This window comes from Dipteris shenzhenensis, chromosome 3 (assembly GCF_047967505.1).
Source record: "Dipteris shenzhenensis isolate YYH24624 ecotype China chromosome 3, Dip_SZ_1.0, whole genome shotgun sequence".
Taxonomy (NCBI): domain Eukaryota; kingdom Viridiplantae; phylum Streptophyta; class Polypodiopsida; order Gleicheniales; family Dipteridaceae; genus Dipteris; species Dipteris shenzhenensis.
In genome coordinates, this window is record NC_141598.1 from 9,354,515 (window position 1) to 9,426,603 (window position 72,089).

The 72,089-nt window shown below is 41.8% G+C and overlaps 1 protein-coding gene across 1 annotated transcript; it reads right to left on the reverse strand.

Annotated features, from left to right (window-relative positions):
- Positions 1–17,845: 17,845 nt before the first annotated feature.
- Positions 17,846–45,902, reverse strand: LOC147903325 (uncharacterized). The gene is made up of 3 exons (XM_087373104.1): positions 45,074–45,902; positions 18,624–19,082; positions 17,846–18,446 (listed from the first exon to the last, which is right to left on the reverse strand). The coding sequence occupies exons 1-3, from the start codon at positions 45,818–45,820 to the stop codon at positions 18,345–18,347; spliced, it is 1,308 nt and encodes a 435-aa protein (XP_087229230.1). The 5' UTR covers positions 45,821–45,902; the 3' UTR covers positions 17,846–18,344.
- Positions 45,903–72,089: the final 26,187 nt, after the last annotated feature.

Genomic DNA, 72,089 nt, shown 5'->3' on the forward strand with positions numbered 1-72,089 from the left:
CTATCTGAGTGTCATGAATGAGGTCAGGAAGTAGTGGCTGAACTCTGGCGCTGATCATCTTGGTAAGGATTTTATAGGCAGTGGTGAGGAGAGTGATCGGGCGCCACTGACGGATCTCCTGTCGATCTCCTCCCTTCGGGATGAGGTAAATCAATCCCGAAGAGAGGCTCTCTGGCATATGTCCACTGCTAAAAATCCTCTGGAGGGCTGCTAGGAGGGGCTGATGGATCTGATCCCAGAAAGAGGTGAAGAAAGCGCGAGAAAGCCCATCCTCGCTAGGGCATTTCTGCCCATCGATGGCCATCAAGGCCTCCTCTGCATCTCGACAGTGGTGAACGGTGCCATCAATGTCGTCTGCATGCTGGGCTGAACAAGGGCCGGAATGTGCCTCCACACCTCCTCGCGGGAACGTCTAGTATGAGGGGCAAGCTGCTCCTACTGGAAAAGAGTCCTGTAGAAGTTGGTAGCCAACCCCAAGACCTCTTCCTGGTCGGTAATGATGTGCCCCTCTGCTGTCCTAAGACTCTGGAGCTAGTCACTTGCTGCCCTCTGGCCATGTGTCCTAAAGAACTCTTTGCTCATTTGGTTGCCCTTTCGAGCCCAGTAGGAGAGGGAGGTGTGATAAGAAAACTCTGAGCGATGCTGGAGAGTCTCCTCAAGAAGGGCTCTGGCTCGAAGGGCCTGGATCCGAAGCTCCTCGGAACCTCGGAGCTGCCTGCTGGAGTCACTGAATGGAGGCGAGGTCCCTACGAAGAGCTCTCTCTCTACCCCACCACTCCTGGCGAACCTGAAGGGCTGCAAGCTGGCAAATCTGGCTGGACTCCTGCAAAGCCTATGCCACTGACTCTACCAGATCCACGCACTCGCCCCAATCTCTGTCCCAAAGGCTACCGATACTACTGTGCACCTCCTCCCTAGAGAAGATGGAATCAGGAATCCTGCTCGAACAGGGAGGAAGGGACTGAGATACCGAGTCTAGTGATAAGAGCACTGGCGCATGGTCGGAGAGCGTCGTCCCTGGCACTACACCCACCTGACCACCTCTGCTAATGGCCCAATCACTGACATAAAATCTGTCCAATCTCTCCAGGAGTCTGCCCCCTTCCCTGCGGAAGCCCCACGAGAAGTCCAAGCTCCCGTGCCATCGACGGAAGGACGGGTCTCTCCAGCTGTCCCTACCTCCTATCGCGAAGAGAAAGGAGTCCCAAGCGGACTGCTCTGCCTGAGCTATACCTGTAAACTCTGGTCCTCTGCCCTGCTGGTCCTCCAAAGTCTCCAGATTGTTGAAGTCACCTCCACAACAATCCACGAATCCATGTCTGGGAGAATTTCTGTGAGTGTCCTCCAGAAGGTGGCTTTGCATCGGAGGTCTGTGGGTGCATAGATGTTGAGGATTCCTATTTTGGAGCCCTCCAACTCTAGGCCAACCCAAAGTGCACGGCCTAGGATCAACGTACCATGGCCAAAAACTCCCTGGGCAAACGACTCGCAAACGGAAGTGTAGACACCACCACTCCTCCCTTGTGCACCGATCGAGGGCTCCCAATAAGTGTGAGAGCATCCCTCGAGCATCCAGGGAGGATCTTCCCACAGCTACAGGTATGAGCCACTGAAAGCTTATGCTCCTGGAGCAGGAGTATATCCAAGCGACCAATCACTGCTGGTTGAAGTTCCTGTCTCAAGATGAGCTTCCTAGGACCATGGGTGCCAGAAGAATGAAACCCATCCACGTTCCAGGAGACAAGGTGTAAGCTCATGATGAGGAGTGGTAGGCTGCAAACAACTGTCTGCTCGCGGCTAAGGTCGATGAAGAGGCTGGTATTTCGGAATGAAGGCGCTGACGCTTTTGTGAGGGTTTGGAGGGGGAGGCGGGGTCATCCTGCCCGTTCTTCAAAACTTTTAGCAAAGGCGTGAGGCCTTTAGTGCCATGGACAAACGCTTTCTCGAGCCAACTCGAGATCTCTGAGGTAGTCATCCCGTAGAAGGCGCGAAGTTTCTGAGGAGTCCAAGCTCTGACATCCTAGGGGAGGGGCCACGACAGAGGGGGCCTGAGGATCACAATCAATCTGAAACGCTTGGTGGTGCATCGCCACTGCAGGCGCACGTCACCCTCGGACCACTGAGTCTGGAGAAGTTGTCCACCCGACGGGCCTACCCAGGAGCAAATCTGAGCGTGCGTCTGCTCTCTGAGAGCCTCCCAGACTGAGTCGTCTATCCAAATCTCGGTGCCGTCGCTGAGAAAAGTGAAAGCAAAGCTAGGGCCATCCCTCGGGGCCAAGGCTGTGATCTTCCTATTTGTCCCTTTATGGAGCAGGAAGATACTGATGTCGAGGCAAGCTGGGAAGGTCCCGAGGTCGGCCACATCCAAATAATCCCAGGGACCGGACCTATAGAAGTCGCGAGGAAGCTCTCTCTCCTGGACCTAAGGCTCGCTAGAGTCTGCAACTGAGGGGGCCGGGCTAGCAGACAAGGAAGACTGCTCCAGGGGTGGTGCAGTCTCGGGGTGCCCTGCCTGGGGTGAGGAAGGGGAAGGAGGCTGAGGGATAGGCGACTCAGACTCCACGAAAGCGACTAGTGGGGGGGGCGGAGGTGGGGGATGGGGGCTGCACGCGGCTGAGAAACCACTAGTGAAGCTGACACCGCAGAAGAGCTGAGAGGGGCAGGGGAGGAGGAATGGGGCTGGGGCTGGGACTGGGGCTAAGAGGAAGAGGAGGGGGCTAAGGAGGAAGAGGCGGGGGTTGATGCTGCAGGACGGAAGAAGGGGACTGCGGTTGGGGTAGGGGCTGGGGCTGGGTGGAAGGGAGCTGGGGATCAGAAGAGAGGGGGCCCTGAGGCTGTGGAGGGCGGGCTATAGACGAAGAAGAAGCTCTCCTAGGACCCTGGGGTGGCTGCCTGTCAGGTCTCTGAGGTGCTGCTGCAGGCTGGGTAACCTCTACCTCCTTGCCTTTGTCAGAAGTCTTCTTACTCTTTCCTCTTTTTCTTCTGAACTCGGTCCAGCCGCCAGCCAACTCTGGACCGCGGACTCCCGGGCTACCTCTGCTCTTCCTGATGTGGCTACTCGGAGGGAGGGGGAGGGGGCTACCGAGGGGGGCAGGGGGGGGGCGAGAGGAGCTAGAGAAGCATGGACAAGCAGCAGCTAGGTGCCCAAAGTCGTGACACCTCAGGCACTGGCCTGGCTGTCCTGTGACTACCATGCTCTGAGTAATGCTGCCAGCATCTGTCACGATCTCAATCACTGCAGGGAGGGACGCAGCGTCTGCCACAGCCACACAGACTCTAGGAGCTCTTGCCGCAGCAACCGCATCGATGAAAGTGTCATGCATCACCCAACCAAAGTGGAAACCTAGGTCCCTCACTATCAGCCGCAACTCAGCAGCAAGGCCTGGAAAAACTAGCGTCACTGGGTGGCAAGGTATGCGGAAACGAGCATCAAAGTCCGCTGCGCTGAATCCTCGGTACCAAGGGACTATCATGATGATCTTTCCATCCACAAATGTGGGGGAACCAGCAATCAGGTTGCTCGCAGCTTTCGCAGTGGAGAGTTTAAGCCAGAAGATGCCCCTTCCCATAAGGGCCACCTCCTCGATGTGGCTGTCCTCTAGCATAAGAGTGGATTGAAGCCAATCCCTGATGGTTGGTCTGGAGGGAGAGTGTCCAATGACTCTGCCATAGGATGAAGTGTGGGCAAAGTCATTGGCAACCTATTGTACCCAAGACAATTGTTGCTCTGTCAAGATCACGCAGTAGGCTTTTGGAGAGGGAGGGTCTGGCTGGGCCTCCGGTTCCGGGCAGGGAGCCGCCATATCGCCAAGAAAAACTACGAGACCTCCGATGAGGAAGAGGCTGCCACCAAAAATTGGGGGAGTTAGACAAGGGATGGAGCCTGGGTGTGACGGAGGAGGATAAGGCGAGGCGGGGCGGAAGAAGAGGAGGCGATGGCGAGGTGAGGCAAGGCGGCGGGTAAAGGGCGGGGAGGCGAGGTGAGCGCATGGCGAGGGCGAGGGCGAAGGTAGGGGCAAGGCGAGGGCAAAGACGAGGGCGAAGGCAGAGGCAATGGCGAGGCGAAGGTGAGGGCGAGGGGTGAAGGCGAGGGCGGGGCAAAAGCGTGGCAAGGGCGGAGGGCGGAGGTCAAAGGCGAGGGCGAAGGGCAGCAGGCGGGAGGCGAGGGCGAAGGGCAGAGGCGAGGGCGTGGTGGCCAGGGGCGCGGGGCGCACGGCGAGAGGCACAAGGCGAGGGGCGAGGGGAGTGAGGCGAGGGCGAGGGGCGAGGGGCGCACGACGAGGGGCACAAGGCGAGGGGCGAGGGGAGCAAGGCAAGGGCGAGGGGTGCAAGGCGAGGGCAAGGGGCACAAGGCGAGGGTGAGGGGCGAGGGTGAGGGATGAGGGGTGCAAGGCGAGGGCGTAAGGTGAGGCGGAGGAAGGTAGGGAGGTAGAGGCTACGGCGAGGGGGAGGAGGGCTTGCAGGAGCAGCCGTGAGCGCTCATATGCTCATATGCTCTTTTTCTTTCTTTCTTTTTCTCTTATGCTTATGCTCTTTTCCTCTCTTCTTTTTCCCCTCTTCCTTCTCTTCTTTTTCTCTCTTCTTTTTTCCCTTTTTCAATCTCTTTTCCCCTGTTCTTTTTTCCCCTCTTTCAATCTCTTTTCCCCTCTTTCAAACATATGCTTTCTCTGTTTTTCTCTTATGCATATGTTTTTTCTTCTCTTATGCTTATGCTTATGCATGAGCATATGTCTCCTTCTCCTTCTCCTTTCCTTCTCTTCTTTTTCCCTCTCTTTTTCTCTTATTTTCATAAGCATATGCCTATGCCTATGGCTATGCTTATGCTTATGCTTATGCATGAGCATATGCTCATATGCTTATGCATAAGCATAAGCATATGCTTTCTCTCTTTTTTCTCTTATGCATATTTGGTTCTTTTTTCCTCTTTCAATCTCTTTTTCACTTTTCTTTCTCTTCTTTTCCCCTCTCCTTCTCTTTTTCTTCTCTTATGCATATGCTTTCCCTCATATGCTTTCCGCTTCTTACCCGCTCTTTTTTTTGTTTTTTGTTTTTATTTTTGTGTTTGTGTCTACGTTTATCCGATCCCCCCAAATTCGACATGGGATCACCTCGCATGTTTGATGAGTACAAACACACTCATAGGAGGAGACATCATGATCTCTATTCTCCAGAGGACTTTGATTCCACTCAAGCGATACCTCAGGGGCCTACCCCTACGACTACCCCTGGCCCAACTCCTCTCGAATGTAGCACTGTGACTATCCCTCGGGGAACTCCTTTGCTAGCAGCCCATGGCTTTGTCAAGAGTTGTGATGAGTTTGTCGCACAGAGGACCGATGCAGAGGTAGTGAGATTCTTCTCTTTGCTATCCCAAAGGACCTCATCAAATCTCTCTCCTACATCGACGGCTGGACCTATGGTCTAATTATCCCCTCTAGCCCATTTGACTAAGGGGTCATCACTTGGGCATGCCCATCATAAGGAAGGAAGAGTAGGAGGGGTCGCTTATGTTGTGTTGACTTAGGAGATATAGACGAGTCAGTGCACTCATATCCCTATAGGTTTCCACTTGGTCTCGAAACCCAGTACCAGTCAAGTCCCTTGCCCTCTCCTACTCCCACTACTACTCCTTGCTTTGGAAGTGCTCACACAAACACCACTCGCTTTGACTCTGCCACTACCATGAGTCCTCCTTACCTGACCGAGGACCTGTCCTATCAAATCACAGTTGTTGGAGAGATAATAGAAGATGAAACGGGTGCAGTAGTGATGGCCACCATGAGGTGGTTGATGAGCCACCACTTCAGGAGCGACATAGCTACTACTGACTGGCGGTACCAAGATGACCAAAAGAAGCAGGAAATCATCGATGAATTGAAAAGAAAATACTCTAACCCCCCAAATTAGGAGTTCAATGAGAATTACATGCGAGAGTGCATGGGTTTGGTCTTGAAGCATCGTAGGTCAACCTTGCATACTTCCATCGCAAAGGGGAAGGCTAAACCTAGCTAGGCAGAAAAAGCTGATTGGAAGTTTTTTAAGAAGCAGAACACGGACCATTATGAAATGTTTTAGGGTTAGAGGAGGGCTACGAGGAGATATCTAGACTCTGTAGCTACTTCACACTTTGGTGCAGGCGGATGGTTGGCGTTCGAGGCAACTGTGGTAAGTCTACTTCTTCTCATTTAATGTATTGTTCTATTTTGTTTTACTACATATTGCATGTACTTTATCTAACTCTCATAAATTAGACCCATAGCAAGCTACCATGGGTCGCCTTCCTACAAACACAGAGATGAGATGCGTGTTTTGCATAGGAACAAAGATGCGGTTCATTGAGCAAGAGTTACTGGGAGCGATGGTCGATTGGGCTGAGGTGGCTGCTCGCATGGTATAAGTCTACTCCTACTTGTAATCTCACTTTTTAAACTGTTTTATTCTTTAAGTTCTAATATAATTTCCAATTAATATATTACTCTTAGAATTAAAGCTCGAATATCCCATCAGCGGAGCTGAGCAGTGATGATGAGGGATTAGGCTTACACGGCTTCAATGAGGGCCAAGGATCACGTGAAGCTCACAAGGGCTAGGGATTAGATGTAGCTCACAAGGGCCAAGGAACAGGCCAGTAGGACGAGGACTATGACAATTTAAATGAGGAGTAGTAGTAGTAGTAGTTTGCATATACTTTGCCATATATATGCTTTTGTATATCGGCTCGTTTGAGCGATTTCATATCACCCTTTTTGAAAGGGTAATTTTGTAACAAACAATGTTGTATATCTTCGACATGTATATGCTTCTGTTGCTCGGTTCATTTGAGCGATTTTGTATCACCCTTTCCACAAGGAATTTTTTTTAATAAAAAACATTCTTTTGTAATTACTAAATAAAAAACATTAGTGGGGCAAAACAGGGCTTGCTATGGCCCTATTTAGCCCCACTAATGTATTTTTTTAGCTTCTATTAATCGTTGCTATATAGCGACGTTTACCAATGTCGCTATATAGCAATGTTTACCAATGTCACTATATAGCGATGTTTATTAGTGTCATTATATAGTGACTGTTCTTTTTCGACGCTTATCGTGACGTAAATAATGAGCTTGTTCTCGTCAAAAAAAAACTTTTGTGTAAAAAGGATTAGTATTTCCATTGAAAAAGGACCTACGCCTTGTAGTGAGAGTATGATCGATCGAAATGGATCATCTCATGGCATGACTGAGACATAAACAAACATCTCTACCTCTCTCTCTTTTACTCTCCCTCTCTCTATTTTCCTTCTCTTCCTTTACTCTCCCTCTCTTTCCTCTCTCTCTCTTTCAATCCCTCTCTTTAAATTCCTCTCGTTCCCTCTCTCAAACAACCTTCTCATAGTCAGCCAGACGAGGTGAGTCTAACAAGTTGATCACCTGGCCCAATTGACTGACTCTAAAAGCTCTAGGAGCTCACCAAAAGCTAAAGACAAGAGTTGTGGTGGGAAAGCGATAGGTTTGTAGGGCGGTAGTGGTGGGGGCGGGGCCCTTTTATAGATTTTGTCACAAGCACCACCGGTACCCTTCCTGTACCATGCGGTATCTCAATGTACAAGATTTCATATCCTTCCCAATCAGATGATCCAAGCTGTCACACATGCCGATTGGACATGTACCGCATGATACAGGAAGGTTACCGGTGGTGTCTACTAATGCCCTAATAATTACCATCAGTATAAACCATGGCCCAGATGGGCTAATTGATACCGCTTGGTGGCTAGACACCGCGGGGTGTTTTTCGTAACAATACTGTGCGGCAAGAGCATGTGGTACATGCAATGGTCTTCCAATCATCATCCAGTGTAAAGAACCACGTTTTTTTGCATTTAGGGCATTAGGACGTGATCTTTAGTCGAAAAGTACATATTTTCATCTCAAAAAACGTACTTTTTAAATCCCTGAGGCTATCCATCTTTCATGAGCTTCCTTATTGGGGTCAGCACAAATCAATCATCTCTTGGATCCCATGCATATCTTCAAGAATGTGGGGGCTACTATTTGGGCTGGTTCCAAAGACTCAAGAGGAGCACAAGAAGACTTGTGCACTATGAATAGGATGTCTCGTTTGTGGCCCCAAGTGCATGCTTAGGGAAAAGTTGTCCTCCTAAAAGCAACATGGATCCTCTCCAAGAAGACTTGTGCACTATGAATAGGATGTCTCGTTTGTGGCCCCAAGTGCATGCTTAGGGAAAAGTTGTCCTCCTAAAAGCAACATGGATCCTCTCCAAGAGAGGAGGCAGTAGTCAAGGTAGACATTGCCTCTTTTTGAACACCCACAGGGCACATGCATTGCTTGAAAGTAGCATTTTCAAAGGACAATAAGCTTGGTGGGCTAAAGTCCCATGATAGGCACAAGGTCTTACAAGTATTCTAAGCTGTAGGATTAGTGTAACGATAATTGTGATGCATTAGTGTAATTATGACTATGTTATATTATTGACATGACTTCTTTGTTGCTTTGATAGTTCATCCTCCCAATTATAGTGAAAGGGTACTTACAAGAAGATGTTAGAAATGCTACATTGAAGATCAGTGGTATTGTGAGGCATGCTTACTATCAAATCATATTGATTGCATTTTCTTTAATTTAAGTTGAATAATCTACAGGCTAATTATGAATAGATCTTACATGGGCATGTGAAATAGGTGGATATCTCAAAAAGAGATCTCCATATTGAGCATTAGAAGGCTAGGGTGGACACCATCGAAGCCATATGCTTGCTTGAGAAGCACTTTCCCTCGAGCATTATGACAACTCAAGTCCACTTACTTGTGCACAATATAGTTGATGATGTGGCCATTGCAGGTACCATTCATAGTCGGTGGATGTTTTTCCTCGAGCTGTTTATGAAAATTTTGAAGGGATTTGTAAGGCAAAGAGCAAGACCAGAAGAAAGCATGGTAGAGGGATGGCTTGTGCAAGAGTCATTAGTATATATCACGAAGTTTCTTGCATCCATGGATCCCGATATGATGCAGGCTTGGCATAACAATGATGATGATCGCATCGTTAGTGAGGTTCCCCAAGGAAAAGGGATTGAAAGAAAGATGAACAAAGAGCAAATGGAGAAATTCAATAAGTTTTGTATCCTCAATAGCAAGGAGATGCAGAAGCATCCAAAGTAGAAAGAATAGTTGCAAGGAAGAGATTCAAAGTAATGTACAGGGGATTGCAACCATATCCATAAGATATTGCCCTTCTCCCCACTCACATGTTACTTGATTGGCTACAACTAGCTCTACATAAAACCGAACGTGATGGAGAGACAATAAATGAGTGCAAGTGAGAGTTATCATCTGGATGTATGATGCATGTAAGTTTGTTACCTCTTGATGTAATTTAGTAATTATTTGTGGCAATATACGCTATAAACTAGATGCATCCTCATTGTTTTAATGATGCTCTTTTGTAGTACAAAAAGTATAGTGCATTATGGTCATATGGATGACATTTTTGCATGGAATGCATCGATTCAAAGAGAGTCACGTATGATAATGGAGTCATGGCTAACTTCACACAAGATAGCCAAGCAAGTGCTTCGAATACCAATCTTCTCTCCTCATAGTTGGATTAATGTGGGACCATATGTGAAATCTATGAAATTGATTTCAGACGATTTAGTATTTTCATTCTTTATGTAAAATGGTTTACAACTATTTACAATGGTCCCCATGTGATAGTGAGGAAAGACAATAGCAGTTTCTTTACAATAGACTCCACCAAACTTTGGACCGATGAAAGTGATACTTTTGTTCTTCCCGAGCATTGTGAGCAGGTGCATACCAATGATTTAATTAATTGAAGCTTTTGTTTTTAAAGATCCATTGGTACATGTACTTAAGCATAATTTCATATATATAATTGATGGCATTTGGCACCCATCTTCAATATAGATGGTTTTTCATCTGGATCATTCTGATCCAAGATGGTGGTACGTGATCCAATTTGCACCACAAAGTAAGAAAATTTTTGAAAATAGAAATGTGGATATGGAGATGCTACTACCAATGCCGGATCTAATTGATCCAGATGGATCTAGCGAAGAAGATGAAGATCACAATATGAGCCAAGAGGAAGATGTTGAGAGTTGTGGTGCCATGAGCACTTGTAGAGCAAAGGTATGAGCAAAGGACAAGCTGCCACATGGCATGGAGGAGATATCCCACATGTGAGCAAGCAAAATGGATGTAAGTACCCTCACCTATAAAAGGGAGGTTCATTTGAAGGAATAAATCAAGCACTTTGCACTATCTCAAGATTCTCTTTATGAGTCCAAGCTAATCTATCTTGGAACCTAATTGACTTGAGATACATGTCATGAGCACTCTCTTCATTATGTTTCCACACAGGTTCCATCCACCTTAGAGTGCTCCATAGATCCTGAGGCACACATGTTTTGTCATGGTATCAGAGCATAGGTTTAGCTCTCCTAGTTTAGCTCATTAGTAGTTCACTAGGGTTGCTCCCATTCCTAGATTAGTTTTAGAATGTAAGATTAGTTTTAGATCTCTGAGTTCTTCGTTTAGAGAGTTGAGTTCATTGTGAGCTTGAGTGTTTCTTGCTGAGAGATATTTTCCGTCCTCATTGTTCTTGTGAAAAAAAAACGATAGGGAGAGAGGATCAGAAATGTGCTTCTTGAGCCTCCATAGCTCTACTCCTGAATCCATGCCTTAAAGTGCAAGTACTACAAGCCTCCAAAGCCTTCACTCTCCCACGCTTCACTGCAACATAGGCTCCATATCCAGCAAAGGCACCATATCCAGCAAAGGCAATGCCTATCTACAACTTCTCGTTTGCCTACACTACCAGCCCTGAGGCGCTACACTCAAACGACCAAGCTACAACCATCAACATGGTTATCTACGAGTAGGCAGCCTGTAAATCAGCTTCTCGGCCGCCATAGCTTCGCTGCTACAACAACGAACGTTCTGCCTATCAGTGAGCAAAGGCCTCCAACAGTCAACTAAACGACTGCAAAGCTCTAGCGACTCCAACAAGTGACTCCAGCAAGGTAGCCGATAGAGCTAGAGTGGCTCAACAGCTCCTCCAACGTGAGCTCCTAGTAGCTGCCGCCAACGACACTCTCCAGTAGCAGACGAATCCCACCCGAATGCCCGGGCACTCCAACCTACACTTCGCCTTCTATTACGTGCCTCTCGTTGGAATTAGTGTAGCCGGGTCATGGTTGTCCCTCGCTTCGTCGAACAGCCTCTCCAACATCTAAACCCACCACAGCAACCAGCGAGTCTGAGGCTCCTACAGCTCCCTACGCCATCCGCCACTAAAGGTTTACTAAGAGAAAGAAGATCGAAAGGAAACGAAAGTAGTCTGTAAAGTGAAGGATGGAGATGGCCCTGGGTAGCGAAAGAGGCAAAACCAGGCATGGAGCTAGAGGCAGAAACTCTGTATTCAGATCAAAATGGTGGGAGAGGCAGCAATACAGATGATGAAGGGCATGATTCGCAGCTCAATAGGCACTTGCAGCTCCCACAACTACAACCTTCAACCAGACAGATCCTCTCCTTCATGAGCGACGCCATTAGATCGATGGACGGAGCCATCTCTTCTCCAAGGTCTCCACACAAAAAGGCACGTGGCAGAACATAAACCGTGGTTAAATATAGGTTTAGTTTAATGATGTTTGGTCAAAGTTTTGCCACATGGCAGATAAAACTTAATCATGATCTGGTTAGCTTAACCCACCATGGTTAGAGGTAGGGTTGGTTAACTACCACATAAGCATGCACAGTCAGCAGTGCCTTCCAAGCACAGAGTCCCTTTGTAAGCACAGTATGGAATTCAGCATGTGAATCCCTGTGCCACATCATCAAAGGCCCTCTTCTTCATAGAACCTTCGACAAGCCGTAACTCTCAATCCAAGAAGAATTTGGACATGCTCCAAAAAGGAAAAGTGATCGTCTTTTTGAGCTTTATGCGCCTGTCAGATCAGAATCATTGTATGCAATTAGACACTGCCAATATTGAAAGAAATCAATTGGTAAGACCTTTGCAACCATTGGAAAAAGCAAAGCATGAATGCAAACATCGATGTAAAAAGCAAGCCAAAAGCACAAGTGCATGAGATGACCATAGCAGAAAGCATGGCATCCACACACAAAGCATCAAGGCACACGGAAGAACAAAGCATCATGCAGGTAGCTACACCAAACAAAGAAGCAAAAGAGTCGTCATCAAGCCATGAGCCAAAAGGTGACATCAATGGAATGTATTGAAAAGCAAAAACCTTGCCAACCTTGCCTATTATGTTTTGTAATCAAACCTGACCACCTGAGAGTAGCTATGAAAGCACCCAGGGGAGATATTGACATGTAGAAACCACACTTGACCACCTTAAGTAGCAATGTATGCACTAAGGGGAGGTGATGGATTTGTAACTCACATCTGACCACCTTGCAGTAGCCAAAGGATCATGGCACCAAGGGGAGGTGTTGGGAGTTGTGGTGCCATGAGCACTTGTAGAGCAAAGGTATGAGCAAAGGACAAGCTGCCACATGGCATGGAGGAGATATCCCACATGTGAGCAAGCAAAATGGATGTAAGTACCCTCACCTATAAAAGGGAGGTTCATTTGAAGGAATATAAATCAAGCACTTTGCACTATCTCAAGATTCTCTTTATGAGTCCAAGCTAATCTATCTTGGAACCTAATTGACTTGAGATACATGTCATGAGCACTCTCTTCATTATCTTTCCACACAGGTTCCATCCACCTTAGAGTGCTCCATAGATCCTGAGGCACACATGTTTTGTCAGAAGATGCACATAATGACATCGTAAGGGAGGAAGATGGAGACCACGATATTGAGGAAGAAGATGATAATCATCAAGAATCACCACACTTTATTGAAGAAGATGATCAAGTCTTAGGTGAACGCATGATGCCAAAGTACAATGATGATATAGGAGATCAACTTGGTATAGAGTTAGAGACAGACTTGTTTGGTGCACTAGACTTGGCTTAGGATGAAGCCATTGATGTAATTCTCTTCATTGATTTTTTTCATCTCAAACTTAGACATGAATATATGAGCTTCAAGCTTGATGTACATGATCTTGTACTTTTATTCTTTCAAAGAATCAAACATGTATGAAAAGAAAAAAAAATTGTCATTGGGAAAAACTATCTTTAAAGGTCAGTATGGGCAAAAACACTCTCTGAAAATGTTGCTATAGGAAAGCATCTCAATGTCACTATATAATGACCGTCTATAAGTCTAATCAATGTTGCTATATAGTGACTTTGTATAAACATTGCTATATAGTGACACTTGACTAAACCCGCTTTGCTTACTGATGATTAGCATCCCATGCATGCTAAACGTCAGTCCTTAAGCATTAGAATAGGGCCCGTGTGTAGTAGTGTGAGGCAATGAAAAGCTAGGAGTAGGTGAGTTCTAGTTGATTAGTTATTAGAATGATTATGGGACCATAACCATTGTGAGGAAGTGTTTGAGAAACAAGATAAGAAAAAGGTGCATGAAGACAAGATGGGACAACTCGTGTGATGCAAGATGTTGAGTGCGATGAACATGCACTAACATAAACATTTATATATGAAAGTGGTACAGACCAAGAACTGGGGCGAGTCGAACAAACTTGCCCAGCAACCCATCATCTATCTAACTATATAACATATATGAGTTGCGAGCTAATGGATATACGCTTATCAAGCCACACTGGATTACTACCCTATGTATACAAATACAAGCTAGTCATTGTGAGCTACATAACTCACTAAACTTTGAATGAGTTGTTATTAGTGGACATAAGTGAGCCACTAAGTGTACTATATATTATAAGTAAGAAAAACCCCAATCAACAAAAGCATTAATTTATATGTTTTGTCCTTCTATGAGTTATTACTAGTCGGCATAAGCAAACCTCCAATTGCCATAGGCCCTAATGTATTCAAATTTATGCATGTGCAAGTTGCACATGTCAACATAAGAAAACTCCCAATCGGCACTTTCTAAAAAAATATAGCTTTCTATAAAGTAAATAAATTATTACTATTAAAAAGATGCTATTGCTATAGCCTACTAATTTCAACACAAGGACTTCAAATCCAAACACTTCTTAAAAACACACTACCATTTTTTGCATTTAAGAACTATGTAAAACTAAAAAAGTTTAAAATTTATCAACCAGTAAACCAAAAACATTATATTCATGCGAATTGAATCTAAGTGTGGGTAGATACTGGCCAGCAAATGCAAGCCCACCATTGACACCATATACTTTCATAAGGGATAAATAAAACCTATAAATTTTATTTGAAGCTTCCTTTATCCTTCTTTTAAAATTCCTTCTTAGCCTTTCCAAAACTCCCACGAGCACCAGAATCTCAGAGATGTGAATAGCACCACATAATGTTTTTATTTACCGTGTGGTTATAGTCAGTCCAAATAAAAAATCACTACTGGGCTGTTTAAAATCACTCCTAGGCCGATTGAAAAACGTTTTAAACATTTTAGAACATTGGTTTAAAACACCATTTTAAATCCTTATAGATCGCTAGACTTAATTTTCCTTTCATTGCTTGCGTGCCTTTTGAAAATGTTAACATAGGATAGTTAGTGACATATGTTTCCTTAAAATGTAGATGATTGCCTTCCTTAGTCGCATGACTTTTCCAAATGTTAGCATAGGATGGTTATCGACATATGCTTCCTTAAAATGTAGACCATATAGACTTTAGTCTTCATCTTTGACATTTAAATTACCAATTGATAAGTGGGCATAGAAGAATATTTGTAATCTAATGGATCTTGCAAGTGAGGAGGCTAGGAAAAAGAAGAAAAAGGCAAAGAATGAGAGAAAATTGCGGAAAAAAGAAGCTAGCAAATACCATCACATAAATGTTGCAATCACCTTCATAAAGGGTTGAGGCTGTTCTCCCATGTTTAACACTGATAAGCTCAAACATTATATATAGTTGGTAATCATATGTTTTGATGCAGATCTAGAATCGGCATTGAGGTGGCATCTTATGTCAACTATTCAACACTTTGCTTCACTTATAATGAATTTCATTTGGTAGAAGTTTGACATGACCAAACGTCATGTGGAACATGGGAAAAACGATAGGAATTGCAATTGATCATAAGCCATGTTAAACATCACAACAAGACAAAGCACCTACAGATGTGTACATAGACGCATTTACTCAACTAAAAAAAAACTTGCAAGTGCGTCTATTTCCATGTCTATTTGCGCATCTAGAGACCCGCATCTAACAATGCATCTATATAGTAGATAGATGCACGTATAGATGCGCATATAGATGCATAAATAGATGCTCTACTAGAAAATTAAAAAAATAGACAGATGCATCGTTAAACGTGTGTATAGACACATTTATAAACGGTCTTATAGACGCTTTTATAGATGCACAAATAGATGCTCGTCAAACAGACAGACGCTAATATAGACACGTTTATAGATGGGTTGATAGACGCACTACATAATATTTTTTAAATTTTGTGTGCTTGAACAAAATGTTGTGTATGTTGTGTATGCTATGTAGTTACAGGAATCCCATTTTCACATTGTGTAATTCAATTCTTACAGCCAACCGCATTTTAATCAGCACTCTTGCAAGCACGTCTATAGCCGACAATTACAATTCCAAATAAAACATTACAACTCTAAAACGTTTAGTTCACAAGGCATTAATTGATAGAATGTTGCACAAGAAAATTGAAAGCTCAAAAAGTGCTTGTATGTACATATAGCATGAAGCTAAGCCACGTCTTGTGGCTTCAAGTACCAAAAATAAGAGGAGTGTATATACAAGAGGCACGAAGCCAAGCCAGTGGCTTTAAGTATAAAAAAGAGTAGCTAGCACTACTTCTACGACTAATCTAACTTCTCCACATCCTCACTCCCTTCTACGCTTCCTTCTGTGCTCCCTTCTCTGCCTCCTTCCTCGTCTTCTTCCTCATCTTCTTATGCAGGGGCCTGTAAACAAGGGACAACATATGTCAATGTATGAAAAATCAAATCTTTACTTATAATATTGACATTATTTAATTACTTTCAAATACCTCGGGGGACGCTCCAGTAGCTCAGATATACTACTCCTCAGTAATCAACCCATCATTAGAGAAGTGCTTCCATGTATCTCCTTTGTGATGGTGGTGGTGGTAGGCTATCTCGACAGGAGTAGGGTATCTGCCCATGATATCAAGCTGCAAGATGATACAATTTGTGGAGGGGTTAGTACAAAGAAACAACCTCCTAATAAACTACATAGACAATATAATTTGAGATCGATACTTACAAATTGGGCCTCCCATGATTCAATACCCCCTGCTCCAAAATGCACGCTTCCATATTGCTCCATTTGGATCCTTCATGCCTCCACGTGCTGCAGACTGGGTTCCTTCTCGCTGACTTCATTGCTTTCTTCCACTCATGCTTGTGAGCGGTGTGGGGCGGACCAATGTGAACATGTACTATGCACACATATAAAAATACTCGCTTTTAAATATTTGGTACCTTCGATGCAAGGAAAATAACATGATTGTATTTGTATTTGAATTAGGTTGTCTATCAACCAATGGTGGATAATAATAGATGGTGGCATGTCATACCTATTATGCCATATTCCAAAGTGATGTATTGTACATTTACTAATATGAAGCGTATGGAGGATGATCATGGCCATGGAGGTGATGATGACCGTGATACAAGAGAAGAGGATGATCATGAGATAGGAGATACAGATATTGAGGACATTACCTGTGAGGACGAGCACATGAGTAGCACAAGTAGTAGTGGGTTGAATGTATTTGTAGATCTAAATACTTATTTGGATTTTGAAGTAGATAGTTTGGCAAGGGTTGATCTCATTGAGGATGAGATTGAACCGTAGCCCATCATTGATATTGGCAAAACTATTTTACATATTATCTCATTCTCCTCACCTCACTTAATTCTTGTATATGTGGGCTTGCAAAAAAGCATTGATGTTTTTGTTAAAATTATGTGCTTTGGTAATCATGGGCAATGTTTGGAAAGTAGTGATGTGCACCAAAATCTCACTTTCTGTATTCTCTGTTTTGTGTCTAAATACGTGTCTAATTCTTAGTGTAGGCGTGCTAATACGCATGCAAATAGACGCGCTGACAAACATAGTATTAGATAGGCCCGTATTTTTTCAATGTAGATGCGCTAATAGACATGTTAATACACGTACAAATAGATGAGTTGTTAGACGCGCTATTAGACGTGCCTGTAATTTCTCTATTCAAGCAATGCCTATAGACGTGCCCGCTATTTTGCACGTCTATCAAGCACGTCTATAGTTGCTTTGTGTTGTTGCGCATGTGTGGCGAGGAACGGTATGAATAATCAAAAACTAAAAAATAATCGAGATCAATAGAATTAAAAAATCCATTTTTCAGAAAATCTTTGCGAAAAAAGCCTTCAGTGAGTAATGCAAAACCATAACTTAGATGCCAGCCGTTCCTGCGGCCTTCGAAATCTTGCATCTGCTCGTCCATGTTTCGTCACAGTTGCCATTATTTGCTCTCGTTTCACTCTCTGAAAGATTTCCCTCTCTATCTTGATTATCGATACCTATCAACCTGTCCTCCTACTACTTATACGTGGATGCGTAATGTGAAATGAATAAAACTGAACCCTAAGTAATATAAAAGATACGATACCGTGTCTGAGAAGACAAAACTACTAGAACAATGCGCCATTTGGAAAACAATTTGACATCCATGATCCACGGTACTGAAACATATATATCTAGTGAATATTAAAAAGAGAATTGGCGATATAGATTATAGAGATCATGACACCACGAAGTGAGCTCCTAGCTCACTATTAGCGACTTTGTTACAAGATGATGTACACAACATTCTAAAAGCTTTGGGGGGGAAAAGTAGCCGCTTGCAGAACCACGGGGGTTCCGTGACGACCATCCAAGAACTTGTATTTTCATGACGCTGTACCTTATGGTGTTCTGCAATTCTCAACGAGGGAGATGGATTACACCTATCAACCCTAAAGAATGGTTCTCGTCGACACGCTGGAAGAAGTCCTATCGCTGATACGTAATCCAGCTCAATGGCTAGTATTATTACACTTTAGCTTCTAAGATTGACATAATCCAGCATTCCTAATATTATCCAAGCAGTTTGGAACTTTGAGTTCACCTCACATGAGTCTGGGATACACAACAGGTTCGCTGGCTTTGAGTATTCACATTAGTCAATGAATTCCAACCGTCTTATACGGTCTGGGGACGGGATAACGGAGACACCTTGCGCTACTTCATAGAGAAGACTGACACGAAATCGTTTTAGTCTCCGCAAGTACCAGTGCGCTCAGAATTCTTTGTAATTCAAAGCTGCAGAGCTGAGAGGTGCTTGGAACCTGCAAAAACAATCTCAATTGGATAATGACCTTGCAGACAACAGTGGGCAAAAGTACTAACCGTTGAGAGTGTGATCCCGCGAGTGGTCTAATAATTAGGTAGATTGATGTTACAATTAATGAAATTCACTGTATTCATGCATTAGATTTGAAGCGCACCACGAAAACCGGGATTACCTTTGCGTGAATGCAATGAAAATCAGATTCTGGGCTTGCTGAACGAGTGGCATTGATAACTTCCACGTTCTGGTCGTATAGAATCTGCAAGAGCCCTGACCAGACGCCCTTCTTCCTCATAGCCTTTAAGGTGATGAATGCGTCACCTCCGAAAAATCGAACAGCAACATCCGTGGACGTATCATCATCCTGGCCGAAGTTTTCGGTCGGTTCAATAGAGGTCGCCTCCTGGGAAGCTCGGTCTGCTTCTACTTCGATTTCTGCTTCTGCATCGGCTCCTGTTGTTCCACCATCTTCACCCGACGCTACATTGCATTCACTGGTTGGCATGGACGCGGCTATCTTATGCAACCCCATTTCTGCAATCACCTTAGCCTTCTTTAATGCAAGTTCTTCCAATTGTTGGCGCAAGACACGAATATATTTCATTGTCTCCGTCAGAACCGAGCACCTGTCCGTCTGATCTTGCAGCGACAAGCTCAAAAGTAAGAAATTTTCCAAACTGTCATTTGTAAATGACGCAACGCTAGGATATATTGCCTGTTGAAAAAGAAAAAGAATAGACAATGCAGAATGCACGAGATACACTATGTATTCAAAAACAAGTTGAATGACATTCAAATGGCCTGCCCTATGGCCCTAGAAGCAAAAGCAGAAGCAACAGCAAATGAGGAGGTCCTGGAGCAATTGGCTGCATCAGGAAGGTGTGGAGGTTGGGAGTCATTGTCTTCACATACTTAGACCCTACTGAGAATTGAAGGGCCCTTGTCTAACTCAATACTTATCATTGAAGTCCTACATGAATCTACCGACATTGGAGGGATTTAGGCAATATGCATGCACTACCTCATTGAAGTTCTCCATTACCTCCTATGACCTAGTTCTACACAAGTAGTCATCTAGCTAGAGTAAAGGGTGCATTCTGTCCTATCATGCCAAGCAATCTAATTCATAGTCCCACGATATCATCATCTTTTCCCAAACAATGCATCTTGGCATCAAAAGGCTTGGTTCACGCATAAGTGAGTGGATCTTCCACTCCTTCCAAAATGTTGTAGCCTTTACCATGCTTACTATTTGTCTCTTCTCCTGTGATACAAGGGCTTTTAGGCAAAATTTCTTTTGATTGCATCAATGTGAGAGTGGCTTGATTCCATAGGTAGCAAGCCATTCTAGCACTATATAATATATTGAAATTTTGTCTATAAATACTAATAACTTTTTGACACTTCATTATGAATGTCATTGTTGATCTTGCATCATCCAAAATCCTTTTGTACCAAGTTGTATATGGTTTTTTATGGCAATCTTGGAAGACAAGTTCTAATCCATGTGCATTGCATCCACCAAAGTGAAGGTGCTTATACTCTATTTTTAGGATATTACCACCATAGGTATGCTTTTTTGAATTGTCCATGGTGACTTAAAGGTTTTTAGTCCCACCTTGTCAATCATTCTATGATAACACATGCATTCAAGAGAAGGGATTTTATTTCTTGGGGCGTTTTAGAAATTATATATATGCAAAAAAGGTCTTTTTAATTTAAAAGTGATAGTTTCCATATCAAGAAGGGGTCTGTTAATTTAAAACATATGTATAGAAGGGGTTTTAATTAAAAAGTGAGAATTTTCATACAAAAGAAGTACTTTTGGAAACATAAAGCATGTATAATGATTTTAAAAATCTATAGGTAGAGCATTAATTTATAAATACACCTTGAACACACATGTATTATATACTATATGGGGATTTTACATAATTATGAACACCCCAAGTCACCTCATAACACACACATAACTCTAAGTTAGTTCACCCTATTTTGGGTATTTTGATTCAATCATACCCCAACACAAAAGGGCCATAATCCTTTTAAGATCAAGAAGAGATTGCCTAACTCTTAAGATAACTACCATGTCTCTCCCATTAAGTTCCACCTCATCTCTTATCATTCATATATGACTCAACTTGTAAGGTACACGTATACCATACCTCAAACATACTATATGTTCCCCCTTAAGTTCCACCTCAGCTTGTGAGTTACACATATACCATACCTCAAACGTACTATATGTTCGCCTTAAGTTCCACCTCATCTTGTATCATATACCATACCTCAAACATACTATATGTTCCCCCTTAAGTTCCACCACAACTTGTATAATATATATAGTGGTTCAACCTCTATTGTACCTATTTCATATTCTATTTAGCCAAAAAAAAGTGCCTCCATACCTTAAATGTCTCAATTTCCCATATGCAAATGCTGGAACATTATGTTAAGCTCAAGAAATTCTTAACAAGGAGCTATGTTTGGTGATATTGTTGTAGATTGGTGATCTTATTATAGATGGGTTCCAAGATAGCCGCTCGAGCCTAGGACTTTCATCGGGAAATGAATCTAACATAGTCCATTTGGTGAATGGCAATGATATGTGTATGCTCAATAGGAATAAAAATCCTTATTTACATGAGTCCACTTATGACTTATCCTAAGGAATAGGGGAATATAATTTGAATGAGAACATAACAAGAATTGAGTCTCTATTTTCATGAAGCACACATACCTATAGCATAACCATATAAGCCTCATCTACCAAAAACTCCTATTGACCCTTTGATATGCTTTGTTGAGGACACTTTGTCTTGACATAATTTGATACTAGTTGCCTTAGGAGAAAAGTAGAGATGATTGAGTACTATAAGTCTAGATCATTTTCTTGATAGATACTTTTCGTACTAGAAATGAGTACTACAATCCTAAATCCTATTCTTGATAGATATTAATCACAATATCTGTACTAGTACCACATTTGTAGACATTAGTCCTTTTAACGCTTCATAACAATATTATCCTTACCCTGCTATATTCCAATGCAAAATCAAGGACTTTGACAAATGTTTTCGCTTGAGAGGTAAAGTTGATAAACTAAGGGATAGTTGAGAGTATAATTATTAACTCTTTGAGTGGCATTCCTCCCTAATTGAAGAAACTTAAGTATGCTACAAAAATATTGAACTACACTCAGTTAAAATTATGTAGGCTTTGCAAACCCTCATGTTTTACAAAGATTGGGGGTTTGGAAATTCGCCTAAGCACTACATATATTAGCATATAAACACACAACACACTTTTTTTTTGAAAATTTATGTGTGTTTGTCACCATAATGAGTTATGTTTCTTTCTTGTGAATTATTTCACACCTTTGAGCTCATCCAAATGATCACGAACTTAATAAGTTTGTTGAGATCTCTATATCTATCACATAAACTAAGGATCCATCACTTTCCTTAATGAAGAACATTAAGGAGGAAAATGGAGAGTTATCATACCTATAAAGTTCTTGCTAAAATTGTATGTACCTATTTTGCAACCTATAGAAAACATATATCGATAATTTTCCAAAATTCTTTTGCACTCTCCAAATGGATTGAATGATTCACTTCCTTTTTGGAAGGGGTTTTATTTGGAAAACATCAAAATTAGACAATTGAAGAAGCGACCCATACATACGAATGTCACATAGTAAGGGTATTCTCCTACAGATCCGTCTATCACAGGCAAATATCCTTGAAAGTTCATGCCAATTATTTTTTGTATATCAAGAGCCCTCAAGATCTTAATACAATATTAATAATTTCAAATATTGAGCAAAATCAAAAGCCATCATAAAAAGAATAGCCACAAAAACCAATCGCATGCTAAGACCCAATGGTCACATTTTACTTGTACATGATAGAATGAGAGTTGATATGTAAGGATATTATACAGTCAAGTGACGTGTAACGGATGTATCCAAGGCCTTTTTAAAATCTAGGGATGGTGCTACAATATCTATTATATAGAAGGCTAAATGCATATTTACAAAATATAAAGCCTTAAGATTTCTTGACATTGTGAACTTGGTCACATTTGGAGCTAATATTGAGTTCTCAATTAGCAACCTCAACCAAGCATCAATGCTCCATATTCATAGTTGTCACTTAAATAGCTTGAAATATTTTAGAATTTATTGAGTATTATTGGTACTTCCACAATCCAATAGCATGAAAGCATCCCTTCCATTCATACTCCTTTACCCCTATAATTTGTAGTCATTGTGAATATGTATATTATAAGGGCATAATTCATGATTGAATAAACATTTACATAAGTGCTATGATAGGAGTAATCATGATCTATATTTTCATTATCATCACTATTTCCCTGAGCTATGGTCTTTCAAATTCAAGGTTTTGTTAAAGTGTTCCTTTAACAATTTCTTCACTTTATCTTGCTACTTCACTTCATAATAAAGTGGGGCTATTTTTCATTTTATGCCACAAATTCCAAACTATCAAACTGGAAGCTTATCAAAAGCTTATTTTTTAATGTTAGTCATTACTAGAAAATGCAGACATTTCCTCTTTGCACAAGTATTTTCTTTTTCTATCTCAAGTTCTACATTGTTCTTTATGAGTGGATCCCTCTCATGGGACGCATCTTCGATGAAAATCAAAATATATTTGATAACAATAAGATTTCTACACTTCCTTGAGTATCCCTATGCTTGTAGTTAGTTCTATGATTTGGCTATCTCTCTCAAGACTAAAGCTCGCATTTCTTTTTCTTGTTTCTTTAGTAATTGATATGGTCATGTGTTCCTTCATATTTTCCTTATTTGTCATATTTTTCTTATTTTCTTCTTAATTTCCTTGTAGGAAACTTCTTCAAGTATTTGAAAAATGCCCCAAGCCTTCCCAAACTCATGTAAGTCATTTTCTCCCCCTAAAATCAAAATGAAGACCTCATAAAATTCATCTCAAAACATAGACCAAATATGATTTGAATAGTCTAAAATCAAGATGGAGGCATCCAAACTAGATACAACTTAGCTATTACAAGCTTTGCACCAAGTTTGGGGACCATCAGAGGCCATTTGCCCTTCATTTATCTTAAAATTGAGGCCCTGGTACTATAAATTGGGGATTTTATCCATCTATAGGTCATATGAATTGGGGCTTTTCAGTCTAGTTGCAATTCCTACTCTATTTTAGATACTTAGATGAGTCTAGGAACATGCCCAAAATCATTTTCTTAGAAAAAAATATAGTGTAGTTTCAATCTCATGATAGTCACTCATAAGGTTGAAAACCATAAACTCCATGATGCATAGCAGGACTAGCTACTATGACATCCCCACTAACGTCATCATTGCCCAATAGTGGGTGTAGTTTGGCAATCATGACATCAGCCAATAGCACTTGAGACTTGGTAGTGAAGGGCCTAGTCCTTAAGGTGGTATATAAGATCAACATTTGTCACTAGTTGGAAACATCAAAGCATCAAACAAAGATAATTTCAATGAGGTCAATAATGCAATCCTAGTCCATATGGCTTGATCGTTGAAGGAAATGATAGGCTCATTAAAATACCAAAAGATTGCACATATCTCACATCATGAATGCATTTAGACCAAATAAAATATGAGTGTTTGACCATGCCATTTAAGATAAGAGAGTATTTTTTTCTAGTCAAAAATATTTACCAAGATTACAAACAAGTTGCATGAGCAAGACAATTTTCACAAGCCATAAAAGATGATTCCAGTCTTTAGCATGCAATGGCAGATGCTTAGATTTAGAAAGTTTACATGTAGGAGAGTAGCCAACCCATAAAAGCTGATGCCATTCATTAGCATGCAATGGAAGAATCTTAGATTTGAAAGTTCATGTGTAGGCCAGTAGCTAAACCATATAATGATATATAATGATGATGCACACACGATTTGTGAAAGATCCTTCTCATTATTCTTAGGAATCAAGAAGGAATTCTTAGCATAAGATTGTGTAATCATTCTCTTTCTTCCATGAATCTCCAAACCTTGCAAGCTACCTATAGCCACAAGACAATCTATCTATCAAAGCATCGAACGAGGGGCTACTATTTCTTACAACAATGTAGTAAGAGGGCATCCATGACCTCGGGGGGTTCACCTAAATTTTTTTAGTATACCATGTGCATTCAAAAGGAGAGGTATTTTAATCCAACTTTTGGAAAAAATTTAACAGAATTACAATAATAGGAAGGGTTTTTTAATTCAAATTTTGAAAAAAATCACTTAGTCCATAAGTAAAGAGGGGTGTTTTTATTATGGGAGAAATTTTAGTTGAGAGGCTTTTAATACCCTTTGAACGCATGTGATATGTAGGGTTTCTTAGTAGTGCACCCCCCGAGTCCATGACCTACCCAATGATGGAGAGTCCATTGATTAAAAATATCCCCCAATTAGAATGTAGTTAGCTTCACTATCATGATATAGCTACTGAATAAAATGCTATATTTTTCCCCAAATCCTAAGAGTTACATGGCTTGTGAAATAAAACCCCATTTTGCAGTATCAAATGCTTTGTACTTGTAGTGAAAGTACATATAGCTTGTGCAAAAGACATAATAAGAACTCGGGGGGGTCACTCATCATATGTAACCCTATCACGTGAGTTCAACAGAAGGATATTTTTTATTTCTAAAATTTACAGAAATAAATATACATAAGGGACTATTTAAAATAGTTTTGGGAAAAATTTACAGATTTGTATAGAAAAGGGGGTACATTTTATTAATGAAAAATTTATAGATAAGGGATTTTAGAAATAGGCCTTGAACGCACATGGTATAGAGGGTTTATACATAGTGACCCCCCCGAGAATAAGAAAGGCATGCTATAGAAGCTCCTATCATGCTAATAGTACCTCATGTCAGTGGAAATCTAGATGCCAAAATTATTGAGCAAAGTGAGTTACACAACCTCAGGCAAGTTGCACTCGCGAGGAAGCCCAATAATAATCAAGTGTCAAAACTCAACAAATGAAGAGTTTGCTATGGCAAATACCTTGTTTATAAAAGGTCTGCAAACTTGGGGGCAACTTCGGAAGTTTAGATGGAAGACATGGTAGGAGATTAGGAGAGAATTTGCTCTCTCTAACCAAATCCAGGCTTTATTTTAAGCAGCCTGAAGGGGGGCTCTGTATTAAGATTTCACAAAGAGTTAGGCTAGTTATAAATCTCATCAATCCTTCCTATTCCCACTCCAGCTACTAATAAGGATGATCTTTTTAGAACTCTTAACTCTAGATGGGATTTACAGGACAACAAAGATAAATGGTATGAAAGGTTTGGCAAGCTATGGGTTAAGCATGCCCATGAGAAGATGTCCTACCTGTCTTGGCTCATTCTTCACAAAGTAGTGTGGACTAATGTCAAAGGAGTCAGAAAAGGAAAGCGAGATGGGAAATGTAAAAGATTCCTCGATACTTCTGAGGATATTTTCCTCTTGTTTTTTGCTTGTCCTCATGCCGAAAGGGTATTGAAGTTCATCCAAATTGAGTGTGGTGAGTCAGTCAACTGGAAAGCTATATTGCTAGGGGATGCATTCAAGCAAGCATGAGATTTGGTTCCAAATAAGGGCACATGCTTTATGGTTTATCTGGATCTCTAGAAAGAATTTTCAGTATAATAATGTAGAAATACATATATGGATGCCTTGTTTGCTGCATGGTGAGATAGGAAAAAAGAAGACTTGACTTTATAATCTTGAACACACAAGGTTGAGTGCAGATCTAGCAAAGCACAAGAGTAGGTGTACTATTGCAGAAGAACATGACAAGTTGCCCCATTACCTTCACAGGATATCTCCATCAACTAACCCCACCAAAGTGGCTGCTGGTGCTTTCACTTAGCACTCATTTGCCCAAGGCAAAGGAGTTGCTAGCCCTTCAACTCAGTCCCTTTCTCACACTTTTGAGGAGATGTCTTTGGATCCTATACAGGGTGTCCCTACTACTGTTGCTGCTACTACTACACAGAGTGTAGATTTCAATGAAGAGGCTACTAGTTTTTCTTTTCATGTCCCCTCTTGTGTCTACGTAGGAACTAAGGTTGATATGTGCTTTAATTGCTTGTTTCTATTACTTTCTTGAAAGGTTTTTGTGCTGTTAGTCCTAATGGACTAGTTAAAGTTTCATGGATAAACTCTAATGATATACAAAGTATTCCAAGTTTAATATAACCACTCCCCCCCCCCCAAAAAAAAAGAAACTCAACAAATGTTTTTAGAGTGCCTCTGATAGTGCATCCTTTCAAAAGGTTCTTTAGATAAATAGACCTTGTTAAAGAAAACCTTTGCCTAGCCTTGGTTTTCAATTTTGGCAAGTTTTCTATTGTCATTGCATTGTAAAAGTGCTTAGCCTAACATAGGCATGCACTCTCAATTTCAGCTAAATGCCACATCTGATTAAATTTCAAAATTTGTCATATTATTTTTCCCATAGCAACTACTTCCCTTTAGTCATGCATGTAGTAATCGCACACTCACAAATTATATATTGCATTTGAGTGGAAAAGGCATTCCATGTATAATGAGCATCAATCATGCATTGTTTCCAAAGAGATACAATGACATCACATACCATTTTCCTTACATACATCATACTCTAAATAACTATTGTTTATGATAAGGAGTCTTTTATCTAGTAACCTATCATTTGGCATCTCATGAAAGGAGAACCTCAGCCATAATAGAGCATGATACACATGTGAGAAAGCATGATCCACTCACAATTGGTAAGTGAGGGTATCATTTAGCATCTCATGAAAGGAGAACCTTAGCCATAATAGAGCATGATACACATGTGAGAAAGCATGATCCACTCACAACTGGTAAGTGAGGGTATCATTTGGCATCTCATGAAAGGAGAACCTTAGCCATAATAGAGCATGATACACATGTGAGAAAGCATGATCCACTCATAATTAGTAAGTGAGGGCATCATATTGGTTGATATTAACCATGTACCAATGATCCAACTATGCCCGATAAGATAATTGTGCATTGTGCTAGAAATTATAGCCTAGAAATTTGATTCCTTCCAGAGGTCAGCAGGGCTCAGCTAGTATATTAGTTGAGACCAATGTTGATGTTTGGAGGCTAGCATACAGGTGTTACTAGATTTATTACCCCCTTGTTGGGGTGCTTTATTAAAATTCTCATAAATAAAAGCATGCTATCTCCATAAATACTATCTCCTAGCCTCCCAAATAAATACTCTATGGTGACAGAATTGGGCTACATAAATTAAGGTAAACTCAAGTATCTCCTCCTAGACAAGACAATGCATAATGATCCATCTACCTTCCTTACCATTTAAAGCCACAATAGGTTGATGAGCATGTTTCACTACAAAAACCTCACCAAAAAATGAATGCTCTCCTACATTATGTTTCCTTTTTGGCCTGCATGCACACATGCTAATCATGCTTTTGCACTGCCCACTATATCAAGGTACAATTTACTGACATATGCACACACAAGTTACCATTTTTGTGTGTCTCAAAACCCTTGCACATTGACAAGTAATAATTTTCTTTGTTCTAGCATATTCACAAGTATAAACAAAATCTGTCTCACAAAAGAGAGCATTCAAGATTGTACATCAACCTTAGGATTCATGCTAGGACCCCTATGTGACACTACGTCATGCTGGATGAATTGCGAAAGAGCATCATCATCTTCTAAAAATAAAATAGGATGCTTAGTCACCACAACTCAAATAATGATTTTAAGGCAATCATTGAGTGCAAATATGTTGCCACTACTTCATAATGATTAGTACAAAATTATGGATGCTTTTGTATGAATTATCAAACTCAGCGGTGTGAATCTCTTCTAATGTTTTTTAGAAAGACTTGCAATTTGTTGGATATATTTTTTTCATTAATTCGTTTTCTTTCCTCTCTTTCTAATCATGCAATTAGAACTAGGTTGTTATGTGGCCTTTTCATCTCAATCTACCATCTAGCCGATTCACTGTCTATTTGTCCTCTCCTTTCTCAAAGTGTGAGATCATGCAACACAAAGAAATGCTTTTGAATTGGGTGATCTCCTTCTTTCCTACTCAGATAACTTTGCTTGGATTTAGTTTTATATGGATAATTTCACCAAGGATATTTATGTTCCCATTGGTATGGTAGATTTTTGGTTTGTTAGTTAGCATGTGTGTAACTCAGACAATCCTATTGTTTTGGCATTCATGGGCACTACAGGTTGTAATTTTTCATGCATCTATCTATATTGAAATCTCAGGTGTACTTCTCATTGACATATTTATTCTAGGTTTTTATCCTGTTTTTATTTTTTTGAAAGACTTACTAATTTGGTAATGAAACCTCTGAGGTAGCCTTGACTTCCATGGATGAGTGAGTATTGTTATCTTCTATTAGCCATATTCTACTGTACATTGATGATAGATACTCACTTTCTCTTTTTTCTATGATTTATTGGTTTTGATGATAATTTTTTGGTGGTCTTTAATGCTTAGCCAAGCATGAGATCATAATTCTTTTCTTTTGGGTAAACTACTCATCGTGTAATAAATCCTTTAGGATATCAATCTTGTTTCATTAGACAATAATGGCTATGGAGAGGAGACTTTAGCACAAGCAAGCACTCAAATTAGTGACTTCAGTAAGGTGGACATAATGGTGATACTTTCTTAGATGTGCAAATATGATTTCATTTGTAGGGGTCAGACATGAGACAAAATCCATCTCTACTTGTTCAGATATCGAGCTCCACTCGTGATATGCCAGGGTAACTGTTGTGTATTTATGTCACCAACTTGTTAGCTGCAGATGCGGTTGGTATACCACCCACGAATAATAGCTGGATGACAGCTATCCTTATCTACTCTAGTTCGTGGCTCAGTTAGTATGCCACCTTAGTTAGTTGAGTTTGGTTTGAGACCCAGATATAGGGTTCTTCTATTTCTTTGTACTAGAGTTCTTTTGGCTTACACAACTAAGAAGAGGAAAACTGTTTTCAGCCTCCACCTGTGTGTGTATTCCCCCATTGTGTATGTGAGAAAGCCGCAAGTGAGGCTCCTTCCCTCTCTCCCACTATCTTCACATGGTATCAGAGCCTTGCTCATGGTAAGGAGCTCAAGAAAGCAAACCAAGTTCGTGGTGTCTTGGTAAGAGGACCAATGTAGCTTTCCTTTTTCGAGTTTGGGAGCAAATCTCTGCAGGTAGCACAGCCAGAAGTGCAAGAGTGCATTGTCTCAGATTGAAACACCCTTCGTGGTGTGACTATATTTTTCTGATTCCAGGCCATTTCGGGGCCCATTTTGAAGGCGGAAGTTCTTCGCAGGCACTCAGAAAAAGGCCCTATTTTTGCTGTGTGACCATTGCTCTGCTGGTCGGTGAAAAGTTACCGTAGAAATTGCATCGTATGCCTGTGTGCAGAGATATTGGGAGTTGCAGAATCTTGCTTGTTGCCTGTTGATGCAAAATCATCACTAGGAAGTGACTATGTGGTCAAATACCACTTTCGTCAGTTTTGCAGATCTACCCGTGTGAGGCAAAAGCTATGTTTTTTTGTAGTGACAGAATATTTTGTAGTGTTCTGTAATGGCCTCTGATTATCTTTCACAGATTGTCACTAAAAAGCTTAACAAGAACAACTTCCAAGCATGGAAGTTTAGAATGACGAATTTCCTTATGGGAAAAGGCTATTGGGAGTTCATTACAGGAAATGAAGAAGAACCAGTTCTTCCTAATGTTCCCAATCAACAGGAAATGCAGGCATTTAAAGGATGGCATGAGAGAGCCAGAATAGTTATGTACTGGTTGTCTATCAGCATTTCGGATTCTATGATTATGCATATTCAGGATGCAAGTACGCCAAAGCAGGTGTGGGATACTTTGGCAAAAATGTACAGCACAAATACGCATACGAGGAAAATGCAGCTCAAACAGGAATTGCACAATGTGCAGAGAGAAAATTTGAGCATCAATGACTACCACATGAAGGTGAAGAAAATTGCAAATGCAGTTGCTTCCATTGGGTCGCCAGTGGAAGATGATGGTCTAGTTTCTGTGACCTTGAATGGTCTAGGAAAGGATTATGCACAGCTCCGGACATCCATTGCCGTCCCTGAAAAATTTCCCGATTTTGAAGAGTTGTTTGCTCTTCTAATTTTTGAAGAGCAGAGAAATGGGGGTGCATCTTCTTCAAGAGGAACTTCAAAAGAAACTGTCTTCTACTCAAATGCTAGAAGAGGTAGAGGCAGAGGTAGAGGAGGCCGATTTGTAGGCCGTGGTAGAAATTGGAATATGCAGCAAACTCAAGAAAACCAGTCCTATGGAGGAGGCAAGGGGAGCCATAGAGGCCGTGGTGGATGGCAGAGAGGCCAAAATGCAAACAACAATGTTGAATGCTACTACTGTGGTAAAATGGGTCATATGGCTAAGGACTGCTACAAAAAGCAGAATGACATTATGAATGGAAAATTGCAGCAAGGCAATTATGCATCTTCTAGTAGACAGGGTGATGACAGAAATGAGCATCTATTTATGGTGCAGCACATGACCAATTCTATGACAAGTGTAGAAGAATGAAATCATGTGTGGTATGTTAACTCAGGTGCATCAAACCACATGACAAGTCATGCAGAGTGGATGCAGGATGCAAGGAAAATGGAAAAACCAGGATTTGTGCAGACTGGTGATGATATTGCACATCCTATTGTGTAGATTGGTAAAATTCCTTTATCTATGCAGGATGGGAAAAAGAAATACCTGTCTGATGTATTTCATGTCCCAAACATCACCAAGAACCTGGTTTCTGTTGGTCAAATGGTTGAGCAGGGCTTGCAGGTCAGATTTAATCCTCATGGATGCTTTGTTGAGGATATGAAAAATAACGATCGCTTGATAGCAAAAGGAAAGAAGAAGGGCAGGATGTTTACATTGGATGCGGACATGCCTGAATTGAGTGCAGCAATGTTTGCACATGGGACCGTGTAGTTGCAGATATTGATATCTAGCATAAACGCATTGGTCATGTTAATATACAGCGACTTAAATCAATGCAAGCCCAAAATATTGTTGTAGGATTGCCTAAATTCAAGGTTGCAGAAATGCATAAGGTTTGTGAAGCCTGCCAATTTGGAAAATAGGCAAGGAAACCATTTCCTAGGCAGTTCAAGAGAGTAAAAAGCCATTGGAATTAATCCACTCTGATGTGTGGACTACTAAAGCTGCATCTATTGGAGGCTGTCACTATTTTGTCACTGTTATTGATGACTTCAGTAGAAAAGTTTGGGTGTATTTTATGAAAAAGAAAAGTGAAGTTTTGGGCACTTCAAAGCTTTTAAAGCTATGGTTGAAAAAGAAACAGGCCTACAAATAAAATGCCTAAGGTTAGATGGAGGGGGAGAGTACCTCTCAAATGAGTTTGCAAGGTTCCTGAAGGAGCATGGCATAAAGCAACAATATTCATGCAGTCATACCCCACATCAAAATGGACTTGCAGAAAGGAAAAACAAGCATATTGGAGAGGTATCTCGGGCCATGCTAAATGAAAAAGATCTACCAGATTATTATTGGGCTGAAGCAATTGCTACAGTAGTTTACATAATCAACAAGACTCCCACTGCAGCAATACATGGCATGACGCCAGAGGAGATGTATACTGGTAGGAAACCAGACATTTCTCATTTGAAAATTTTTGGTTGCATTGCCTATGTTCATGTGCCAGATGAGTTGAGGTCCAAGTTGGATCCAAAAGCTGAGAAGTGCGTCTTTATTGGTTATTCTCTGCAGCAGACTTGGGGGGGGTCACTCATCATATGTAACCCTATCACGTGAGTTCAACAAAAGGATATTTTTTATTTCTAAAATTTATAGAAATAAATATACATAAGGGACTAATTAAAATAGTTTTGGAAAAAATTTACAGATTTGTATAGAAAAGGGGTATATTTTATTAATGAAAAATTTACAGATAAGGGATTTTAGAAATAGGCCTTTAATGCATGTGATATAGAGGGTTTATACATAGTGAACCCCCTGAGGCAGCAGAAAGGGTATAGATGGTATAACCCTTCTACTCGTAAGTTTACAGTGAGCAGAGATGTTGTTTTTGATGCGATGAGCAGCTGGTATAAACCAGTAAATGTGATGATTGATGTAGATGCACAAAATGGTAATGCTGCACAGAATTCACAGCAGCAATCACAAAATATCAGTGGACCTGCAATGTCCTCTAGCAGTGGTTCACATACTTCGCCATGGACAGGCAGATTGAGATCAGGAGAATCTCCTCAAAGCAATGCAGATAGTGGTATGTAGGTATCATGAATAGGAAAAGAGAAGGTAGATCATCCCATGTTTGATGTGAATGCAGGTCACTCTTATGTGGATGGTGAATCCAATGGCTCAGAATAGAGCATTGATGATGAGTTGGGTATTCCTTCTGTTGTTACACCTGGAGTAAGGAAGACCAGGGATGTTTTGAGAGCACCTGGAAGTGAGCCTATTTTGCACAGGTCTACCAGAGCTAGGTATCCTATGGATAGGCTGAAATATGATGGATTTACAGCCATTCACTATGCCTATATTGTCAAAGTGATATAGGGACCAGAACCCACTTCTTTTGAACAAGCCATGGGAAATGAAAAATGGGAGAAAGCCATGGATGAAGAAATGGATGCCTTGGAAGCAAATGCTACATGGGAATTGGTGCCTTTGCCTAAAGACAAGAATGCAATTGGCTGTAAGTGGGTTTATAAGATCAAGCACAATGCAGATGGTTGTGTGAACAGATACAAGGCAAGATTAGTTGTCAAGGGGTATGCACAGACATACGGCATTGATTATGAAGAAACATTTAGTTCGGTTGCAAGAATGGCAACTGTAAGAGCAGTCATTGCTATGGCTGCATGAAAGGAATGGTCTTTACATCAGATGGATGTAAAGAATGCCTTCTTGCATGGTGATTTGCAAGAAGAGGTCTTTATGGAGCAGCCACTAGGTTATGTTCATGCTATTCATCCTGAGTTTGTTTGTAGGTTGAAGAAAGCCTTGTATGGCTTGAAGCAAGCACCTAGAGCATGGTCTGACAAGATAGGACAGTATCTTGTCACTATTGGCTTTCATATTTCCAAGGAAGATTTCTCACTCTATGTGAGAAAAACATAGAAAGGTATTATGTTGCTTGTCATTTATGTTGATGATTTGATCATCACAAGTGATAGTGATGAAGATATCCTTCATGTGAAAATGCTATTGAAGCAGAAGTTTGAGATGAAGGATTTGGGAGAGCTATGTTATTTCTTGGGCATTGAGGTGATTAGATCACCAAGTGGGATGCAGCTCTTGCAAAGGCAGTATGGATTGGACATGCTGTCCAAATATGGGATGACAGGCTGTAAGCCTATTTCAGTTCCTTTGGAGCAGAATGTGAAGCTGAGCACAGATGCAGGTGAGCTTCTGGAAGGCCCTACTATGTACAGACGCATAGTAGGAAGTTTGATTTATATGACTATTACCAGGCCAGATTTAAGCTATGCTATTGGATTGGTAAGTCAGTTTATGCAGGCTCCAAGGAAACCGCATTTCGATGCGGCTAGACGCATACTCAGGTATGTGAAGTCCACATTGCAGTATGAACTATTTTATGAGGCTGGTGTTCCGATACAATTGCATGGATACACTGATGCTAATTGGGCTGGTAGTACTTCTGATAGATGATCTACCAGTGGATATGTATTCTCTTTTGGGAGTGCTGCAGTCACCTGTAGCAGCAAGAAACAGCCTACAGTTGCCTTGTCGAGCACAGAGGCTGAGTACAAGGGTGTAACAATGGCTGCATGTGAGGTAGCTTGGTTGCATAAGCTACTTTATGATATGCATCAATCTACAGATGGGCCAGTTGTCATTTATTGTGACAACATGAGCAGTATACACTTGGCAAATAACCCAGTCTATCATGCTAGGACAAAGCACATTGAGGTGCATTATCGGTATGTGCGAGAGAAGATTTTACTAGGTCTTCTTGATCTAGTTTATGTCAGCACAGAGGATTAGGTCGTTGACATATTCACGAAGGTATTGGGTGAGGAGAAGCTGCACAAGTTCAGAGACCTGCTTGGTGTGCAAGAATTGGAATTGAGCTCGAGGGGGAGTGTTGAGATATCGAGCTCCACTCGTGATATGCCAACGGTGACCGTTGTGTATTTATGTCACCGACTTGTTAGCTGCAGATGCGGTTGGTACACTGCCCACGAATAATAGCTGGATGACAGCTATCCTTATCTACTCTAGTTCGTGGCTCAGTTAGTATGCCACCTTAGTTAGTTGAGTTTGGTTTGAGACCGACATATAGGGTTCTTCTATTCTTTGAACTAGAGTTCTTTTGGCTTACACAACTAAGAAGAGGAAAACTATTTTTAGCCTCCACTTGTGTGTGTATTCCCCCATTGCAATTTGTTGGATATATTTTTTGCATTAATTCATTTTCTTTCCTCTCTTTCTAATCATGCAATCTGAACTAGGTTGTTATGTGGCCTTTTCATCTCAATCTACCATCCAGCCGATTCACTTTGTATTTGTCCTCTCCTTTCTCAAAATGTGAGATCATGCAACACAAAGAAATGCTTTTGAATTGGGTGATCTCCTTCTTTCCTACTCAGATAACTTTGCTTGGATTTAGTTTTATATGGATAATTTCACCAAGGATATTTATGTTCCCATTGGTATGGTAGATTTTTGGTTTGTTAGTTAGCATGTGTGTAACTAAGACAATCCTATTGCTTTGGCATTCATGGGCACTACAGGTTGTAATTTTTCATGCATTTATCTATATTGACATCTCAGTTGTACTTCTCATTGACATATTTATTCTAGGTTTTTGTCTTGTTTTTATTTTTTTGAAAGACTTACTAATTTGGTAATGAAACCTCTGAAGTAGCCTTGACTTCCATGGATGAGTGAGTATTGTTATCTTCTATTAGCCATGTTCTAACGTACATTGATGATAGATACTCAGTTTCTCTTTTTTCTATGATTTATTGGTTTTGATGATAATTTTTTGGTCTTTAATGCTTAGCCAAGCATGAGATCATAATTCTTTTCTTTTGGGTAAACTACTAATCGTGTAATAAATCCTTTAGGATATCAATCTTGTTTCATTAGACAATAATGGCTATGGAGGGGAGACTTCAGCACAAGCAAGCACTCAAATTATTGACTTCAGTAAGGTGGACATAATGGTGATACTTTCTTAGATGTGCAATGATTTCATTTGTAGAGGTCAGACATGAGACAAAATCCATCTCTACTTCTTGAGATATCGAGCTCCACTCGTGATATGCCAGGGTAACCGTTGTGTATTTATGTCACCAACTTGTTAGCTACAGATGCGGTTGGTAAACCGCCCACAAATAATAGCTGGATGACAGCTATCCTTATCTACTCTAGTTCGTGGCTTAGTTAGTATGCCACCGTAGTTAGTTGAGTTTGGTTTGAGACCCACATATAGGGTTCTTCTATTTCTTTGTACTAGAGTTCTTTTGGCTTACACAACTAAGAAGAGGAAAAATGTTTTTAGCCTCCACCTGTGTGTGTATTCCCCCATTGTGTATGTGAGAAAGCCGCAAGTGAGACTCCTTCCCTCTCTCCCACTATCTTCACATGGTATCAGAGCCTTATTCATGGTAAGGGGCTCAAGAAAGCAAACCAAGTTCGCGGTGTCCTGGTAAGAGGACCAGTGTTGCTTTCCTTTTTCGAGTTTGGGAGCAAATCTCTGCAGGGAGCACAGCCAGAAGTGCAAGAGTGCATTGTCTCAGATTGAGACGCCCTTCGTGGTGTGACTTTATTTTTCTGATTCTAGGCCATTTCAGGGCCCGTTTTGAAGGCGGAAGTTCTTCGCAGGCACTCAGAAAAAGGCCCTATTTTTGCTATGCGACGACTGCTCTGCTGGTCAGTGAAAAGTTGCCATAGAAATTGCATCATATGCCTATGTGCAAAGATATTGGGAGTTGCAAAATCTTGCTTGTTGCCTGTTGATGCAAAATCGTCACTAGGAAGTGACTATGTGGTCAAATACCACTTTCATCAGTTTTGCAGATCTGCCCGTGTGAGGCAAAAGCTGTGTTTTTTTGCAATGACAGAATATTTTACAGTGTTTTGTAATGGCGTCTTATTCTCTTTCACAGATTGTCACTGAAAAGCTTTACAAGAACAACTTCCAGGCATGGAAGTTTAGAATGACAAATTTCCTCATGGGAAAAGGCTATTGGGAGTTCATTACAGGAAATGAAGAAGAACCAGTTCTTCCTAATGTTCCCAATCAACAGGAAATGCAGGCATTTAAAGGATGGCATGAGAGAGCTAGAAAAGTTATGTACTGGTTGTCTATCAGTATTTCGGATTCTATGATTGTGCATATTCAGGATGCAAGTACGCCAAAGGAGGCATGGGATACTTTGGCAAAAATGTACAGCACAAATATGCACGCTAAGAAAATGCAGCTCAAATAGGAGTTGCACAATGGGGCACTTCAAAGCTTTTAAAGCTATGGTTGAAAAAGAAACAGGCCTGCAAATAAAATGCCTAAGGTCAGATGGAGGGGGAGAGTACCTATCAAATGAGTTTGCAAGGTTCCTGAAGGAGCATGGCATAAAGCAGCAATATTCATGCAGTCATACCCCACAGCAAAATGGACTTGCAGAAAGGAAAAACAGGCATATTGGAGAGGTATCTCGAGCCATGCTAAATGAAAAAGATCTACCAAATTATTATTGGGCTGAAGTAGTTGCTACAGTAGTTTACATAATGAACAGGACTCCCACTGCAGCAATACATGGCATGACGCCAAAGGAGATGTATACTGGTAGGAAACCAGACATTTCTCATTTGAAAATTTTTTGTTGCATTGCCTATGTTCATGTGCCAGATGAGTTGAGGTCCAAGTTGGATCCAAAAGCTGAGAAGTGCATCTTTATTGGTTATTCTCTGCAGCAGAAAGAGTATAGATGCTATAACCCTTCTACTCGTAAGTTTACAGTGAGCAGAGATGTTGTTTTTTATGAGATGAGCAGCTGGTATAAACCAGTAAATGTGATGATTGATGTAGATGCACAAAATGGTAATGCTGCACAGAATTCACAGCAGCAATCACAAAATATCAGTGGACCTGCAATGTCCTCTAGCAGTGGTTCACATACTTCGCCATGGACAGGCAGATTGAGATCAGGCGAATCTCCTCGAGCAATGCAAATAGTGGTATGCAGGTATCATGAATAGGAAAAGAGAAGGTAGATCAGCCCATGTTTGATGTGAATGTAGGTCACTCTTATGTGGATGGTGAATCCAGTGGCTCAGAACAGAGCATTGATGATGAGTTGGGTATTTCTTCTGTTGTTACACCTAGAGTAAGGAAGACCAGGGATGTTTTGAGAGCACCTGGAAGTGAGCCTATTTTGCGCAAGTCTACCAGAGCTAGGTATCCTATGGATAGGCTGAAATATGATGGATTTACAGCCATTCACTATGCCTATATGGTCAAAGTGATATAGGGACCAGAACCCACTTCTTTTGAACAAGCCATGGGAAATGAAAAATGGGAGAAAGCCATGGATGAAGAAATGGATGCCTTGGAAGCAAATGCTACATGGGAATTGGTGCCTTTGCCTAAAGACAAGAATGCAATTGGCTGTAAGTGGGTTTATAAGATCAAGCACAATGCAGATGGTTCTGTGAACAGATACAAGGCAAGATAAGTTGTCAAGGGGTATGCACAGACATACGGCATTGATTATGAAGAAACATTCAGTTCAGTTGCAAGGATGGCAACTGTAAGAGCAGTCATTGCTATGGCTGCATTAAAGGGATGGTCTTTACATCAGATGGATGTAAAGAATACCTTCTTGCATGGTGATTTGCAAGGAGAGGTCTTTATGGAGCAGCCACTAGGTTATGTTCATGCTATTCATCCTGAGTTTGTTTGTAGGTTGAAGAAAGCCTTGTATGGCTTGAAGCAAGCACCTAGAGCATGGTCTGACAAGATAGGACAGTATCTTGTCACTATTGGCTTTCAGATTTCCAAGGCAGATTTCTCACTCTATGTGAGAAAAACAGAGAAAGGTATTATGCTACTTGTCATTTATGTTGATGATTTGATCATCACAAGTGATAGTGATGAAGATATCCTTCATGTGAAAATGCTATTGAAGTAGAAGTTTGAGATGAAGGATTTGGGAGAGCTGTGTTATTTCTTGGGCATTGAGGTGATTGGATCACCAAGTGGGATACAGCTCTTGCAGAGGCAGTATGGATTGGACATGCTGTCCAAATATGGGATGACAGGCTGTAAGCCTATTTCAGTTCCTTTGGAGCAGAATGTGAAGCTAAGCACAGATGCAGGTGAGCTTCTGGAAGACCCTACTATGTACAGACGCATAATAGGAAGTTTGATTTATATGACTATTACCAGACCAAATTTAAGCTATGCTGTTGTATTGGTAAGTCACTTTACGCAGGCTCCAAGGAAACCGCATTTGGATGTGGCTAGACGCATACTCAGGTATGTGAAGTCCACATTGCAGTATGGACTATTTTATGAGGTTGGGGTTCAGATACAATTGCATGGATACACTGATGCTGATTGGGTTGGTAGTACTTCTGTTAGACGACCTACCAGTGGATATGTGTTCTCTTTTGGGAGTGCTACAGTCAACTAGAGCAGCAAGAAATAGCCTACAGTTGCCTTGTCAAGCACAGAGGCTGAGTACAGGGGTGCAACAATGGCTGCATGTGAGGTAGCTTGGTTGCATAAGCTACTTTATGATATGCATCAGTCTACAGATGGGCCAGTTGTCATTTATTGTGACAACATGAGCAGTATACAATTGGCAAATAACCCAGTCTATCATGCTAGCACAAAGCACATTGAGGTGCATTATCACTATGTGCGAGAGAAGGCTTTACTAGGTCTTACTGATCTAGTTTATGTTAGCATAGAGGATCAGGTCGCTGACATATTCACGAAGGCATTGGGCACATAGCAAGTTCAGTGACCTGCTTGGTGTGCAAGAATTGGGATTGAGCTCGAGGGGGAGTGTTGAGATATCAAGCTCCACTCGTGATATGCCAGGGTGACCATTGTGTATTTATGTCACCGACTTATTAGCTTCAGATGCGGTTGGTACACTGCCCACGAATAATAGCTGGATGATAGCTATCCTTATCTACTCTAGTTCGTGGCTCAGTTAGTATGCCACCTTAGTTAATTGAGTTTGGTTTGAGACCCACATATAGGGTTCTTCTATTTCTTTGTACTAGAGTTCTTTTGGCTTACACAACTAAGAAGAGGAAAATTGTTTTTAGCCTCCACATATGTGTGTATTCCCCCATTGTGTATGTGAGAAAGCCGCAAGTGACACTCCTTCCCTCTCTCCCACTATCTTCACATACTTGCTTCTAGGTTTTTGTGTATCTTTTTATATTGGTGTTTTCTTTTGGTTAGACTATGACTTTTAGTCATTATAGAAATATTTATAAAGACTAGGGTGTTACTGTAATGTCTTCTTTTTATGGTTTGCTTCGAAATTAGTGTCTTGCTATCCATAATGTTCCTTTTTTTGCAAATATGGATGTATTTAGTGAAATGGGTGATTTTATAGTATGAAAATGCAAATTTGTGGAGTGATATTTTGGATAGCTTATACTTCTAAAAAGTCACTCTCTAATTACCAATTTAGTAAAAGTTCTCTAATGATATGGTTCACCCTCAAAATACTTTCTATTGCAATTATCCAACCCTTTAAGGTAACTTTTTATTAGATACCAACCTCTTATTTTCCATATGTTAGTAATGGATACATAGAGTATACAATAGTTTCTAGTGCATAGCAATGTGTGATCTAATGGTAACTATGCAAATATGAATGTCAAATAGCCTTCTTGCTTAAGCGTTTTAATTATTTCTACAAACATTGGAAGTGTGGCAAGAGGGAGGGGAACACCACCTTCTTGCCTTATGATTTGTAGATCTTTTTGAAGTTTATAGTTCTATTTATATTATGCTAACTGTCTTCTATACAATAGCATTACTACTAGTTACATTGTGATAGTATTTGGTTGTCTCATCCTATTTTATATAGCAAGAACTTCACTAGATAAGATTGTCGTTTACTAAGAAAATCTAATTTTTTATAACTCATTTACTAATAAGTTCTATTATTTAATTGGTCATCTATTTGCATGTTTGGTGGTACTATCATTTTGCTAATCCATTTCTATCATTTCTATAGTCATTTATTGGTTGTTACTACGATTATTTGGCTTGTACTATCACTTCATTGGTTAATTAGTAGTTGATATGGACACTTAGTTGTTCTACTACTAGTAATTACTTCATGGATCTTTCCTTTTTTCATGACTACCTTGCACTTCTCTATGGCTAGAAAGAGTATGCCATTTTCTTCTTCTAAGGGGAATGGTATACTCAAGATGTAGCAACATTCCAAACCCAAAACACAAACCTGATCTCATAGTCCTAAGGGGTGTAAAAATAGAAGTAACCATACAACATGGGTTTGAAACAAGGGGGTTTTAAGAGCAACTCCACAAAAATATTTCCCTAATTTCACACTATCATGAAATTCACCTTAAAGGAAACGTATGTAAGGGTTTAATATTAATTCCTTGAATGCCTACTACATACGTGTTTTTTTAGTTGGCTTTGCCATCATGTAGGCATATAGAGCACTTCTCAAGTTGACATGTCAAAAATTTAGAGACATTTCAAAAGTCTTAAGCTAGAGTGAACTACAAGTCAACATATAAGAGACAACTATATGATTGAATAATGGGGGGCTTTCCTCCACTACTAAATGTATTGATTATTGTTCTTTCAACATTTAGGGCCCATGCAAATTGCCTGAAGGAGATGAGATCCCCTTCCTAGAGGGTTCCATTGAGGACCATTTCAGCTTTTGGTGGTTAGTCATGAGTTAGGATCTCAAAAAACTGGATATCCAAGTGATTCATCCGTGTGGTTGTAAATGAGGATGGCACCAAATGATTTTATTGGAATCTAGGAGGGATTTTTAGGTTCCATACATGAAATGTTAGATCTAAAAACTACAACATCATGTATGCAAGAAACTACCTTGAGAATACTAGGTACCACAACTAATAAAATTTCTTTCGTAGCAATCCTAAACATGATGGCATTTGTACTGTCTCTAAGGGAGGCTATCTTGGTGTTCATAAAAGGCTAACTATATTCCTCCCTCATCCAAACACATCACTAACTTTGAAATACTATAGGACTTCTCCATGCTTGTATTAATAGGGTTCATGTGTTCTCGGGGGGGTCACTCATCATATGTAACCCTATCACATGAGTTCAATAGAAGGACATTTTAAATATCTAAATTTTACAAAAGTTAATTTACATAAGTGAGTATTTACAACAATTTTGGGAAAAATTTACAGATTTGTATAGAAAAAGGGTACATTTTATTAATGAAAAATTTATAGATAAGGGATTTTAGAAATAGGTCTTGAACGCACGTGATATGGAGGGTTTGTACATAGTGACCCCCTCGAGCATGTGTTGCGATCATGTATTAGGGCAAGGAGGATGACAATGTGGTGCCTCACACCTTATGATCATAGGGAAGGTGCATCGCAAGGCATGCAAGGCTCAAGCAGTCGGCAATAATCGAGATTTTGCCACACTGACCGATGGAGGACCGATACACCTTCCCAGATATCAACAAGCCCCATGAGGCCGTGATGGTGATAGGCAATTGAGGTAGCTCACTCTAACCATTGGTGATGGAGACCAAAAAACTGATTCTGCCTGTTTAGACTATCTTCACCTCCAAGTGGCAATCTTGACGGTGCTAGAAATCTAACAATCCTATGTCAAATGCACTCTATCTTGGTAGAGATGCCATACATACACATATTCCCTCATAATTATACACTTGTCGCTCAATAAACCTTAATGAAGCCAAGGCCTAAAAAGCACACTGATACGGGGATGCATTACTAGTTGGGTGGTAAGGCATTACTAATTGCTTTGGAGCTTCTCTTAGGCAAAAATTCTATGCATTATTATAAGTAACAGAATCCGATTTGATTTTGGATACATGTCATGTACACAAAGGAGAATAGACCCATGTTGCCTTCCACTCTACTAAACTAAACTCAATGCTCATATGTAGGTATGGAGTACAATTAGTCACAATTGAGGGAGATAATTCTTTAAAAAATATCATGTGGAACAAAAAATGGAATAGAGGATGCAAACCAAACACTAATAGAGCAGCCACGTGTGTGCATCCAAACCTCTAAAATCAAAGACTCGACGGATAGCAGCTCTATCTCAAAAGGTAGTGGGTCAAGGGGTAGATAAGGCCATATGCCCAAAAATAGATGAAGGAGAGGAAGCCCTGTTGGGCAAACGGGTCTAGATTTCCCAAAGATGGATGCAGGAGAGGTAGGGTACACTACTTTAGATATCCTAAAATGTTCTTTGGAGCTATCGCATAGAATGGAGGGGATGTTTTTGCCACTGCCATTGAGGAGTTCAAGGCAAACATGTGTGGGAGGGTGCCTCTCATTTCAGCTATGTGCATTCAATATTGGCCTGGCTCTATTTTATTGCATGTGGCCAAAAATTGTCCACCTAAGAGACATTTCCCGCATACGCTAGGGCTAGCAAATATGCCAAGCTCCTGCAATCACTCGCTTCACCTAGTGTGAGTCCCCACGAAGGGTGACTGCCATGCTTCAAATACTTGTTTACCAATGGATTCGTATGTCTGCGAATCAACATCAAGATTTTCCTCGTTCAATGGGATGGATTTAGAAAATGAAGGTTGTAGCCCCTAAATGCCCGGGTGGAGAGGGAAAATATCCATCTCCACCGAGGCACTTGCAACGCTGCAAGAAAGTTGGGGCTAGATGGGGGAACACAAGAGACGCAGGCATTTGTGGGCATTTTTTTAAAAAAATTAAAAGAGGTCTACTTCTATATTACTCAAAAGTTAGCAAATGACAGCTCATACAAAATGCTCTCAAGTCGAGCTCTTATAGCCTCATTGAGTCAGCTGACAACCCAACCATCTAGCTAGGGAGGCAATGTCCAAAACAACCTTTTTACATGGTAAGGAGAACACCACATTACTATTGATAGAGGCCTCGTATTGGGCTACCCAAAATCCTATGTAGCGTTGCGTACCTAATGACATCCCACATTATGGACTTGTCTAGACCAAGGTTAGCCCCAAAATGGCAGTTCCCTTGGAGATGAACTCTACCAGATTCCTGGCACACCAAGAGCGAACTAGCCCCCACAAGTTGCGAACAGGCACCCCCAAAACAGATGCGTGAGTGTCTCAGCAGCAGCTCTGCATAGTTTGCATCTGTCATCAACATTCATCCAAGGGACATGGGTTCCCACCGGGAAGTGACCCCCTCCTATCCTCCACAGGAAGAAATTTATTCTACTATAGGGCGTGGCTGTCCATAATTGCTTAAATCTACCTTTCCAAATGAGCTCCCTATCCTCCCTCAACTATCTTTCATTATACCTCTGGTGCCAACCTTCCTTGTATGCAAGAAACTTGTCCATCTCCTTTGCCCGGATGTTATTAATAGGTAATCCCATTCCTCTGGACTTGATACCTATGAGGGGTGTACATTGGTTGGCCAATCAGCCAGAATTCTGTGCATTATTTCTGCCAGGAAAATCAGCTCAGCAAAGGAGAGACGGAAATCCGCTTCGAGCTGAGCCAAGTGGTGCTAGTCTTCCGTCTGAGGATCCCACAGATCCTCCCAGCTGTGTATGCCCTTTGAGTCAAGGGACCTTGCTAAGGCCTCGTTTCCAACTGCAAAACAGCCTTCTCCTGGCCAGGCCACCTGCCACCACACCGAGAGCTTGAGGGAGTAATCAGCAATGCCTGCGGGGAGGCCCTTCCACCGTAACGTGGCAATACCTTCCTTCCACACTGCCACCAGTCTGCTAAGGAAGCTGGACTTCAGCCTGAGTGCGGCTATCGAATTTTGCCATCGTGGGAATGAGCTCTAATTTCCTTCCCTCTTACGTGCATGTGGCTGCGCTCTAAGTACACTTCGGTTTCCAATAATAACCTTAACAATAGTGTATGGAAACATACGTCGGTCAACAGACACGCAAGCATGCGGAAAGGTAGGACCTGCAGATCGGCCAGTCGCGGCACAAGGTCGAAGGCTTGCATAGTAGATGACCAGCAGCAACGACAAGATACAGACGATGGGAGTAGATTTAACTTGCAAATGTGATGTCCCTATCTAATAAAATGTGCACTCGAGCCTCTACAGTCGGCCATTATAACCTACATCAGGATCAGAACCTTAATTGGACCTCTGAGCGTTTCCCTCCCTACTACTCCTCTAATTGTTCATTCTGTGGTATTTCTTAAGGGTTGGGGGCCGGACTGATTCAGTTATTAGATCATGATCATGAAGAGAACCTGCGAACCTTGCCTGTAATTAGGTATCCATTCAACGTACCGAAAATAATTTGAACTTCAATCAAACACGGAAATAAGCAGACCACGTCGAGTAGAAACCTACTTTGAGCTTCCCCTCTGGCAGCAACGAATGGAGTGTGGCGTATAAGTGCGTCATCCCTTTCCGCCTTTGTCGTTCTGAATTTATGTGGATCTCCCTCCTGGCAACTGGATCGTTGGTAATTAACTTCTCTTGTGATCGAAGAGCAGCTGTAGTTTTCTTCTGGGACGTAGAGCTGGCCTTGGTTGACTTCCTCCCGTTGCAGCCTTTAGTTTGTTTGGAGCGTCTTGTTAGCTGGGGAAGGGAGTGGGGAGCTTTTCCCAGCAATTCATTGACGACGCTGAGATCATGATCTTCAGACCTGAAAGGATCGCTTTTAGGGAAAGAGAGGAGGTCGATAGGGCGAGCGGGCACCTCGAGCAGGAGCTGATGAGCGGCGGTGCTGGGCTCTGGGGAGTCGCTGGAGCGAGGGAGAGCATTAAGGGCAGCTGCGACATCAGAGAGGCGGAGGCAGGCACCATAGGGGGCAGATCCGGAGCTAAGCTGGGGATCAGCAGCTGTGATCTCTTGCGAGAAACGGCCGAGGACTGAAAAGGAGCTCTCGGGAGGTATATTAGGCGGGAGAGAGGACAAACCGGAGGAGCCATGGAGGGGCAAACCAGGGAGCGAGGGGGGGGAAGGCCACCATTCACGTTTGAAGGGGGGAGGGGGGGAGTGAATGAGGAGCTCGTTGAGGTCGAATTCACGAGGGGGGCTATGTGCAAAGAAGGTAGAGGCATCGGTAGAAGCAGAAGCAGCATGCGAAGCCATATTGAATGAAGAGGGGAGGCAACGAGGATCTTGAGGGAGGGAAGGCGAGGATCATCTGCAGCGCATGGGCTGTTGAACGCAATAGCTTCGCGGGGCAGTAACAAGTAAGTTTCACGAAGACGACGACGGTTGTACAAGTTGTAACTTTGTTGAAGGAGACGAGACGTGAACACAAAGGAAAGGTCGCAGCTCCTGTTTATTATTGGGTTGGGTGCTTGAGTGCTCTTGCTTTTTCATTCCCACGTTCATCCCCTGATCCCTCCTTCCATTGATGGCTGCCCATGCACGTATCTATTGCCCCTAATTTATTGTCCCTCACCTCCCACGTGCTCGGCCCATAGTCTCCCATTGTTTACATTTCATCTCTCTCTCTCTCTCTCTCACGCGAGCACTCGGGAGAGAGAGAGAGAGTGTTTATGTATGTATATACTTTTCAAAAGAAAAAGAAGTGCATGTGTGTATATACACGTGAATAAATGTGTCTTAAGTGTGTGCACTTTTCACACAAAAAAGTGTATATATACATAAATACATGTATATAAGTGTGTGTGTGGGGTTTGCGTAGAGACACACAAGTGTACACATGCATGTGTGCATGAGCACGCACACACGCACACACACACACACACATGTAGAAAGAGCAGGATATGTGTGTGTGTGTGAGAGACTTATACATACATGTAAATCTGTGTGGTGATACATGAAGTTCACACACACACACACACACACACACACACGCGCGCGCGCGCACACATATGTATATATAGAGAGAGTGTGTATTATAAATAAGGGAACGCTATGGGCTAAGCATGTGTGAGAGAGAGAATCAATTAAGGCTAGAGGAATAGGAGGGGCAATAGATGTGTGTGAGTGTGTGTGTGTGTGTATGTACATACGCTTATACACACATGTATTTACATAATAGAAATATACACACACATATATAGATAGATAATTAGAGAGAGAGAGAGAGAGAGAGAGAGAGAGAGAGAAATTGTAAACAAGGGAAGGCTACCAAGTGAGCACGTGGGTGGGGGAGACAATCAATAAGGGCTAGATGAGACAAGAGGGGCAATGGATGTGTGTGTGTGTGTCTTTATACATATCCAATGTACAATGCACTCGTTATAGCTTCTTCCTGCATACAGATCTCGATGCATTATTGAAGCAAGCTGTTTTTTGTCATTGATGACATGTAAGTTGACATTACACTATGACATTCACTACATTCACTACAAGGCAGAGGCCCTTTTCCAACCAAAATACCGACGCTTTTTACATTAATTTTTTTTTAAACGGGTGCAAACGTCGTTATTAAAGTCGTTAAAAGCATCAAAAAAGAACGGTCGCTATAAACTGTCGCTATATAATGACGCTAATAAACGTCGCTATATAGCGACACTGATAATCGTCGCTATATAGCAACACTAGTAAACGTCGCTATATAGCGACGATTAACATAACTTAAAAAAAGCATTAGTGGGGCTAAACAGGGCCATAGTAAGCCCTGTTTTGCCCCACTAATGTTTTTTTTTTTGTGATTACAAAAAAAAGTTTTTTATTACCAAATTTTCCTTGCGAAAAGGGTGATATAAAATCGCTCAAATGAAATGATCGAGCAATAAAAGCATATACATGTCGAACATATACAACATTGTTTGTTACAAAATTACCCTTTCTAAAAGGGTGATACAAAATCGCTCAAACGAGCGGATATACAAAATGACATACATGGCGAAGTATATGCAAACTGCTACTACTACTACTACTATTACTACTCATTCGAATCATCCTCGTTGTCCTTGTCTTGTTGGCTTGATCCTTGGTCCTCATGAGCTGCGCCTTCTCCCTGACCCTCATCACGTGCATCTGATCCCTGGCCCTGGTGATCGCTCACCTCCGGTGATGGGACGCTTGAGCTTTGACCCTAAGAGTGAACCACATAAATTGAAATTAGATTGGAACTTAAAGAATAAAACAATTTAAAAAGCGAGATTATAAGTAGGAGTAGACTTATACTGTGTGAGCAGCCACCTCAGCCCAATCGACCGTCGCTCCCATTGCCTCTTGCTCAATAAATCACGGCTTTATTCCTATGCGAAACGTGCATCGCATCTCTGCATTGGTAGGAAGATGACCCATCGCAGCTTGCTGTGGATCCAATTTACGAGAGAGTTAGATAAAGTGCATGTAATATGTAGTAAAACAAATAGAACAATACATTAAATGAGAAGTAGACTTACCACGGTTGCCTCGAACGCCAACCATCTGCCTGCACTAAAGTGCGAAGTACCTACGGTGTCCAGCCGTCTCCTTGTAGCCCTCCTCTAACCCTCGAACATTTCGGGATGGTCCCTATTTTGCTTCTTGAACAGCTTCCAATTAGCTTTGTTTGCCCAGCTGGGTTTAGCCAGATGAAGTACGCAAGGTTAATCTACGATGCTTTAAGACCAAACCCATGTGCTCTCCCATATAATTCTCATTAAACTCCCAATTTGGCGGGTTAGGGCATTTTTGTTTTAATTTATCGATGACCGCTTGCTTCTTTTGGTCATCTTGATACCACCAATCAATAGCAATGCCCCGCTCTTGAAGTGATGGCTCATCAACCACCTCATGGTGGCCATCACTGCTTTGCCCTTTCTATCTTCTATTATCTCTCCGCCGACAGCCATGATTTGATAGGAGAGGTCCTTGTCTAGGTAAGGAGGACTGATGGTAGTGGCAAAGTCAGAGCGAGTGGAAGCTATGCGAGTGCTTCCAGAGTGAGGAGTAGCAGTGGGAGTAGGAGAGGGCAAGGGACCTGACTAAAACTGTGTCTCTGGACTAAGTGGAGACCTGTAGGGATGTGAGTGTGCTGACTCATCTATATCTCCTAAGTCTGCACAACATAAGCGACCCCTCCTACTTTTCCTTCCCTTACGATAGGCACGTGCAGGTGATGACCCCTCAGTCGAGTCGGGCATGAGGGGATGGCTGGGCAGTAGGTCTAGCCATCGATGTAGGAGAGGGAATGGTTGAGGTCCTCTAAGATAGCAGAGAGAAGAATCTCGCTGCTCTTCATCGGTCATCTATGCTACAAAATCATCGGGACTCCTGACAAAGCCATGTGCTGCTAGCAAAGGAGTTCCTCGAGGGGTAGTCATAGTGCTATGTCCGAGAGGAGTCGGACCAGGGGTAGTCATAGTGCTAGGTCCGAGAGGAGTCGGACCAAGGGTAGTCGCAGTGCTACGTCCGAGAAAAGTCAGACGACGGGTAGTCGCAATGCTGCATCCGAGAGGAGTCGGTTGAGGGGTAGTCCCCTCAGGTGTCACCTAAGAGGAATCAAAGTCCTCTGGAGCATAGAGATCGTGATGTCTCCTCCTGCAAGGCTGGCTATACTCATCGGACGTGCGATGTGATCCCATGTCTAACATAGACACAAACACGAAAACAAAAAACAAAAAACAAACATAGGCATAGGCATAGGCAAATACATATGCTTATGATCGAAAGAGGAAAATGAGACATGCTCATGAGAGAAAGGAAAGAGGGAAAAGAGGGAGGGAAAGTGAAAAAGAGATTGAAAGAGGGAGACATATGCTCATGCTTATGCTTATGCATGAGCATAAGAGCATGAGCACGAAAGAGGGGCAAGAGGGGGAAAAGAGGGAGACATATGCTCAAGAGGGAGACATATGCTCAAGAGAGGAAAGAGGGGAAAGAGAGGGGAAAGAGGGAAAAGAGGGGAAAAGAGGGAGACATATGCATAAGAGGAGACATATAATGCTCATGCATAAGCATAAGCATGAGCATAAGAGAAGGAGACATATGCTCATGCTTATGCTTATGCATGAGCATAAGAGCATGAGCATGAAAGAGGGAAAAGAGGGGGGAAAAGAGGGGAAGAGAGAAGAAGAGGGAAAGGAAAGAGAGATTGGAAGAGGGGAAAGAGGGGGGGAAAGAGAGAAGAAGAGGGAAAGGAAAGAGGGAAAAAGAGACATGGGAGGTAGCAAGCTAAGGGTGTCCACTTCCGGACCACTTTCGGGTGAGTGTGACACCCGCTCGAGTGAAAATACAAAGGTTTTGCTTCGGTCTCCTACACCTCGATCGAGGTAGAAGCTCCAATGAAAATCACACACGAGCACAACCGAGCCTAGCCCATACCTCGATCGAGGTACGTATCTTTTTGCCGAACCGAGCCTATACCTCGATCGAGGTTTGCTGGCAAGCCAGCTACACATGCCACATCTACCTCGTCGAGGTATTGTGATCCTCCAGCCCAACCTCGATCGAGGTCACGTGGCATGTCCAGCAAACCTCGATCGAGGTATTGGCCATCCGAAAGGGCAGCCAACAGGGCAGATGACATACCTCGATCGAGGTATTGTGGACACATGACTTGGCATCCCGTTTTCTGCCAACACACCACGATCGAGGTATCGTGGCATGTCAAAACCTCCATCGACGTGGATGTACCGAGATGTATGGGCATGTCACAATACCTCGATCGAGGTATCGTGGCATGGCCATACCTCGCTCGAGGTATATGTGCCGGGGTGTATGCGCATGGAAAGAATACCTCGATCGAGGTATTGTGGCATGCCAACGACATGCATGGTTATGTCAAGAGTACCTCGATCGAGGTATATGAGCCGGGATGTATGGGCATGGAAAGAATACCTCGATCGAGGTAGATAAACCCTAATTTTTATTATAAAAGGAGAGCGACCCCCCTCATTCCGCATACCTCGATCGAGATCTGTCTCATTCAACGATTTCGGATTTGCCGGACTTCGACGGAAGAGCGCGAGCGACGGAGAGCGACGAACGGACTTCGACGGACATGGACGGAGCAGGAGCGGGAGAGTCCAGGTTGGCATTTTCTTTTGTGTAGCATTTTCTTTTATGTAGCATTTTCTTTTATGTAGAATTTGATTTAATTTTAGTTTAAAATAAAAATTATAAAATGCATTTTAATGTTTTTCTGAAATTTATGAATTACGGGATTTTTTATTTAAAATGTGAAAATTAAATTTTTTTTTAAATAGAGCTTTTTTTAGTAAATAAAAAAACGTTGATATTATTAATTATAAAATATTTTTAAATGTGAAATGTAGTTGAAATTTTTTTTTTTAATTTTTAAATTACGACATTTATAATTTAAAATGTGAAAATTTTAATTTTAAAAAACGTAATTTAAAATTTTAGTTTATAAGAAAAATTAAAAAATGCATTATAAATTTAGTTTTTCTTAAATTTATAAATTACGAGATTTTTTATTTAAAATGTGAAAATTAATTATTTTTTCTTTAAATTGAGCTTTTTTTAGTAAATAAAAAAACGTTGATATTATTAATTATAAAATATTTATAAATTTGAAATGTAGTTGTAAATTTTTTTTTTTTAATTTTTAAATTACGACATTTATAATTTAAAATGTGAAAATTTTAATTTTAAAAAACGTAATTTAAAATTTTAGTTTATAAGAAAAATAATAAATGCATTATAAATTTAGTTTTTCTTAAATTTATAAATTACGAGATTTGTTATTTAAAATGTGAAAATTAATTATTTTTTTTAAATAGAGCCTTTTTTAGTAAATAAAAAAAGTTCATATTAATAATTATAAAATATTTATAAATTTCAAATGCATTTGTAAATTTTATTTTTTAATTTTTAAATTACGACATTTATAATTTAAAATGTGAAATTTTTAAATTTAAAAATCGTTTAATGAGGCTTTTTTTATTAAAAATGTGAAAATGTTAAATATTTCTGTTTTTTTTATGAGGTAGAATTTAAAAGAGAAATAATAAAAAATTTTAGGTTAAAAGAGAAATAATAAAAATTTTCTAAATTTGAAATGCAATATAATGTTTTTTTGAAATTTATGAATTACTACATTTTTTATTTAAAATGTGAAAATGAAATTGTATTTTCAAAATAGAGCTTTTTTATATGAAATTGTATTTTAAAAAAACGTTCATATTAATAATTATAAAATATTATAATTTTGAAATGCATTTGTAAATTTTTTTAAAATTTTTGAATTAGGAGTTCTATATTTCTGTTTTTTTAATGTAGCATTTTCTTTTTGGTAGAATTTAATTAAATTTTAGTTTATAAGGAAAATTATAAAAAATTTCAAAATTTATAATGCATTTTAATGTTTTTTTGAAATTTGTAAATTACGACATTTTTTATTTAAAATGTGAAATGAGATTTTTTTTTGGTAAATAGAGCTCTTTCTATTAAATAAAAAACGTTCATAGGACTAATTTTTAAGTATTTATAAATTTGAAATGCATTTGTAAATTTTTTTTTTATTTTGAATTACGACATTTAAAATTTAAAATGTGAAAATTTCACAATTTAAAAAACGTTTAATGAGGCACAAGACTCGCTCGACTTATCAAATTAATAAGACATTTTGTATAAGACTCGCTCGACTTATCGAGTTAATACACAAACATAAACCTACTAGTCAACTATTGGAGTTGGACATTAAAGATTGACTAGTGACATGGTTGGTGACCAAAGCTTGAAGTTGACTAGACACTTTGGGACAAGCAAGTTCTTTAGAAGGAAACTAGGTTTAAGCTTGGGTAATCATCCCTAATATATTGGGAAATTACTAATGATAAATCATCCTTTAACTATTTGGCAATTAGTAAGGATCGATTCTACTAGGAAATAAGTTGAAGGCATTTGTCCCCTATTAGTCAATAGATTGATTAGACTAAGCATGCATGATAAGGCTATAGCTTGGAAATGCCTAGATAGTGGCTTAGTCCAAATCTTCAATATCCCTTAAGAAGACATGAAATAGTGGCTTAGACCTTAAGAAGACATGGAGTTGCAAATGTCTAATTCTTCTAAGTTATGCATAGACTCTAGCATAACTGAAAAAAGAATATTACAAGATTGAGAATATTTGGATGGGTCTTCAAGAACTCGAATATTACGGTCTGTGCCTATAAACTGTTTGAGATTCTTATGCTATCACTATGGCATGCTTTAGATCTAGCACTTTGATCATGTTTGTTGTCTAGGTCCATAATTCATCTACTTCTCTTATATGTATAAGAAGAAAGAAATACGCCATAGAGAAACTGAAAGTTTAACTAGAATACCTAACATTCATTGCACATGGGACTCTAGTGGATCTATATTCATTCCACATTCATGCTAATATATGCAAGTGTTTTGATCAACTATAGACCTAAGTTCAAATAGAGCCTGTTAATGACTGAATCTCTCCTAATCATCCCTTAATGATCATAGATAAGAGACTTAAGAGAGAGAGAACTCCATAACCTTCAAGAGTCGACATTTGAAGCATCCCATTCCATGTTGTTTGTCTTATACAAAATGTCTTGAACCAAGTGATGATCTATAGGAATGGCCAGTAGTTGAGGTGGATTGCCCAACCAAAATAGATAATATTGAGAAGGCTTAATTATTTTCTCAAAGTTCTCGCTTTAAAAGGTTTGTAGTGTGAACCCGCTCTCATTTTTAATGTGTAGTCTAAGAAATACTAGATGCGCCTTGCTTGTGTATCGTTCAAAGTAATGTATTAGGTATCCTTCTATCTCCTCCATATCTATTGCAAACCCAAGGCAGTAAAGCATTCAAAGAAGGTCTTATTAACCAAACCTCTCCACTATCTGTCCTTAGTATAGGGGCCATTAGTGGACAATGTGGTCCTTACACCACATGTGGAAAAGTTTCATATTGGATAAAAAGTGAAAAAAGGGAAACATATAAGGAGAAAATATTTGAGACATCTAAGTTTTAAAATGCAACGACTAGAGTGAAAAAATTCTAATCAAAATTAAGAATTATTAATAATATTGATTAATATTGAGCCACACATTTGGCCCATCTACCGGTCGGTAGGTGCATAGGATCTACCTCATCAAGGAGTACGTACAAATAGTTTTCATTGCGTAAATAGATTATAAGTCATATTGAATAGAATATTATTTTCATTACCCAAATAGAATATTAATTTCCATGTGTTTTTTTTGTGCATGCGCCAGCCAGTGCACAGGTTCTAGCACCACTATTCGTATGCAGATAGAGATGCTGAGAGCTGAGATGAGGGCACTGCAGGATGCTAGGGCACCCCCTCACTTGGTTGCGAGCCTGGATTCAGTTATTGAGGCTCTGAGTCGATTGGAGACAGTTGAGGATGTTGTGGATAGCTTTCAGGCACAGGCCGAGGCGGAGATCACTGGTGGTGGCTTGGATTGGAGAGCGATTCGACAGTTGTTTGAGCGGGAGTCACATCACAGGGAGGCCTTGGACGACATGTTTTGGGATGGTCACACCGAGGGCCAGCGACCACGATCAGGGCTCCCCTTGCATATTTTACGGTGTAGGCACCCCATCATAGCAGCACACATTTATCCGAGATATCTTGCTGCGAATGGTGGTCGGTTGCCTCACAACCGCCAGATAGCGAGGTCGTTTGCCATGCAGCTTTATGCCGAGTTTGTCCTTGGTCATCGGGTGGACTACCTCAATACCCGTCCAGGATCAGGAGCTGGACGTGGTAGGATGGGGCGCCAGGAGCGGCAGATTGTAGGTGTTCGGCGTCGACGCGAGGGACCAGAGTTGCACACCATCCCTGCACCGGCATTGCGAGCGGTGGGAGGACAGATTAGGGGCGATGTTCATTCAGTGGCATCATCCTTGCAGCACATGGTCTCGGCCCTATCGAGATCTATTGCGATTCCACCTCCCCCACCTCGATCATCGATGGAGCGTCCCACATCTACACCACCTCCCACATCTACGGCGCCTCAGCACGAGTTGGAGGCTCGAGACAGACGGATTGCAGAGTTGGAGGCTGTGTTGGCCGAGTCTAGGGACGAGGTTAGTTATTTTGATTATGTTAGTTTATTTTTTTGTAGCGTGTTTTGAACTGAAGTTTTTTGGTTAATTCTCACCATGTACGCGACATGTTTGCATTGCAGGCACATCTATTGCGTCAGGAGATGGAGTCTCGCGTACGACTCTTGCGTCAGGAGATGGAGTCTCGCGTACGACTCTTGCAGACAGATTTGGAGGAGCAGAGGATTCGGACACGCATAGCATACCATCGCGCAGAGCACTATATCTTGCAGTTGAGGCATATCAGTCGTGATCCGTCGCGCCATAGGATCGACCCCAGTGTGGCCCTATACCCTGCTCCTCCTGTAGATGTGCCGACTAGGACACCGATAGACGCAGCAGTCGTAGCGAGGCTTCCTACCTCCACTTGTGTCCTCTGCCACGAGGACTTTGACACCGTAGGGTGGTTTGGACTAGGGTGCGGCCACATCGCACATCTCCACTGCATGACCCGCCACATGGTGGCACGTTCAGTGTGCCCGGTATGCTTTGCCGACATTGATGTGGCGACATACAGAGGACTGGGCATGGATGATCTATATCCTGGTCATCGTCAGGCTGTTGATCCATTCGCCCGTGTAGTCCTGACAGAGCACTACAGGGAGGAGGCACAGAGAGCATTGCTGATGCAGGAGGGTGCGGATACATCAGTGGTTGCATCATGCGTTCCACGCCGCTTTTCGTACGGTGACTTCATGCCAGGTGACGAGGCACGAGCGGAGGAGGCACGCCGGATTGAGCGAGAGGCAGAGCTGCAGACATCATTGCAGCAGTGGGTGGAGCAGCAGCTAGGGCGGGGCCGAGACCAGCGTATTTCACATGTAGAGACGATTACTCGCGCTGGATTTGAGGCACGAGTATTCGCAGATGCACGGCTATGGGAGCTGAGACGCGCGTACATAGAGGAGGCGAGGGATGCAGAGATGGCAGCAGTGGCGCGTGCAGCATGCCCTCCTCGTCAGGATGAGGCTGGCCCATCTCATGCAGATGATGAGGCTGGCCCATCTGAGCCGGCATTGCCTGAGGGCACACAGCGGACGGTTGGGCAGCGAGTCATACAGGAGCCACGTCAGCGTTCCACTAGAGGATCATATGTAGAGTTATCAGATTCAGATTCAGATTGATTGTTTAGGCTTCACACGTTTCTTGTATAGGGATGCACTTTTGCAGCATGATGATGATGATGTACAGATTCATTTTGCTACTTTCATGATATTGTTCCCACTTTTATGATGTATGAGCATTTTCGTACTTTCATGATGTTCTTCGCACTTTGTTTATCTCAGTTTATCTCAGTTTATAGTTTGTTTAATACATAAGGTATTTAAAAAAGAATGCCATGTGAAGTAATTGTAAACATTAAACATTAATTGCAAACATTAAACATTAAACATATCAAAATTCATCTTATTTTGGATGAAAATTTTATTTTGCGGATAAAAGTTTTTCATTTTTTAAACAAAAATTTTATTCTATTCATGTTTGTCAATAAAGTGTGTTTCAAAATCCAAATTTTCATCAATTTTTCAAAAAGACAACTATTGTCATATTCATGCTTCCAAATCTAGTTTTTTAATATTATTGACATGAAGCGTATATTTTGTCCCTACAATTTTTAAAAAATATAAATTTTTAGGGGATTTTTTTCAAAAATGGAGTCTGACTTGTCCTCTGCATGATTTTGCTGTTATTTATTATGACTCAGTGTTTAATTTGTCTGTTATTGTTAACAATACTTGTGCTAATTGGTGATCAAAGAAAACAAGACCTAAATATTTGTCATATTCGAACCACAATCACATGTGCCTTCCAAATCACAATCGCATATTTCTAAGGACTATTTCAATTTCCTTAATATGACATTTGCCAATGCACCAATCTAATTATTATGCATGTATAAAAGATAATGAACATAAAGAAGAGAAATCAACACAATTGGCAATTAATGCATGTATACGGGAATACAAGGAAGGTGTAGCATGCTAGCCCACCATTTTATTCACTATTTTCTTTTGCATTTAGTGGTTTATGTACAAGAGAAAGGATTGGCGGTTGGTATAAGGAAAAGTGTTGGTATTTGGTTTATGTAAAAAGAAAGGGTTGTTGCACAGGCTATGCACCAAAAAAATATATACATATTAACAATCCCACTTCTCCCTTTTAAACTCCACTCATGTATGGGAGTACAAGGAAGGTGTGACATGTTAGGCCACAATTTAATTTTACTATTTTCTTTTGACTTTGGTGGTACGCTAACGTGTAGTCGTGCTAGTAGGGATTGCTTCTACGTGGCGCAAACCAAATCAGTTGGAGACCAAATCTTGCGTCGATGTACGTCTAGGGTAGCCTAAGATGCGTGTGAAGTTTCGTCCCCAACAGGGTTTAGGATTTAGGGTCCAGGGTTTAGGGTTTAGGGTTTAGCCGTGCTAGTAGGGATTGCTTCTACGTGGCGCAAACTAAATCAGTTGGAGACCAAATCTTGCGTGGATGTACGTCTAGGGTAGCCTAAGAGGCGTGTGAAGTTTCATCCCCAACAGGGTTTAGGATTTAGGGTCCAGGGTTTAGGGTTTAGGGTTTAGCCGTGCTAGTAGGGATTGCTTCTACGTGGCGCAAACTAAATCAGTTGGAGACCAAATCTTGTGTGGATGTACGTCTAGGGTAGCCTAAGAGGCGTGTGAAGTTTCGTCCCCAACAGGGTTTAGGATTTAGGGTCCAGGGTTTAGGGTTTAGGGTTTAGGGTTTAGCCGTGCTAGTAGGGATTGCTTCTACATGGCGCAAACCAAATCAGTTGGAGACCAAATCTTGCGTGGATGTACGTCTAGGGTAGCCTAAGAGGCGTGTGAAGTTTCGTCCCCAACAGGGTTTAGGATTTAGGGTCTAGGGTTTAGGGTTTAGGGTTTAGGGTTTAGCCGTGCTAGTAGGGATTGCTTCTACGTGGCGCAAACCAAATCAGTTGGAGACCAAATCTTGCGTGGATGTACGTCTAGGGTAGCCTAAGAGGCGTGTGAAGTTTCGTCCCCAACAGGGTTTAGGATTTAGGGTCCAGGGTTTAGGGTTTAGGGTTTAGGGTTTAGCCGTGCTAGTAGGGATTGCTTCTACATGGCGCAAACAAAATCAGTTGGAGACCAAATCTTGCGTGGATGTACATCTAGGGTAGCCTAAGAGGCGTGCGAAGTTTCATGCCCAACAGGGTTTAGGATTTAGGGTCCAGGGTTTAGGGTTTAGGGTTTAGTCGTGCTAGTAGAAATTGTAAAAATGTATGCATTTGTCCTTCCACGTGGCGCATACCAAATCAATTGGAGACCAAATCTTGCGTGGATGTACATCTAGGGTAGCTTAAGAGGCGTGTGAAGTTTCGTCCCCAACAGATAAGTCCACATGTGTATTTCATTAGTACGTGCGCCATTTTTCATACGTAGTCACGAGTGCTAGTAGGGATTGTAAAAATGTACGCAACTGTCCTTCCATGTGGCGCATACCAAATCAGTTGGGCACCAAATCTTGCGTGGATGTACGTACGCCTACGGTAGCCTAAGAGTCGTGCAAAGTTTCATTTCCAACAGATAAGTCCACACGCGTATTTCCTCAGTACATGCGCCATAGCTCATACGTAGTCGTGCTAGTAGGGATTGCAAAAATGTACGCATTGTACCTTCCACGTGGCGCATACCAAATCAGTTGGGCACCAAATCTTGCGTGGATGTACGTCTACGGTAACCTAAGAGCCGTGCAAAGTTTAATCTCCAACAGATAAGTCCACATGCATATTTGGTTAGTACGTGCGCCATTTCTCACACGTAGTCGTGCTAGTAGGGATTGTAAAAATGTACGCATTATACCTTCCACGTGGCGCATACCAAATAAGTTGAAGAACAAATCTTGCGTGGATGTATGTCTAGGGTGGCCTAAGAGTTGTGCGAAGTTTCATTCCCAACAGATAAGTCCACACGCGCATTTCGTTAGTACATGCGCCATAGCTCATACGTAGTCACGAGTGCTAGTAGGGATTGTAAAAATGTACGCATTGTACCTTCCACGTGGCGCACACCAAATCAATTCAAACCAAATCTCGCGTGGACTATTGGCTAGGGTGGCCTAAGAGTCGTGCGAAGTTTCATCCCCAACAAGCAAGTCCACACGCGTATTTCGTTAGTACGTGCGCTATTTTCTTAGTCACGTTTTTAAAATGTCCTAATGCACAAAACAAATTACAACATTACTACTAATAAACAATTTTTTGTATTACAAACACAACAAATCCCATTGACAAGACATCGGACATCATGTTAAAAATAGAATCTAATACAATGATGTGAATGAACGTGTATACAGCCATCATAGTGAAATACAAAATATGAGTCCATGAAAAATACAATGGTACGGTCACACAGTGAGCCTATACATATCGAATACAAAAAAGTGTAATCAACTAGTGATACCCAATAAAAATCAATCTGATCAACTGATGATCCCAAAAAATAAGATATGTAATGTGCTACTCCTCAGGATCAGCTCTCATGCCAATAGTTGCAAGTATGCTCTCGTGATCTGCCACTGCAAGGCGCCATCGTGGAGTGGACGTCGCCTTGCGAGTGCGAACACGACTCAAAGTAATCTTGATCCCAACAACAAGATGAGAATACATGTATGCCTCCCGATCCGCCATGTACTCCTGGAACTCAATATAGCGACCACGCCTCTGTATCTGCTGAAAATAGTGGCCACCGACGATCATGCTATGAGCATTGAAGTGCATCCCATGCCCATCCACTGTATCCTCATTCAGCACACTCTTCAGCATAGAGCATCGCAACAAGTAATAATCCACACCCTCCTCATTGCCCTCCGAAGCAATAACCGCGAAGATATCACCAATACGCAAAATATCTGTAAGCTGGTCATAATCTCTAGAGGAACTGAATCCCGCATCCTGATCATCATGTATCTCCTCCCAAGGCTGGAAGGGAGAAAGCACTCGCCGTACCCATGGATCGGCCCATGGTATCATGGAGCACCCTCCCCAATCATCATCAATGCATGCAGAGCAAAAACATGCAAACCGTCGAGAAAAGATCGCGGGGTGAGACTCACCTACGCTCCTGATGGAATGGAAATCAAGAGTGCCAGGCACAGAACGACAATCAAAAGGTCGCGACCGATCAAGACTCCCAATGTCCACGCACCAAAAATACCGGCTCACCACCCTATCGTCACGCGACTGAAACGAGGACGTAGCACTAGTGGATAAGTGCTGGCTGCACCACCGCACCACATCATGTGCATCCTTGAAGCGATCGGCACTGTGACGCAACTGGTATCGACGCAAAGCACGCTTCACACAAGCACCTGCACCATCGTGCTCTCCCTTACCGTGCCCTGTCTCGAAGTAGCTCCATGTGATCGGAATGCCTGTCTCACGGTGCCATCTGCAGAACCAATAAAACTGTCTAGCGGATTTGAACTGACCACCGCAACCGTCTGACCAGATCCAGCGCCGCTGCCATGTGACACCATGATCCCTCAAGAAACTATCATGCAAAGTGAAGCAATACTGCACAAAATGGGCATCATGCGATCGATCATCACTAATGTAGAAGTGATACTCTCGCACAATGATGCGTGAGTCCATGGTGCTATCAATGCCATCCACATGAGCCTGTGCATGACGATAGCTAATGTGCACAAATATAGCAACCTGCAATATGGCATTGAAAAAAAATTATGACTATTGAAATAATTCAATATAATGAGGCGGGGAAAAAATCAATACTCAATCACACGTCACCTGTTCGGAGAAATAATACTCTGATTGGATCTCATGCTGTGGTGCAAAGGTGTAATTCTCCGCAAAGTCCACCACTGAGACAACCACCCCTATAGGAAATGTCCTCAAACATGCACGAAACTGACGATCCTCCCATTTCGCAGTGTGCGAGTGGCGTATGTAGCGGTACAGCTTCCCTCGAAAACAGTCGACGAATACAACACGTGGTGTCTCCTTCCCCACAAGCTGCAACCTCCTCGACTGTGCACCACCATCTAATGTCAAGGTACAGTACTCATACTGCTGCCAACGAACCATCTGCACATCACAAGTATCTAGTGCAACTCGTGGCACTCTGGCAAAGTCACCACACAAAGTACACGTGCCTTCCACACAATCAAGGGAGTGGAATAAAGCATCACCATCTCGTGTACACAATATGGAATGAATGAAGTCGCGAGGGCTAGTAGGAACCACTCCCCTATGACCATCAAGGGAACGGAATACGTCATACATCAATCCAAAATCCACATGGTAGCGACAACAGCATGTGTCACGCTCCTGAGAGCATCGCACGAACCATGGCCTGCATCGCTCAAATGACCTCTGCCCAATCTTGAACTCCGGGTGCGCCTCTACAAACTGAGTGTACAACTCAGTCTGGGTACACTCCAAAAAACATGCACCATGCTCAATGTACACACCGCGTGACACCCTCTTCCGCAATGCCTTCTTGAACACCGGGGATGCTCTGCAATGCTCCTCCCAAAACTGTTGTATGAAGGACCTAGCGGAATCATCCAACAATCGATCGCTGCGATGTGCACGACCACTCGAAGCCCAAAGAGCATCAGTCTCACTATCCTCTAGACTCTGCCTCCTAATGATGCCTGCTCGCAATGTGCGCGGTGCAATCTGAAGAAGACGTGAAGCGGTACGCACATGGCCTATCATATGAGGTCTACTAATGGCAGCCACAATAGCACGACGTGCTGCCAAGGCATCACTGGAGTTCCTATGCTTAATAGAAGCATAGGAACGTCGAACACTGCTAAGGACCTCGCTAGATACAACCCTATCTCTACATGCACCAAGACCAGCAAGCCTCCTACACTCTACCAAGTCAGGGTGATCAATCAGGGACGTAAGAAGAGAAGACTGCGAAGCTAGCGTGAGGTCACAAAAAAAAGACTGCACGATCTTGCTAGTACGACGACGGATAGTGGACTTCGGCAAGTCACGTCGTGAAGCAACACTGCTGCTACAAGGTGGGGCAACGGGATCAATGGGAGATGGTAGGGTGGACGGGGGAAGGGAGGCGCCAAGCGGAGCGGGGGGAGGGGGAGGGGGAGGGGGGAGGGTGGAGGGGGAAGAGGTAGAGGTGGAGGCCAAAATGTAGGTGGCTAGGGGAAGGGCGGAGGCTAGAGGTAGGGGAGCGGATGAGCATGGGGGGACAATGGAGGTGGGGGTGGGGGTGGAGGTGGGATGTAGAGGTAGAGCTGGAGGTGGATCAGTGGTGGCAGCGCGAGCTCGAGCTCTAGAGGCTCTCTTGCGCTCACGAGCCTTCCGCTTGCGCTCCTCGTCAATGAGATTTGGGGGGGGGTTCCTACATCTTTCACGTCTACTAGCTCTACGGCTTTGAGAACCCATTCTCAATGAAAGTAGGATGGAAGGTGTGACAAAGTGATGAGGAGGCAAGAATGGCTAAGAATGGGTGAAATGAACCAAAACGTGGTGTCTTATAGAGAGCCTCAACTCATCCACTAGATTGCTCTTAGATTGCTCTTCATTATTATTGGTGGAGAGGTGCTAAGATTGATACTAATTGGCTTAATTTTGGTGGAGAGGTCTGCTATGCCCGGAGCCGCGATCAGATCTTATACCTCGATCGAGGTATACCTCGTTCGAGGTATTAAGTGCATTGCGCATGCATGTATGTATGAACCTCGGTCCTCGGTCACATACCTCGAACGAGGTATTCTATGCCTCCCCCATCATACATACCTCAATCGAGGTATTGTATGCATCCCCCATCATACATACCTTGATCGAGGTATTGTATGCATCGCACATCGTCATGTGTATACATCTTGCTGATGTGGCACCATGCATGGTCATGATGTGGTAATATAGTCTCTTCCTGCATGGTCATGATGTGGTACTGGGCATGATGTGGCATGATGAGTTGGCATTCATGAGGTGGTAGATGACATGGCAAATTGCGGTGGAGGATTGGTGACGTGGCTAGGAGAGGAGGTATGCCAAGGTGGCATTGTGTGATCACATGGCTGATGATGTGGAATGATGAGGTGGCACATGTGGCAGCACGTGTGGCAATGTAAGGTGACATGGCAAGGAGTGATGTCACATCTGCTTGATGAGATGGCACCACGTGGTCTAACAATGTGGCATGGTTTTGATGACTCAGCCTTCCACATGGGCAGCATGCAAACTCCAAAGGCTTGCCACTAGGATCGGTGATGCTCCTAGCCTACATCACCAAGCCTAATACCAAGCCTACCTTGTCTTGGTATTAGGCTTGGGTGGCCCTTTTTCCCCCACAAAAGGGAGATTTAACTCTTGGAGGCCATATCGTACGTTTCCCTTACTCAAATTTAACCAAAATTTTTTCCCCTTATTCATCATGCATAGGACTAAAAATATTGACATTTTTGAAATGTTTGGTTATGTTTGAGAATTACTAGATTTATTTTTAATATTCTTTGTTCATTCTCTGAGGAGTAAAAGTAAAAATTAAACTTCAATCTTCCTAAATCTAACCGTTGGATTTGGGATTTGATGATTCAACCACACACCCTTATGTGCCTACTAACCTTCCACCGAATTGGATTTGCTTAATTATTCAAAATACTAAAAAAATGTGGTGTGCTACTAAAATGCATGTATTTTATGACTTTATTTATTATAAATAATTATTTATAATTAGATAAATCATTCAAAAAATTACCAATAAATCAAGTTAAGCTCTACATAATGCAAAGAGACCACTTACAAAGTTTCAATAACATTTAATCTAAAATGAGTGAGAAATTTAGAATTTTATATGACACTCTTTGTTCGTGACAAACGTGTGACCACCCTGGAACCATGCCGTGTGACACAAAGAAATTTTTTGTGTGTGCATCGAATTTTCGATCAGACTATACGATTGTGTGCACAATAGCAAGTGTGATGTTGTGTCAGAAGACTTCAAAGACTAGATCCATAGGGAAGTAGGTGAGATTTGCATTTTTGAGTGCTAAAAAGCTTGTTTTTCCACCTCCTTAGGATTGGGGAGTGAACAAAAAGTGGACACCCTTAGCTTGCTACCACCCACATATGCTCATGCTTATGCATGAGCATATGTCTCCTTCTCTTATGCTCATGCATAAGCATAAGCTGGAGCATATGTCTCCTTCTCTTATGCTTATGCTTACACTTATGCATAAAAGGAGACATATGCTCATGCATAAGCATAAGCATAATAGAATGAGACATATGCTCATGCTTATGCTTATGCTTATGCATGAGAATAAGAGCATGAGCATGAAAGAGGGGAAAGAGATTGGAAGAGGCGAAAGAGGGGGGGAAAGAGAGAAGAAAAGGGAAAGGAAAGAGGGAAAAAGAGACATATGCTCATGCATAAGCATAATCATGAGCATAAGCATAAGAGAATGAGGCATATGCTCATGCTTATGCTCATGCGAGGCTCATGCAAGAGCATAAGAGAAGGGGACATATGCTCATACTTATGCTTATGTCTCTTATGCTCATGCATAAGCATAAGCATGAGCATATGTCTCCTTCTCTTATGCTTAGCTCATGCTTGTGCATAAGAGAAAGAGACATATGCTCATGCTTATGCTTATGCTTATGCATAAGCATAAGAGCATGAGCATGAAAGAGGGGAAAGAGGGGGGAAAAGAGGGGAAAAGAGGAAGAAGAGGTAAAGAAAAAGAGGGAAAAAAAGACATATGCTCATGCATAAGCATATGTCTCCTTCTCTTATGCTCATGCATATTCTCTTTCCCCCCCTCTTTCCCCTCTTCTAATCTCTTTCCCCTCTTTCATGCTCATGCTCTTATGCTCATGCATAAGCATAAGCATATGTCACCTTCTCTTATGCTCATGCATAAGCATAAGCATGAGCATATGTCTTTCCCCCCCTCTTTCATGCTTATGCTTATGCATGAGCATAAGAGAAGGAGACATATGCTCATACTTATGCTTATGCTTATGCATGAGCATAAGAGCATAAGCATGAAAGAGGGGAAAGAGATTAGAAGAGGGGAAAGAGGGGGGGGAAAGAGAGAAGAAGAGGGAAAAAGAGACATGATATGCTCATGCATAAGCATAAGCATATGTCTCTTATGCTCATGCATAAGCATAAGCATAAGCATATGTCTCCTTCTCTTATGCTTATGCTCATGCTTATGCTTATGCTTATGCATGAGCATAAGAGCATGAGCATGAAAGAGGGGAAAGAGGGGGGAAAAGAGGGAAAAAGAGGAAGAAGAGGGAAAGGAAAGAGAGATTGGAAGAGGGAAAAGAGGGGCAGAAAGAGAGAAGAAGAGGGAAAGGAAAGAGGGAAAAAGAGACATATGCTCATGCTTATGCATGAGCATATGTCTCCTTCTCTTATGCTCATGCATAAGCATAAGCATGAGCATATGTCTCATTCTCTTATGCTTATGCTTATGCATGAGCATAAGCATATGTCTCATTCTCTTATGCTTATGCTTATGCATGAGCATATGTCTCCTCTTATGCATAAGCATAAGAGAAGGAGACATATGCTCATGCTTGTGCTTATGCATGAGCATAAGAGAAGGAGACATATGCTCATGCTTATGCTTATGCTTACCCATGAGCATAAGAGCATGAGCATGAAAGATGGAAAAGAAATTAGAAGAGAGGAAAGAGGGGGGGAAAGAGAGAAGAAGAGGGAAAGGAAAGAGGGAAAAAGAGGGAGAAAGAGATTGAAAGATTGAAGGAGAAGGAGAAGGAAAAGAGGGAAAAAGAGATTAAAAGAGGGGGAAAAAAGAAGAGGGGAAAAGAGATTGGAAGATGAAAAAAAGAAGAGAAGGAAAGGAGGGAAAAAGAGATTGAAAGAGGGGGAAAAAGAAGAGGGGATAAGTGTGAAGATTGTGGGAGAGAGGGAAGGAGTCTCACTTGAGGCTTTCTCACATGCACAATGGGGGAATACACACAAAGATGGAGGCTGAAAACAGTTTTCATCTTCTTAGTTGTGTAAGCCAAAAGAACTCTAGTACAAAGAAATAGAAGAACCCTATATGTGGGTCTCAAACCAAACTCAACTACCTAAGGTGGCATACTAACTGAGCCACAAACTATAGTAGATAAGGATAGCTGTCATCCAGCTATTATTCGTGGGCAGTGTACCAACCGCATCTCCAGCTAACAAGTCGGTGACATAAGTACACAACGGTCACCCTGGCATATCTTGAGTGGAGCTCGATATCTCAACACTCCCCCTCGAGCTCAATCCTAAATCCTGCACACCAAGCAGGTCTCTGAACTTGCGCAGCTTCTCTGCGCCCAATGCTTTCGTGAATATGTCAGCTGCCTGATCCTCTGTGCTGACATAAACTAGATCAATAAGACCTAGTAAAACCTTCTCCCGCACATAGTGATAATGCACCTCAATGTGCTTTGTTCTGGCATGAAAGACTGGGTTCTTTGCCAAGTGTATACTGCTCATGTTGTCACAATAAATGACAACCGACCCATCTGTAGACTGATGCATATCATAGAGTAGCTTATGCAACCAAGCTACCTCACATGCAGCCATTGTTGCACCCCTGTACTCAGCCTCTGTGCTCGACAAGGCAACTGTAGGCTGTTTCTTGCTGCTCCAAGTGACTGCAGCACTCCCAAAAGAGAACACATATCCACTGGTAGATCGTCTATCAGAAATGCTACCAGCCCAATCAGCATCAGTGTATCCATGCAACTGAATCTGAACCCCAGCCTCATAAAATAGTCCATACTGCAATGTGGACTTCACATACCTGAGTATGCGTCTAGCCGCATCCAAATGCGGTTTCCTTGGAGCCTGCATAAACTGACTTACCAACCCAACAGCATAGCTCAAATCTGGCCTGGTAATAGTCATGTAAATCAAATTTCCTACTATGCGTCTGTACATAGTAGGGTCTTCCAGAAGCTCACCTACATCTGTGCTCAGCTTCACATTCTGCTCCAAAGGAACTGAAATAGGCTTACAGCCTGTCATCCCATATTTGGACAGCATGTCCAATCCATACTGCCTCTGCAAGAGCTGTATCCCACTTGGTGATCTAATCACCTCAATGCCCAAGAAATAACGCAGCTCTCCCAAATCCTTCATCTCAAACTTCTGCCTCAATAGCATTTTCACATGAAGGATATCTTCATCACTATCACCTGTGATGATCAAATCATCAACATAAATGACCAGCAGCATAATCCCTTTCTCTGTTTTTCTCACATAGAGTGAGAAATCTGCCTTGGAAATCTGAAAGCCAATAGTGACAAGATACTGTCCTATCTTGTCAGACCATGCTCTAGGTGCTTGCTTCAAGCCATACAAGGCTTTCTTCAACCTGCAAACAAACTCAGGATGAGTAGCATGAACATAACCTGCTGGCTGCTCCATAAAGACCTCTTCTTGCAAATCACCATGCAAGAAGGCATTCTTTACATCCATCTGATGTAAAGACCATCCCTTTGATGCAGCCATAGCAATGGCTGCTCTTACAGTTGCCATCCTTGCAACCGGGCTGAAAGTTTCTTCATAATCAATGCCATATGTCTGTGCATACCCCTTGACAACTAATCTTGCCTTGTATCTATTCACAGAACCATCTGCATTGTGCTTGATCTTATAAACCCACTTACAACCAATTGCATTCTTGCCTTTAGGCAAAGGCACCAATTCCCATGTAGCATTAGCATCCAAGGCATCCATTTCTTCATCCATGGCTTTCTCCCATTTTTCATTTCCCATGGCTTGCTCAAAAGAAGTGGGTTCTGGTTCCTGTATCACTTTGACCATATAGGCATAGTGAATGGCTGTAAATCCATCATATTTCAGCCTATCCACAGGATACCCAACCCTGGTAGACCTGCGCAAAATAGGCTCACTTCCAGGTGCTCTCAAAACATCCCTGGTCTTACTTACTTCAGGTATAACAATAGAAGGAATACCCAACTCATCATCAATGCTCTGTTCTGAGCCACTAGATTCACCATCCACATAAGAGTGACCTGCATTCACATCAAACATGGGCTGATCTACCTTCTCTTTTCCTTTTCGTGATACCTGCGTACCACTATCTGCATTGCTTTGAGGAGATTCTCCTGATCTCAATCTACCTGTCCATGGTGAAGTATGTGAACCACTGCTAGAGGACACTGCAGGTCCACTGATATTTTGTGATTGCTGTTGTGAATTCTGTGCAGCAATACCATTTTGTGCATCTACATCAATCATCACATTTACTGGTTTATACCAGCTACTCATCTCATCAAAAACAACATCTCTGCTCACTGTGAACTTACGTGTAGAAGGGTTATAGCATCTATACCCTTTCTGCTGCAGAGAATAACCAATAAAGACGCACTTCTCAGCTTTTGGATCCAACTTGGACCTCAACTCATCTGGCACATGGACATAGGCAATGCAACCAAAAATCTTCAAATGAGAATTCCTACCAGTATACATCTCCTCTGGCGTCATGCCATGTATTGCTGCAGTGGGAGTCCTGTTCATTATATAGACTGCTATAGCAACTGCTTCAGCCCAATAATAATCTGGTAGATCTTTTTCATTTAGCATAGCCTGAGATACCTCTCCAATATGCCTGTTTTTTCTTTCTGCAATTCCATTTTGCTGTGGGGTATGACTACATGAATATTGCTGTTTTATACCATGCTCCTGCAAGAACCTTGCAAACTCATTTGAGAGGTACTCTCCCCCTCCATCTGACCTTAGGCATTTTATTTGCAGGCCTGTTTCTTTTTCAACCATAGCTTTGAAAGCTTTGAAGTGCCCAAACACTTCTCTTTTCTTTTTCATAAAATACACCCACAGTTTTCTGCTGAAGTCATCAATAAATGTGACAAAATAGTGACAGCCTCCAATAGATGCAGCTTTTGTAGTCCACACATCAGAGTGGATTAATTCCAATGGCTTTTTACTCTCTTGAACATGCCTAGGAAAAGGTTTCCTTGCCTGTTTCCAAAATTGACAGGCTTCACAAACCTTGTGCATTTCTGCAACCTTGAATTTAGGCAATTCTGCAACAATATTTTGGGCTTGCATTGATTTTAGTCGCTGTATATTAACATGACCAATGCGTTTGTGCCAGATATCAATATCTGCAACTACACTGGTCCCATGTGCAAACATTGCTGCACTCAATTCAAGCATGTCTGCATCCAACGTAAACATCCTGCCCTTCTTCTTTCCTTTTGCTATCAAGCGACCGTTATTTTTCATATCCTCAACAAAGCATCCATGAGGATTAAATCTAACCTGCAAGCCCTGCTCAACCATTTGACCAACAGAAACCAGGTTCTTGGTGATGTTCGGGACATGAAATACATCAGAGGGGTATTTCTTTTTCCCATCCTGCATAGACAAAGGAATTTTGCCAATCTGCACAATAGGATGTGCAGTATCATCACCAGTCTCCACAAATCCTAGTTTTTCCATTTTTCTTGCATCCTGCATCCATTCAGTGTGACCTGTCATGTGGTTTGACGCACCCGAGTCAACATACCACACATCATTGCTTTCTTCTGCACTTGTTACAGAATTTGTCATATGCTGCACCATAAACAAATGCTCATTTCTGTCATCGCCCTGTCTACTAGAGGATGCATAATTGCCTTGCTGCAATTTTCCACTCATAATGTCATTCTGCTTTTTGTAGCAGTCTTTAGCCATATGACCCATTTTGCCACAATAGTAGCATTCAACATTGTTGTTTGCATTTTGGCTTCTCTGCCATCCACCACGGCCTCTTTGGCTCCCCCTGCCTCTAGAGTTACCACGTCCTCCTGCATAGGACTGGTTTTCTTGCGTTTGCTGCATATTCTGATTTCTACCACGGCCTGCAGATCGGCCTCCTCTACCTCTGCCTCTACCTCTACCAGCATTTGAGTAGAAGACAGTTTCTTTTGAAGTTCCTGCTGAAGAAGATGCACCCCCATTTCTCTGCTCTTTAGAAATTAGAAGAGCAATCAACTCCTCAAAATCAGGAAAGTTTTCACGGACGGCAATGGATGTCCGGAACTGTGCATAATCCTTTCCTAGACCATTCAAGGTTACAAAAACCAAATCATCATCATCCACTGGCGACCCAATGGAAGCAAGTGCATCTGCAATTTTCTTCACTTTCATGTGGTAGTCATTTATGCTCAAATTTTCTCTCTGCACATTGTGCAACTCCTGTTTGAGTTGCATTTTCCTGGCTTGCGTATTTGTGCTATACATTTTTGCCAAAGTATCCCATGCCTCCTTTGGCGTATTTGCATCCTGAATATGCACAATCATGGAGTCTGAAATACTGATAGACAGCCAGTACATAACTTTCCTGGCTCTCTCATGCCATCCTTTGAATTCCTGCATTTCCTGTTGACTGGGAACATTAGGAAGAACAGGTTCTTCTTCATTTTCTGTAATGAATTCCCAATAGCCTTTTCCCATCAAGAAATTCGTCATTCTAAACTTCCATGCCTGGAAGTTGTTCTTGTCAAGCTTTTCAGTGACAATCTGTGAAAGAGAATCAGATGCCATTACAGAACACTGCAAAATATTCTGTCACTGCAAAAAACACAGCTTTTGCCTCACACGGGCAGATCTGCAAAACCGACGAGAGTGGTATTTCACCACACAGTCACTTCCTAGTGACGATTTTGCATCAACAGGCAATAGGCATGAATCTGTAACTCCCAATATCTCTGCACACAGGCATACGATGCAATTTCTATGGCACCTTTCCACCGACTAGCCGCGCAGTGGTCGCACAGCAGTGGTCGCACAGCAAAAAATAGGGCCTTTTTTTGAGTGCCTGCGAAGAACTTCCGCCTTCAAAACGGGCCCCGAAATGGCCTCAATTCAGAAAAATAAAGTCACTGAGGGATTCGCCCTCTCCCGCAGCATATACTGCGCTCTCGCCACACCGCGAAGGGCGTCTCAATCTGAAATAGTGCACTCCTGCACTTCTGGCTGTGCTACCTGCAGAGATTTGCTCCCAAACTCGAAATAGGAAAGCAACACTGGTCCTCTTACCAGGACACCACGAACTTGGCTTGCTTTCTTGAGCTCCTTACCACGAACAAGGCTCTGATACCATGTGAAGATTGTGGGAGAGAGGGAAGGAGTCTCACTTGAGGCTTTCTCACATGCACAATGGGGGAATACACACAAAGATGGAGGCTGAAAACAGTTTTCCTCTTCTTAGTTGTGTAAGCCAAAAGAACTCTAGTACAAAGAAATAGAAGAACCCTATATGTGGGTCTCAAACCAAACTCAACTAACTAAGGTGGCATACTAACTGAGCCACAAACTATAGTAGATAAGGATAGCTGTCATCCAGCTATTATTCGTGGGCAGTGTACCAATCGCATCTCCAGCTAACAAGTCGGTGACATAAGTACACAACGGTCACCCTGGCATATCTCGAGTGGAGCTCGATATCTCAACAATAAGAGATTGAAAGAGGGGAAAAAGAAGAGGGAAAAGGAAGAGACGGAAGAGGAGAGAAGAGGGAAAGAAGAGACAAGAGAGGGGAAGAGAGGGTTCCTATGCCCATCACTACAGCTAGCGCTTAAGGCGCTAGCTACAGGCCAATGCAAATGACAAAAATAACAAAAGAAACAAAGAGGAAGCACTTTCTTACCTGGAATAGTACATCCCGCTCGGTGTTTTGTGGACTGGCCCTATAAAAGAGAGAAAACATGCCATTTCAAATAACTAGTTAGAGGAAGGAGGAGTAACTTCTCAAAGAGATTGGATTGGGGAGACAAGGAGAAAGCGAAGGAAGAGAAATACAAAAAAGACTAGAAGAGGTGAGTCTTCTTTCTTTCATAGAATCTCGTTTTTTTGCTTCAATCCTTTGAAATCAAGCATGAAAACTAGCACATTGCCTTAGCAATACAAGGAGAAACATGCTTCAACACTCACGAAATGAAATCTCACAAAAAAAGAACCTACATTATTCAAAGAGACTCACCTTCTTTTCAAGAAAAGAAAGAGGGAGAAGGGTGGAGAGGAAGCACTGAGTAGTGGTGAGGAGTGGAGAATAGAGTGAGAGGTCATCAAAAATAGGTGGGAGGAGAGATTGTAGCTTACAATAGAGATCACTAAAGAAAGCGCCATGCGTCACGAGGTTTAGGTTTTAACCCACAGTGTCGCTATATAGCGATGCTGATCAGTCACTATATAGCGATGCTTTTAATTAAAAGCGTCACTATATAGCGATGGAACAGGTGAAATCATCACTATATAGTGATGCTTTAGGACACTTTATGTTTAAAGTTAAAAAAGAAGCTCATAGATGCTATTTTATAACTGTTAATATATTTCCTTGTAACTTATGTTGTGATTTTATAAGT

Excerpts from the sequence above, each read along its gene's own strand:
- LOC147903325 (XM_087373104.1), bottom strand. The coding sequence starts at position 45,820 with ATGGCTTCGCATGCTGCTTCTGCTTCTACCGATGCCTCTACCTTCTTT. Across the intron at positions 19,083-45,073 it reads TGCCAGAGGGGAAGCTCAAA|ACGGACAGGTGCTCGGTTCT; the intron begins GTAGGTTTCTAC and ends CTGCAAGATCAG. Across the intron at positions 18,447-18,623 it reads TTCATTGCATTCACGCAAAG|GTTCCAAGCACCTCTCAGCT; the intron begins GTAATCCCGGTT and ends TTGTTTTTGCAG.